This window comes from Prionailurus bengalensis, chromosome D4 (assembly GCF_016509475.1).
Source record: "Prionailurus bengalensis isolate Pbe53 chromosome D4, Fcat_Pben_1.1_paternal_pri, whole genome shotgun sequence".
Lineage (NCBI taxonomy): Eukaryota > Metazoa > Chordata > Mammalia > Carnivora > Felidae > Prionailurus > Prionailurus bengalensis.
In genome coordinates, this window is record NC_057359.1 from 25,126,943 (window position 1) to 25,199,031 (window position 72,089).

The 72,089-nt window shown below is 37.3% G+C and overlaps 2 protein-coding genes, 1 non-coding gene and 1 pseudogene across 12 annotated transcripts; 1 reads left to right on the top strand and 3 right to left on the bottom strand.

The window, feature by feature from the left end:
* Window positions 1-912: 912 nt before the first annotated feature.
* Window positions 913-13,227, bottom strand: HNRNPK (heterogeneous nuclear ribonucleoprotein K). Of its 9 annotated transcripts, none has more exons than XM_043565372.1 (17): window positions 13,088-13,226; window positions 11,024-11,100; window positions 10,837-10,921; window positions 10,311-10,408; window positions 9,566-9,622; window positions 8,071-8,114; window positions 7,119-7,191; window positions 6,530-6,601; window positions 5,917-6,030; window positions 5,411-5,539; window positions 4,474-4,781; window positions 4,311-4,365; window positions 3,918-4,001; window positions 3,638-3,653; window positions 3,478-3,560; window positions 2,909-3,078; window positions 913-2,133 (listed from the first exon to the last, which is right to left on the bottom strand). In XM_043565372.1, exons 3-17 carry the CDS (start codon window positions 10,892-10,894, stop codon window positions 2,103-2,105), a joined length of 1,392 nt encoding a protein of 463 aa, XP_043421307.1. In that variant the 5' UTR covers window positions 10,895-10,921; window positions 11,024-11,100; window positions 13,088-13,226; the 3' UTR covers window positions 913-2,102. The 9 variants fall into 9 exon arrangements, with proteins under 9 accessions (XP_043421307.1, XP_043421300.1, XP_043421303.1 ...); XM_043565365.1 differs by having other exon boundaries at window positions 913-2,193; XM_043565368.1 differs by lacking the exon at window positions 13,088-13,226 and adding an exon at window positions 12,706-12,831 and having other exon boundaries at window positions 913-2,193.
* A 59-nt stretch (window positions 13,228-13,286) lies between these two features.
* Window positions 13,287-42,861, top strand: RMI1 (RecQ mediated genome instability 1). 2 transcript variants are annotated; one of them, XM_043565364.1, is made up of 4 exons: window positions 13,287-13,472; window positions 19,060-19,120; window positions 30,663-30,754; window positions 31,802-34,417. In XM_043565364.1, exon 4 carries the CDS (start codon window positions 31,809-31,811, stop codon window positions 33,714-33,716), a length of 1,908 nt encoding a protein of 635 aa, XP_043421299.1. In that variant the 5' UTR covers window positions 13,287-13,472; window positions 19,060-19,120; window positions 30,663-30,754; window positions 31,802-31,808; the 3' UTR covers window positions 33,717-34,417. The 2 variants fall into 2 exon arrangements, 1 of the variants encoding a protein (XP_043421299.1); XR_006294910.1 differs by lacking the exon at window positions 31,802-34,417 and adding an exon at window positions 42,710-42,861 and having other exon boundaries at window positions 13,325-13,472.
* LOC122475493 lies at window positions 25,280-25,382 on the bottom strand. The gene has a single exon (XR_006295191.1). It is a non-coding gene; the product is annotated as a U6 spliceosomal RNA (small nuclear RNA).
* A 27,574-nt stretch (window positions 42,862-70,435) lies between the features above and the next one.
* LOC122474482 lies at window positions 70,436-70,822 on the bottom strand (annotated as a pseudogene).
* Window positions 70,823-72,089: the final 1,267 nt, after the last annotated feature.

The following is a 72,089-nucleotide window of genomic DNA, read 5'->3' on the forward strand; positions in this document are numbered from 1 at the left end:
CAATGAGTGCTCTGAAAGCCAGTGTTCTCCAGGGATGTCCTCCTCCAGTAAGACTAACAATTTGACTAATCAGCACCTGTTAATTTTTCTGTAGGGGAAGGGCTCATTTCAACAGAAGGTTGTACTACCCTAAACAACTCCACATCAATCACCCATACTTAAAATACCCAAGGGGGATGCTTAAGTAACACCCATGTGGCAATACAGCCTAATTTCTCCTTTTGGGAAACTACACATGTAGCATTCAGTAGTTTTAAATGATGTTTTGACACTTATTTCAGTTATCAAGGGAATACGCAATTCCTCTCCAAACTAAAAAAGGAATGAAATTCTGCCTTTAAATGATGCTTGCATGCACGTACTACTTAACGTATACTCCAGAAAACCCCCCTACTTCATCTATATGTCCAAGTCTTTTTTCCTAAACCTGTAAAAGCAGAATTGCATCCTTGATTGTTCTCTGTAGACTTGAACTGTTCTCATGCTTTCTAGACAGTCGGAGGTTAATAGAAATTTTTAGAAATTTATGAGCCAGGAACCATACATAGTAAGGCAGTTGTTACATTATCTGTCAGCATTTTCAATCATCAAACTAGAGCTATTTTAAAGATAAAAACCTAAGAAATCCAAAATTTCTCGTAGGCAGTGTTGAGAATAGGAAGATCTGTACAACTGGATAATCATGACTCAGCTCTCATTATGCTAGACTCCCCCTTTTAACAAATTAAGAGCTTAATCACTGGGATTTTATATTTACCACCCCTGCCAGACTTCATTTATAAATGCTAGAAACACACTTCACACAAAAAAAATTATAATTTAAGATTACTGTATTTCCTTACAAGAGGAACGTTTGAACAAATTTTACAGGTAGTCAATCAACCCTTGTTCAAATTGGGCACACATCAAATCTAGCATTATGGGAGTTTTATTTATTTGGAAGTGAACTTTTAACTATCAATACAAATGCCAAGATACTACACAAAACATCCACAGGAACTTTTTCATCGTTTTTTTTTTTTTTTTGAATTGTTCACAAACATTTCCTACATAATCCAACATACAACAGAGAAATGGTACATCTTTTTCCTTCAGTTTGCATACAATGGAAAAACAAGAATATATATATATTTTACAAAGTTTAACTAATAGACACTAGCAGGCTGACAGTTTGTCTATAGGTGAGAAATTATCTAATAAAAAATAATAAGAATTTATTTAGCATCAGTCACTTCCATAACCAAGTATTATTCTGATTAATAAAACTTGTTGCCATTAGGCTTCTGGCATATATTTAAACCATTACTGAATTTGTAGTATTGCTCCCCACCTCGGTTCTCCTTCACAATTACTAACATAGAAAACTGTTGCAGAGTAGGGGCAAGCATTTGCAAAAACAAACAAAAAATCCCCAGCTTATTATAAGCATGAATGTGTATGACAAAATTTCTTTCCAAGCAATGGACTTTCAAATCATCAAGAAATCACCAGAATGGAATTTGCCAAGATATTATGCCTAAGTCCAAGAAGAGATGCATTTATTTATATCCAACAGAGGAGCTGAAAATCAAACTTAGTGTTTAGTTTGGGGTGGGTTTGGGAATCCAGCCATTTGAAAAATGACTGTCTTAAAAAAAATGACCACCAAAAATAGGTTCACTAAATTTATTTTAAAAATCATAAAACGTTTCTTACAAAAGAGCATTACATTCTGCACACTGCTCTGAATAGATGCCAGGGACATATGGACTATTATTGTTACTTTTCCTCCCTGTCCCACCCCCCAAAATGTTACAGTGACCACAAAGCAAAGTGTTCACAATAATTACATGGGGGGAATATTTTTCCTTTAAACCACCAACAATGAACAAAAATTAAAATTCACTCACTCTGCTGCTGTTTCAAAATTTCAATGTTAGTTTTTGCACGCCCTTCCCCCCCCCACCCTGTTTGTAAGGAACTAAAACATTACATCTGGTGAACAGCAAAGATTTCACTACACCTCAAATGCAGAACACCTATGAAGCAGAGGAATGTTGGCTTTTTAAACAGAAGCAGATAAAAAAAAAAAGATGCAGGACTCCTTCAGTTCTTCACTAGTCTTAGAAAAACTTTCCAGAATACTGCTTCACACTATAAAAAAGAAAAAATATCTTGCATTAGAATCCTTCAACATCTGCATACTGCTTCACACTATAAAAGAAAAGAAAAAAAAGTACGAATTAGAATTTTTGTTCGTAACATCTTAATCAACATTAAGACAATTTCAATGCTAAATTAAAATGATAAACATGTCCATTACAATTAGAAGAATTAAAACATTAGCAATTACAAAATTAGAGCAATGTAAAATTCAAGAAAAATGATTAATAGTAAATCAGACATTAGTAGAGCAGAATTAGGAAAATGAAATTAAAAGTTGTTAATATTTGGTAGAGAAGACAAAGAAATGCCAGTAAGGTGTGAAATGCTGCGTTTTACAGCACCAATCATTTGTCCTGTAGAGGCATGGCCTGTGCCATATGGCAGACTGTGATTTGTTGTCGATTTAGTTATCTAAAAACAACAAAATCACTAGTCTTCCACACAGAACTAGACCAACGTCCACTGAATCTTCTACATTTTCTACAGGCTCTGTATAATTTGTAACAAGTGGTTTTGGCAGCAGTTTTCACCAGAGAAATGAGAAGTTTGCTTGGTTAAGGCTTCTTCCAGCAAGATTAGTATTGAATGTCTTCGTTTTTAGTAAGAAAGCAGAAGAAAATTAAAGCAAAGCTATTAGAATGTTTAGAAGTTAGGTCCCCAAAAGGTTGAGACACCATGGCTTCTAAAAGAAAAATCAATTGAGAAGAAGGCTTTTTCAAGTTTTAGTACGTATAGGCTAGCACAAAGCTAAACTCAAACTGACCTGTTCTGCAGCAAATACTGTGCATTCTGTATCTGGTCCTGTGTTCCTGTAATGGTAATGATCCGATCTTCGGACCCTTCTAAAGGTTCATCAATTTTGATCGAAGCTCCTGACTCATGACGGATTTGTTTAATCCGCTGACCACCTTTGCCAATAATAGATCCAGCCAACTGAAAAGATTTTAAAAACAAGTGTTTATGATATACTTTCAAAGTAACCACATTACCTGTATTTTCAATGAATATCAAGAGTACTAACTTTGCAGTTTATTCTAAGATTACTTAAGGCCCTCTAACCAATCAAGGTTTGAGTTATGTTATTTACACAGCACACATCAACACTTCCTTTAATAAACAAATCAAGGGCTTCAAAACCCTCAGCTTTTAAAAACAGTGCAAGACTCAAGCCGGAGAAACACACCTCACTAAAGTCTGTAAAACACAATTTTAATCCTAAAATACAGTATTTTTATTAAGACCTTTTATTAAAAGTCAGGACACTAAAGAAAAAGACTCATTAAACGTTCCTTGTTAACATTACAAGAATGTAAGAATTCAAAGAATACTCACATCTTTGGGAATAGTTACTTGTGTAGTAATAATAGGTCCACCAAGATCACCATATGAGCCACGACCCCCTGCATAGGAATAATCTGATTTAAATAATGAGCATTAAGTTCATTTAGAAAGCATGAAATAATGTTTTGATTTCACAAAGGAAAAAACTTACCATATCCGGAGCCACCCTAAAAATGGAAAGAAAAAATAAAAAATTACTTTGCCTTCAAAACTACCCTTCAGGTATTTTAATATTCCTAAAATCTTAGTTTAGGAAACTAGAGTCCTCCCATATTCTCCCTAGGTTTTAGAAGACAATCCTTGGGGAAGAAAACACTTCAGGTACATAGCACAAAAACAAACACATTACAGGAGGGAAAAAGACTTACTGGCAAGGAGGTAAACATTTTAAGTTATTATTGACATGAATGCAAACACCCATGATACTCAACCTGTGGTTCATATGCCATCTGCCATTCTGATGGGCTCCATGTATCTATCGCAGAGTCCCAAGTTTCATCAGCACTGAAACCAACCTGTGTCAGAGACAGAACTTGTTAACATAACCTGGACTATATATTTCAGCCATTTTATAAGGTTCATTTCTATTTCACTTCACTCAAATATTTATTAGCACCAATCATACATTGTGGGGAAACAAAAATGGCTCAAAAAAGTCTTAATATTTCAACAAACTGACAACGATTTAACTAGTTATCTACCAAGTCCACTGGTAAAGCAAGCTTTTCAATTAACAATCATCTTCAACAAACTGCCAACTACTTGACTTTAAAACCCTTTACAGGCCCTCACATATACATTCATGATAAATGAAGAGTTCTTACCATGCCGTCATAGCGGTCTCCAGGTCTTCCTCTTCTGTCATAGGCCATTAGGTCTCTGCAAGCACAGTACGTGTTGTAATCTCAGTACATGTCACACACAACAAAAATCTATCTACCCATCAAATGTAGCCGGTTGTTAACTGTGTGGATGTAATAAACTTACCCTCCTCTAGGTGGTGGTGGAGGAGGAAGAGGAAGATTCCGAGCTCTGCTACCACCCCGGCCACCTCGTCCAGGAGGCGGTGGAGGAGGTCCTCGACGAGGGCTCATGTCGTCATAATCTCTTCTAGATGGAGGCATAGGACGCCCACCCCGACCAGGAGGCATTCTATCAAAACCGCCTCTCCCCCGCATGGGAAATCCCACAGGACGTCCACGGCGGTCATCAAACATCATTGTAAAACCACCATAATCGTAGGTTTCATCGTAAAAATTGGGATCGTAAGGCTGTGCACGTCCTTTGATGGGAGACTAAAACAAAAATGTAGCAACGTTAGAGAAAAGAACAAGGAAAGGAGACTTGTTTCATACTAAATGTTAACAAGCCAAACATTTCAAGTCCCTTATTTCTCCGGGGAGGTACTTGGGACAGGAGAAAGCAATCAGGCAAAAGGTTAATAGGAGGAAAGAAAGTATTTAAAAAAAAAAAAAAAAAAAAGCAGTATTTTTGGTGAGTCTGAAAATTTTACTGGCTTGTGGGGGAAGAAGCAGCAGCCTTTTACCCTCAGATCTCAAGGAAGAGAACACAAAACCCCACCCACACATTTCACAATGGGGTCTTTAAAGGAAAAAAAAAAAAATCTCAAGGGCTGAAGGGATCGGTATCCTGGGTAAGCCTCTAACCCATGCTGAAGGACGTCAGTTGGGAAGCTATGCAACGTAGTACTAGTACTATAAAAACTACTTGAAGGACCAAAAATTATTAAAATTCTCACCAATAATCAAATAACCACCATCTCAAAAAACTTTTAAATTAAAATATCCAAAAAACAAGAAAACCCCAACGGGTAAAGGCATAAGACAAAAGCCATTTGTGTAAACATTGTGACACTACTTTAGAATAAAAATTTGTTGCACAGAATTGAATGTAAATGAAGTACCTCCGAAATAAGATCAAGGATGATCTTGATGCACTCTACAACCCTATCAGGTTTTCCTCCAATAAGAACGACTCTGTCAGTGGAATGAGGACAGCATTCCTGGAAAAGCTTGATTGTTGTCTGTGTGTTCTGTAATAAGTATATAGTAAAGGGATGCATTAATTAGAAGACATTTAAAAATACATGAAATACACCAAAAAAAAAAAAAAATCCTAGGTTCAGAGAAATTTACATTCATATTCAGTACCCCCCCCCCCACCTGACCATATAAAAACCCTGTTTAATAGCTCTAGGACCTTGCCAGTGTATAAAAATTTTGGCAAAAAACTCGCCCAAGCATGTCCAGGCTGTTGTATTTTAAAAGCAAACTACATGAACAAAGAAGTGATAAGGAATCTTAGGGAGGGAGGTCAAGTGGGGGAAGGAGAGAAGTCCACTGATCCAACTGTGTATGAACAACTATTCTCTAGTATACAGTAGGAGAAGAAAACAAACAGTGCCTTTACCTCTCGAAGTTCTTTGATTTTAGCACCTTTGACCCCAATAATGCCTCCTGCCAGACTCTGATGAATCAACAGTCTCAACTCGCAGTCAAAGTCGCTTCCTTTATAGTGTTGGTACTGCAGAGGGAGAGTTATAAGATTTTAGTCCCAAATCAAAGAATCCCCAATACACACTTATCTGCTATAAGCATGACAATATACTGTTGCAGTGAGCAACCTGAATTTATAGTTCAATAACTTTACCAGTTATGTGCTTATTATCCTCAATAGCCAGGCCCAAAAAGGACATTCTGCACCACCTTAAAAAACTATTTTATTTTCAGGTCCTGCAACACCATACCCACACTGCAGCCATTTAGCATGTCGCTGTTACCACAAAATTATTATTAACATTCAAATAACACCATAATAAAAATGACTGCAAAGCACTTTGCAAATGTAGTTAATTCCCACTGCAGCATGGAGCAGGGTCAACAGTGAGTTGTAAGACCATTCATTTCTCTTGTTTTTAAGCCTTTTTCTATAGAGACGGGATAAGTACACTATGTTAAAAATAAAATTGATCCTATGGGCCAGGCTCCATACTTCAGTGGGGTTCAATGGCACTATGACATACATTTAAGCATTCCACAGCATCAGATTCGAGCGGGAGCTGGCTGGTTGCAGTGGGTGATGGCAACTGCAGGCCCTGAAAGTAGAAAAATAAGAGTAATAGGTTAAGTGTCTAGTGTGATCAGGCTATTGTCGCATATATTGGTAAAGCTACTACAACATATTTCATATCTATGCCATTAAATTCTTAAGAATCAAAGAGTAACTTTTTTCCTATATATCCAATAAACACATGAATATATAAAATTAAAAAAAATCTAACACAGTCCTTTCCAACACAGTCCCCACAATCAATATTCTACCTTAAAAAACACCTCTTCTAGGACTAGAGCCCATAAAATATATGCTACACCCATATGCAAGACCACAGGTAGTTCATATTTACTCTGGAGTGGCCAGACTACATTTTTTTTTCCAGATTGCATTTTAAAACACACACATGGAGTAGTAACCATGCACATTATGTAGCAGTTTATGTCGCTGCTACAAACTGTCACAGCCACTGTCTCTCCACCTCCCCTATTAAGCCCCAATAAAACATTTTAAATATTCCCCCCTCAATTGCCAAATACATTAAAAAAAAGAGAGCCTACCTCTTCCAAGGTAGGGATGATTTTCTTCAGAATTTCTCCAATTGTTTCAATATCAGCACTGATACTCAATATGCTGTCAAACATCACAAATACCAGATAGTACAAAAAAGGTGGAAAAGAAAAAATGAGTTTTGTGTTCATCATCAGTAGTCATACAAACTTTCACAGAGAAGTAACATACAATTATTTAATCTCCCCATTTAAAGTAGCCTATTTATAGGTTTTTCACATGCATTTTGTTTTATGCCCAATACAGACATGATAACAATATTAGGAGACTTGCAGAGAGACAGAGAGAATGGGCTCTTGGAAGGGCTCAGATTAAGTGGGCAATAAATTGACCAGAACTGAAGCAGAGTTGAATATTTATGTTCCCCGCCACCACTAAGTTAATTAAGGATACCCTCGCTGTTACATTGGTAAAACTGGCACACCTTCTCTTAGGCAAAAGTGGGGGAATATGCAAGTGGTGAACATTATATCTGGAGTAAGGTTATGGATACCAGTTAGAAATTAGATCACTAATGGGCTCTGCAAGAAAACAAATACAAATGCGAGACAAAACAAAGACAACACAAATGAGAAGTGAAGGAAAGTGAACCAGAGTTAGCATTTCATCAGAAAAAATTATGAACAGGCAATGTTGGGAAGCAAGGTGGGCCACAAAGACAGAGCGAGAGACTATTTTGGTAACAATTTGATTTACAATGCAGCAAATATGCAACACTTGAAGCTGTGCTCCTTCCATCGAAATAAAATTAGTGGATCGTTTGGGTGGGCAACTCACGGTAAAAGTTCAGTGACAAAAAGACTTAATGGGGAAAATAAGACAGAAACTTGAAAAACAATACACCGTCTAAAGGGGATACTATTTAATTATATAAAAGGCAGGTAATAAAATACATTTCTCTCTTTCTAATCAGGCAGTGAGGCATAAACTGTTGGGACATACCGCTCGGGGCCACTGCTGTCTGGGACTGAAACACTGGCATTGTACTGCATTGGTCATTGGCGTTCGTGGATGTTGGCATTGGGCATGGGCATTCAATCAGAAGTTGTCAAGTATGGTACCCGTTTGGCAACGAGCACATTTTTGGGCATAGCCAACCAGGGTTTTCACATGGGCGTTCAGGGGCGGATGGGCCAACGTCATGGTGGGCAACGCAGGGGTAAGTCGATCCAGTACATGGGCAACGGAGATATATGGCCAAAAAAACAAGGAGAGGGAAAAGGGGGAAAAGCAATAAATTTTAATTTAATACAAACTATACTCATACTCTCAATTAATGAAACAAGCTTAAGTTGTTCTGAAGACTAACACAATAATGGACTTCTCTAAATCTGACTGTGGCTTAACATTTAAGGACCTTAAATGATGGTACTAGCTATTTTTTTTTTCTTTTTAACAAACGATGTTTCAGTAGCAGGCTGGCTCATGAGGGTAGACACAAAACCTGTCATGACTCAGTTTACTAAAATTCTTGAGGAAATGGGGAAATTGATAACCCAGATAATTATATAGAACATCTGGATTAAGAGGAGAGAGGTTTGTAAAAGACAAAACAAAAATTCCCACACCACCAAAAACCCTATCTCTTAAAAGACCAGTTTGGTTTCCTGGAGGTTTAAAACGCATTCCTAGATCCTAGCAGGCAAGTTTGTAAAATTTAAAACAAATTTTCAAGTTCAGTTTACAGGAGGAACATACAAAGATCTGCGACCAAGAGAGAAATGAAATACTATCAAATAAGTATTCAACACAAAGTTATTATTTGCCTCAACTTTAGCAAAGAAACATTAAGAGTGTGTACACTATGAGAAAAAAATTTAGGAATTTTGGTGTAGCCAAGTCCTATAAATATGCTCGCTTCTGGTGATACCAACATTTAATGTGTCTAATCACAAGAGTCAACCCACTATAAAATATGAAGACTCAAACAAATCATTGGCATTGACAAATGGTTTCCCAATTATAAGATTAAGCGTCTATTCTTTACCCATATTTAAATCATGCAACCTCAACATTAATCTCTTTGTGCTTCATGTGCAAGCTGTTAAACAGATGGACGATTAAAAAATAAAAATTTTGGAGTTTAATCAGCCACCTGCAATGGTTTTTGTAATACTGTAATTGATTCACACACGGTAACTAGTGCAATTAAGGGTTTTTACACTGTCGTTATTTCTAATTAAAATGTTATCTTGAAGTGAATAATTTGGTGTAAAGTTATCAGAAAGGGAAGAGGTTTAATACAGATCCCCCCTCCCCAAACTCAATCTGTGCTTTGTTAAATCAGGAATGGCAAACCTTGAAATCAACTATGTATTCAATTATTACAAATGGCTTGTATCTAGACTATTGAATGATTTCTATGATGCAAATCTTTAAATTCCTACAAACACATAAATTGAAGCTGCTTGTGTAGTTTAAACTCTTTAATACTTACGTCTGTACGGAGAGCCTTAATATTCTTGCCTCCTTTTCCAATCACTGCCCCAGCATTCTGGAGAAGATATAAACACAAGAAATTTACTTTCCCTTATATCAACAGGTCTTCCTATGCTTTTAAAACTGCATCCAAACCCTTCCACCCCCCCAAAAAACAAAAACCCTAACAAAACTCTAACTTCCCCTTTTTTGGTCATAGAGCTGAAAATCTATCTGGGTATCAAAATCAAAATCATGAAGTTAAAAAAAAAAAAAAAAAATCGAGAGTCTATTGAGTTTTGAGGATGAAAACACCAAGACAGCTTTGCAGTATTAAGCATGCCAAAAATACAGAGTGTGAAAATTATGTACTGATTAACTTTATGGTATCATTCCAAAAAAGGTAATTTAAATACACTAGGTACCTTCACATTGTGATGTGATAATGCCCATCAAGTCAACTGCCAGCTAGGATATTTTCCCCACAATGCAATCAAGGTATAATCTTTAATCCATTAATGCTTTAATCATCACCTATACCCTTTCTCCTACTTTTACTCATAGCGTCACTGTATTAAGGGCTTTCATTTTAATTGTCATCCAAATAACACGGTTTACCAATCTGTTTAAAAAGAGCCACACACATCTTTTACATTCCTTAATCTGTAAGGCTCAGGATGCTTCCCAGAGGGCCAAACCAGAACTTATTTTAATTTCTACTTCAGTAAGAACTACTTTAAGATTTTCAAGACTAAAATTTATACCTTGCTCTGAAGCAGAATGCGTAGTTCAACCATCTCATCAGTGTTTCTAGATCTTTTAAAAGCTTGCTCCTCTTCCATATCTTCTGCAGGGCGTTTACCTAGAAATTAACAGTTCAGATGTCAAAGAAAGCACCAGTTATCAACAAGAAAAATCCCCTTTAATCCAATTACATTTCAGTTTTAACCCACAGGACAGAGAAAGCAACTCCGTTGTTTGGAGATTTGTTGCTAACTGAAAAGGCCAAAGCTGCTCAGATTCTAACTTTTAATTATGAATCAAAGCACGTTCCCTTCCAAAAAACTCTAAACACAAAACAATGAAAGGGACAAAATGATTCAAGGGATTAAAAGTTGTAAAACACAAAGAAAAATATTTTTTGTTGTCTTTAAGTTTACCGTCAACAACACAAAAGACAGTTGCATATAGTTCCTAAGTAGAAGAAAACTGACAGGGATGTCACACTAAACCGTTCTAAATAATGAAACAGAATAGAAAACACAAAAATTGCTAAAAATGTGTTCTCACCAAATTCACCATTGGTTTCAGTGTTGGGGAAGGTTTCCTCTGGCTGTTCAGTTTCCATTTTCTTGAATTAAATGGACACACCAATCTGTTGAAAAATAAAGAGGCTAGTACATTTGGTTTATTGGAAAGTAAGCTTTGTGTCTCGCTAAATAAAAGGCAAAGAAATGACTCTGCTTCTAGAACGTACCAGGTATTATATATCCTTGCAGAGCAGAACTGAAGTGTTCTGGGCGGGACCAACTGACACCCTAGTGCTGCAGTAGCCTATAAAAACCAACATAAATCAGTTTTGCTTTTTGGTTGCTCATTACTAAATACTAATGAACAGTGATCTGAATACAAATAAACTAAAGAGCTCTTTCTATAACTTGTTTTAGGGTCTTACACTCTCAAGTGAGTGTAAGCCTTAGGAAAAAAAAGTAACCAAAGGACTCTGATTCTTTTGCAAAAGGGAAACCACGAATTTTTAGCCATTGGACTGAGTCCCACCACGGCAACTAATGGTTTTATACAATAAATACAGAAACGACAAAGACCTGTAATAAGCTCAGAGTCTCAATTTTGTCCCCAAAGGTATAAATTTATAGGTACACAAAATTGATTATACTGGAATTTTAAATTGCTCGTGGGTCCCTTCGCATTGCTGACTTGAAAGGCCATTCTCTGAACTCTCTAAAGTTTACAAGCGAAGGCAAATTCAAGCTATATCCAACAATCAGGTCAAAGTACCGGAAAATTAAATCTTAAAAAAAAAAACCTTATAGGGAGCAGACCCAAACCGCCAGCACTGCTCTATTACTCAAATACAGCTAATGGAACCCCAGAACGCTAATACTGGCCCCATAGAAATAATTGAAGTTAGGTTAAAACTCTCTGCATCGTAACAATTATTTCTTTAATGTCAGCGTGATAGGACCGCAAGTCGCCTTTCACCAGCCCTCACAGGACTAGCAGAAAAGAAATAGTCAAGTGGCTTCCGCCAGACAGCCTAAAGCTAAAACTCGAGGATACGTTTTATGCCTTTCATTCTTTCATAACATTTGTCGATAAGCTTCTGTTTTAACGACTAACTGAAACGCTATCCTTACGGCCCATCCTTCAGCTAAGCGTTGGAGTATGCTGGAAAATTTAGATAAAAACGTTGCCGCGGTTCATCGTTCAAGTCTTTCAGTCACCATTCCTCAGACCGTGAAAACCACTAATTACGGGCGCGACTAGCCGAACGCAAACATGCTCCCCCCCGCCGCCCCGCACGATACCGGGGATCCGCAACGGCCGAGTAACAGGAGTTGAATAAGCCGAAGGCGAGACCAGAAGCGCCGCGCCGCTCCTCACCCGGACCCGACAGGAAATGGCGGCCCGCGTAATGGCGACTACGTGCTACTAGGCGGAGCCGAGCGCGGACCCCCTCCCCCACCCACCACGCGGTCCCGAGATCTCATCCCCCGCACCCTCCCCCCACCGCGGGAGAGACAAAGCAACGGAGGCAGCCTCGACCGTTCCATCTCCCCCGCTCCAGCTCCGAGCCTGGGGCCGGGAGGGCCGAAGTGCGGGGTGCCCACACAAAGAGAGCGGCGGCATTCTCCACCGCCCTCGGGTCCCGCCCGCCGGCCGCCTCTTCCTACACAAGATGCCTGATTCCAAGCCTGCAAAACTACAGATCATCCCACAGGCAGTTGCCTCGCAATTCCTCCCCACAGCCTCTAGCACCACGACGCGGACTGCGGATACACGCTCAGGAAAATGGCGGAGGTGGGGGGGAGGGGAAAGCGGGCAACGTTCCCTTCTGAGAAGCGGCCAACCACCAAGCAGCCCCCAAACGCCTCCCTCAAGCGGCAAACTTGGTCTCCGATCCTCGCCCCCACGCACCGTTCGCCCTGCCCCGTTCCTCACCGCGCGAGGCCGCCGTCCCTGTGCCGCCGCGCCGCCTCAGCCGGTCACAGCTAGACAGAGAACGAGCGCAGGCCCCCGCCGCCTTCCCCCGCCTCCCCGCGCTCTCCTACCCCGCCGCCGAGCCCAATTGGTTGCCCGGGCTTCAGCGGTGGCGCGAGGGCAAAGCGATTGGCTCAAGGCCGCGTCAATCAAGGCGCCGAAGGAGGCGACGCCACGCCTCGCGCCGGCGCCTCCCTTCAGGTTGTGAGGCCGCTAAGGGCCCGAGAAAAGCCGGGCTTGGGAGAAGTCAACGCAATCTTTAGGGAGGCCAAACCCCTGCCTGAATCTATAATACCCTAGCGCCGAAAACCCCAATTACCTATAGGCCGCAAAAAAGCGGGACGTAGGCAAGACGTCGAGGTTGCAGCAGCAGAGAAACAGGGAATAATGGCGTCTGCAGTGCTTTCGCCTGGAGCGCCCTCCTCCTTTCTCGTTCGCGCACTCACTAGAGGCAGAGGAGAGGGAGGGGGGAAAACCTCTCGCGAGAACTGAAGGCTACCTCGTTCACGCGCACAGGGAGGGGGCGGGGAAGGGGCGTTTTCGGGGCCTACGGAGTCTTTTAGATTTGGAGGAGGGGTGTGAGCGCGCGGCAAATCGGGCGGGAAGAGGCAAAAAAGGATTAGGGCGCGCACCGTAGCGGTTCCTGTTCTCACAGTCGCGCGGCCCAGGGACCGCTGTTGCGCGAGAGGAAGGCGGACGCCCAGGTCGGTGCTAGGCCCAGACGAATGCCCCCGTTTCCACAGTCCACACTCGCGTCTCCCTCCCACTCAGCACTCCCGTTCTCGCCCGGGCTGCGGGCTGCCGGGCGGGCTGCGCGGCGGTAGTGCAGCCCGCCCGCCGCCGGCCCCCGCGGCGGAAACCCGCTGTTTGTAACGGGCCGCAGCGCCCGTCCGGAGCGGCCCGGGTCGGGGGCCTGCTGGCGGTTCGCGGCCCGCTGTCGGCTCGGACGGGAACCCAGGAAACGCGTGCCGGTCCGCTTGCCTGCGGCCGGGCGGCCTCGGAGTCCCGGAGAACTGGTCCTCTTTGCTTCCGACTCCCCGCCAGCGCTCCCGGAGATCCCAGGCGTCTTCACAAGCTTTCTGACGAGACCATTCTTTTTTCCCCGCTCTGTTCTTCCTTTCCCCCCATTTTTGTTAAATGGGACCTGTGAGAAAAGTATTCGGTAGTGTCGTCGCTGCAGTTTGTGGAAAATTTGCTGGAAGTATTACATTCTATCCCCTAAAATGAATGCGATTCGCACAATAAGTTGTAGACGTCCGCGTTCTGTTTCTTGCAGCTGTTTAAAGCTCCGACCGAGTGAGTGGCGGTGTTCCGCAGTGATTAAAACCCCCCAAACCTCCTCCTCAAATATGTCACAGATCTGGCGTATTCAAGTTTGCGCTTGCTTTGTGTTCGGTTACTTCTAAGGCCCTTGTGCCGAGCTTTGATGACTGCTTTTGTTAAGGCTCTTAAGGTCATTTCGACTCGGTGCCGACCCTGGGAAATCGCCTGGCCTGGTAGTAGCCAGTCGCCACATCCTCACTCTTCTACTCTCCAGCCTTCACCCACAACCCCAAATAGGCGTCGAAGCATAAAGATGTTGTGATTTACATATAATTTTAACTCCACCGTTTGCAGAATACATATATGTGTATTTTGTCGTGATGAAATGTGCCGTTCCATCTTACTGTAACTTGATTTCCCTCTTGAATAATTTGCAGAATGGATGTAACCAGCACCTTTTTTGGTATGATTGCATTCATCCATGATCTTTCACTCGCCTAATGAGGAAGAAACTCTTGTTGGAGGAGCCGAGGACTTCATGAAGCCTGAACATTTACTGGCTAGGAGGATAGTTAAATACTGTTAAAAGCATAGTGTCTGCGATTGTGGAGTTTATAGAGAAGGTCTCTTTCAGTGGCCATGTAATTTTTTTAAACGCCTTCCTCCATGATGAATGTATCTTCACGAAGAGCCTTGTTGGGAGGGTAAAACTTAGTTCACATTTTGGTTTTATATTATATGGTTCAGATCTTTATTAAATATTCAACCATGAATTGATGCATGTATGTAGGGGTTGAGAACACTTGTTTATAATTCTAGAGATTTCATCTGCCAGTCAGAATTCGCAGTATTTAATTGACTGCCTTAAAACCTGGGACATTTCACTAACACTTAAAGGGACATATAGGGGTACTGTACTAACGATACTTTCTTTCAAGCTAGTATTTCTGGTGTAATTATCAGTTTCTACCCTGATAACATGAAGAGTGGTGAGCAGGAATGCAAATTAAACAGCCCTATCTAAGAACTTCCTTCTCCCAGTTTCACTGTCTTCTGACTGGACCTTAACTGTTGAAAGCTGTTACTTACCTTTCCTAGATAGTATTGCCCGAAAGGAGTTTTTTTCTTCTTTTTCCATGTGTTTCCTCTTTATCTGTTTTAACTATTAGTTTGCTCTTGAACAGGAAAGTCTCTTTCCACCAGTTTTTCATCCTCTATTGTTTTCAACCAAACTACTGTGTTGTACTTTTGCTCATTCAAGGACTTTAGCAAGTCTTTGCCAAAGTACCCATCAAGTTGGATACATCACTGGCTCCTATCTTGTATAATTTTATGGTCATTTTGAACTCCCAGTGAATTCAGAGCTAGTATTACTTAGCCTTGGGGTTTACTTTAGATGAACTCATATAATTCAGATTGTACACTAGCCAGCTGGATGATTATTTAAAATATAAGTACTATTTCCTAAGGTTCCCAACTATGTGCCCTACCTTGTGCTGGCAGTTTAAAGCTTACTACAGTCCTGCGAGTAAGTTGTGGTTATCTGTTTTATGGATAAGAAAACTTAAGACTGAGAAGTTAAGGAATATGTCTGAGGTCACATAGCAGAGGTGGAATTCTCTTTTCCTATTCTCTTTTCCTTACAGTAGGTTATGGAAGATCCACGAACAGCTCCACTGATAACCTCTTCTGATTTCAGTCATTAAATATAGTTTCCCCCCTAATTTTCAGAGAATATCTTCTCAGAATTTTAAAGTTACCCTTAATGAGTTTTAAGACACTTTTATTTTTTAGATGAAGCTAGTGTAAACATGGAGTAGTTATGATTTCAACATTTGTTAGTGCTTGTAAGTCTCAGCTGTTGGTTAAATGCCACATGTGTCCAAAATGATGGTACTTCTGCCGTTTGTTATATTTTTTTGAAAAAGGGGAATAGGTGAGGCTGACTGAAAATTAACTTATACATCAAAGATGCCTAAGTCTTTGTGATGTACGATAGGATTTTCCTACTCTGTTCTTTCCTGGTCAGTTCCTGCAGTCAAGAACTTGAATGTAGATTATTGTGTTTAGTCAAGTTCAGAGAGTATAAAGTCAGCTTTTTAGAAAACATTTTTTCATGATTATAAAATTAACAGGGATTAAGATATATATACATATATGTATGTATATATATATAGTTTTATACCTGGCCTTTTTCTTAATAAAATATGAACATATTTTCATGTTATTAAACAGACCTGTAGAAATTTTTTTAAAGACTATAACCTATTTCATGGATCCAGTGTAGTGTATTTAATCCCTGCTTCTCCCCCCCCCATTGTTGAACATTTAGATTATTTCTGTTTTTTTTCCAACCTATACAAATACAATGAATGATAAACACTCTAGCACTTAAGTCTGTCCTTTCTGATTGCTTTCTTAAGATTCATTTTGGAGAGAAAAAGAAGTGATCATATGGTATGCACATTCTTAATGTACAATTTAAGAAACATACCTTTCCATGTTTTTCTTTTCTTGGACAGTGATGTTCATGAGGATCACGGGCTGTTCTTTTGTGTCTGAGTGGTTGGAAAATTGTGCTCCCTAGCTCACACCTCCCCTCTAAGTTGTTTCTACCTGCAGTGACTGTGATTACTCAATTTCTCCAGAAAGAGAGGAAGGAAAACCTTAAGAATTCTCTAAAGAAGTAGATGCAAGTAATACAATTTATTAAATTATGAAGAGGCTCAGTTATTGAAACCCAGTGTAAACTTCATCATGTAGATTCCACATGATAACACTTTTTCCATTTAATTAAATTTTTAAATAAAAATTTCTTTCTAACATGTAGGAAAAAATCCTATTATATATAGAATCCTCTTATTACAATTATGATAATATGCAGTTGGGGGGGGAACTACATCCATGTTTCTGATTAGTATACCCTATACTTACTTTGCTTTTAAATGAATTCTGTGTAACAAATGTTTATTTAGCAGTCAGTTTTTCCCCAAAGTTCTTGACTTTTTGGTAAAATATTGGAATTTAGCTATGTTTGAATGCTTGCACAGGGTTAAGTATCTCATCACATTTACTTGCGTTTTATATATGTCTTGGTTATCTTTTAGGGTTTTAATCAGAATTTTTTTCTTTGCCTAGTATGGTAATATTATTATAAAATTATAGTATGTCAATTAGCTTGAGAAGTGGAGATTTAAATCCTAGAGGATAGTACTTGGAGAGAATTATTAATTAGGACTGTCACACGTTAATAGAACAATTTAGTTGTGGTTCACTGAGCTGTGTTTCTCAGAATTTGTCCCAACTGTCATTTAAAAGGAGTTTGTCGCTTGCCATGTTCAACAACACTAACAAGGAGGTACATGTTTGAAATAAGGAAAAAAATGAAAAAAATAAATGGATACATAAGACTTAAAATACCAGTTTGTAATTTTAAAAATTTTGAAATTGTTTTATGTGGTATTTTAGTAGTTATAGCAAAGGAAAAGTATTACTTAACCATGGCACTGTTGTTTTAAAGCTGTCATAAAGATAGATGCAGTGGGTGATGTTAAGTTTTTCTTTCACTTGACTTTGTACGTGAAATAATTTATAATGCACTAGAGGAACTTATTACTTAAATGCGATCTGAAAAAAGTCTGTTCATTATAACAGCAGTACAGTGCTCTTATAGAATGACTTTTTTATGTGTTTTATTTGTAAGTGTGATTTTGTATATAAATGAGGGACTGGCTATACTTTCCCTTTTCACATAAATCAACAGGGTCTAGCAAAAGGCATAAGAATGGAAATTAGAAGAACTTATGTTCTAGTTCTGGGCCTGCTTTGATACATGATCTTAATATGTCTTAATCTTCAAGCTTCAGTTTTATTCACTTAAGTAGATGACAGAACTTACTCTATCATGTTATTTTGAGGTTTAGGTAATACTACAGATGTAAAAGTATTTTGAAAAAAGCTAAACCTCTTACAGATAGGTTTTAACTTTTATTTTCAGCAAACCTTTATCTTTATCTCTGTTTATATAGTTGTACCTACTGGGATCCAGGATTGATGTCTCTGAAATTCATCCTTGTTCATTTCATTTCCTGTCCAGCCTTGACCTTTTCAATTCACAGCCAGGCCATCTTTCTTCCTTTCCCATTTTTTCCTTCCTTCTCCTAGAAGTAGCCATAAAATTATCTCCTGTTATTTAACAGGTTCAGCTAGAACGTGCCATTTGTGTTATATGGCTGCATATACTGTAATAATTTTAGGGATGTATACTGTACCCAGAGTGATTTATAGTACAAAACATTCTGCAAACAACTTAATTGTAATTGTGGCATTTATGCTTGATAATTCACTTAATTTATAACTCAACTGAAAGTACTCTTTGTCCTGATTTCCGTTTACTTAATGACTATCATTATATTAATACAACACCTTTGCAAATTATACTAGGCCCATCTGCCAGTGCTGTCGTGTTTAAATTTTAGTGGAGGAAATAGGTAACTTACTGAATGAGCATACCTAAGACCCATGGATCTGGCTTAATTTTTGAGGTTAAAAAATATGACAACAGATGCAATCAAATGGCACTTTGGAATCAGGTTATGTAAGTACAGTTGACTCCTGAACAGAGCTGGGATTAGGGATGCTGACCCCCACCTAGTTGAAAATCTGCTTGTAACTTTTGACTCCCCTATAATTAGCTACCATTAACTTACTGCTGACCACAAGCTTTGCCAATAACAGAAGTAGTCAGTTAGCACATATTTTGTGTACTGTATATACTGTATTTTTACAGTAAAGGAAGCTGGAGAAAATATTAAGAAAGTTTAAGAGAAAATACATTTACAGTTCTATAATTATTGGAAGAAATCTGCATAAAAATGGGCCTGCGTAGTTGGAACCTGTATTCAAGGGTCAGGTGTACAGATCTCTCTGTCTTGAAGATGTCCCTAAGCTATGGCTTCATGAAATCATGCTTGATTTTAACATGCCTTTATTTTAATTAATTTTATATTCGATGTTATTTTGTTTTAGGTCTGTCTTTTAAGCATACAACTGGATTTGGCTTATTCATTTTGAGAGTATCTTTTAACAGGTGAGTTCATCTATATTCGTTACGATTGCTGGTATATTTAGACATGTTTCTACCATTTTATTGTCTCTATTTATGGTGGTTGGCTGTTTGTGCCTTCTGTTAGTTTTCTTTGTTTTCCTCAGCTTGTTTGAAAGTTATATTTCTAGTTTTTTGGTATTTACCTTCAGTTTTTCTTATTGAAGTAAGTTAAAAAAATTTTTTTTAATGTTTATTCTTAGAGAAAGAGAACACGAGTGGGGGAGGGGCAGAGAGAGAGAGAGAGAGGGAGAGAGAGAGACAGACAGACAGACAGACAGAGACACGCACAGAATCTGAAGCAGGTTTCAGGCTCCGAGCTGTCAGCACAGAGCCCAATATGGGGTTCAAACTTACGGAACTGCAAGATCATGACCTGAGCTGAAGTCAGACGCTTAACCGACTGAGCCACCCAGGCACCCTGAGATAATTTACATACAGTAACATTTATGTTTTTCTTGGTGTGTATCTCTGTGTGTTTTAACAAACATAGGCATATCATCATCACTACCAAGATCATGATATAGAACAGCTTCATCACCGCCCACATTTCTTTATGCCCTTGTAGTCAGTCTTGGGCAACCATTGAACTGTTTTTTATTGCTAGTGTTGCTTTTTCCAGAATGCCATATAAATGGAATTGTACAGTCTTTGTCTGGCTTCTTTCACTTCACATACTGCATTTGACATTTGTCCTAGTCTGTTCAGGCTGCTCTAACAAAAATACCATAAACTGGGTGGCTTGGAAACAACAGAAATTTACTTCTGTGGAGGCTGGGAAGTAAGTCCAAGATCAAGGTGTCAGCAGTTTTGGTGTCTGGTGAGGACGCACTTCTGTGTTCATGGACAGCCATCTTTTCGCTGTAACTTCCCATGGTGAAAGGGGCAAGGTAGCTCTGTGGTGGTGATAGGGTGGGGAGCTCTTATAAAAGCCATAATCTCTTTCATGAGTGTTCTACCCTATGACCTAAACGCATCTCAAAGGCCCTATGCCTAATACCTTCACATTGGGCATTAGAGTTTCAGCATATGAGTTTTGGTGGGGACACAGTCTATAAATAGCAACATTTGTCCATGATAGTGCATCTATTAGTAGCTTATTCATTTTTATTACTGAATAGTATTCCATTGCAATGATGTACCATAATTTATTGATCCATTCACCAGTTGAAGGACATGTGGGTTTTAAAGCTACTATGCAGTCACACATGCTACTGTTGGGCCATGAGGCCATAAAGCTACTGTGAACATTCACATAGAGATTTTTAATTAATGTAAGTTTTCATTGCTCTTGAGTAGATACCTAATAATGTGATTGTTGGGTTATATGGTAAGTGTGTGTTTTTGTAAGAAATTGCTTATCTGTTTCCCAAAGTGGCTGTGCTATTTTGTATTCCCACTGGCAATGTATGGAAATTTCTAATTTTTGGTATGCTCAGTTATTTTTTACTTTAGCATTGCTAATAGATGTGTAGTATCAGCTGTGATTTTACTTTTCCATTTCCCTAATGTCTAATAATATTGAGCATCTTTTAATGGGTTTATTTGCTATCTGCATATTTTCTTTGGTGAAGTGTCTATTCAGATGTTTTATTCATGTTTGTTTTCTTTTTCTTTTTTTTAATGTTTAATTTTGAGAGAGAGAGAGTGCATGAGTGCATACGCATGAGCAGGGGAGGGACAGAGAGAGTGGGGGACAGAGTTTCTGAAGTGGGCTCTGTGCTGACTCAGCAGAGAGCCTGCTGCAGGGCTCGAACTAACAAACCATGAGATCATGACCTGAGCCAAAGTTGGAAATGTAACTGACTGAGCCACCCAGATGCCCCAAATAAGTTTGTTTTCTTACTAAATTTTAAGTATAAGTTCTTCTGTATTCTGGGTACAACTCTTTTGTCAGTTATTTCTCTCAGTCTGTGGTTTGTCGCATGTGTGTGGCTTTATATTCTTTTTATTTTTTATTTTTTAAAATTTACATCCAAATTAGTTAGCATATAGTGCAACAATGATTTCAGGAGTAGATTCCTTAATGCCTCTTCCCCATTTAGCCCATAACCCCCTCCCACAGCCCTTCCAGTAACCCTCAATTTGTTCTCCATATTTATGAGTCTCTTCTGTTTTGTCCCCCTCCCTGTTTTTATATTATTTTTGTTTCTCTTCCTTTTTGTTCAACTGTTTTGTCTCTTAAAGTCCTCATATGAGTGAATTCATATGATTTTTGTCTTTTTCTGACTGATTACTTTCACTTAGCATACTACCCTCCAGTTCCATCCACGTAGTTGCAAATGGCAAGATTTCATTCTTTTTGATCGCAGAGTAATACTCTATCGTATATATATATATATATATATCACCATATCTTCTTTATCCGTTCATCCATCGATGGACATTTGGGCTCTTTCCATACTTCGGCTATTGTTGATAGTGTTGCTATAAACATGGGGGTGCATGTGTCCCTTCGAAACAGCACACCTGTATCCCTGTGGATAAATGCCTAGTGCAATTGCTGGGTTGTAGGGTAGTTCTATTTTTAGTTTTCTGAGGAACCTCCATACTGTTTTCCAGAGTGGCTGCACCAGCTTGCATTCCCACCAGCAATGCAAAAGAGATCCTCTTTCTCCGCATCCTCGCCAACATCTGTTGTTGCCTGAGTTGTTAATGTTAGCCATTCTGACAGGTGTAAGGTGGTATCTCATTGTAGTTTTGATTTGTATTTTCCTGATGATGAGTGATGTTGAGCATTTTTTCATGTGTTGGTTGGCCATCTGGATGTCTTTGGAGAAGTGTCTATTCATGTCTTTTGCCCATTTCTTCACTGGATTATTTGTTTTTTGGGTGTTGAGTTTGATAACGCTTTTTATTCCTTTTTTTATTAAAAAATTTTTTTTAAAATGTTTTTATTTATTTTTGAAGGAGAGAGAGAGAGACAGAGCATGAGTGGGGGAGGACTAGGGAGAGAGGGAGACACAGAATCCAAAGCAGGCTCCAGGCTCTGAGCTGTCAGCACAGAGCCCAATGTGGGGCTTGAACTCATGAACCATGAGATCATGACCTGAGCTGAAGTCAGATGCTCAATCGGCTGAGCCACCCAGGTACCCCGATAAGGCTTTATATTCCTTACAGTGTTTTTCACAGAGCAGAATTTTAAAATTTTGATAAAGCCCAATTCATTAATTTCTTTTACGAATTATAGTTTTGTTGTCCCCAAGAAAACTTTTTTAAAAGTTTACTTATTTACTCTAAGAAAGAGAGCACAAGTGGGGAAGGGGCAGAAAGAGAGGTAAAGAGAGAGAATCCCAAGCAGGCTCTGCACTGACACTGCAAAGCCCAATGCGGGGCTTGAACTCACAAGTCATGAGATCATGACCTGTGCAGAAGACACTTGCTTAACTGACTGAGCCACCCAGCCACCCCTCCCTAAGAAAACTTCTAAGAAACCAAGGTCACAAAGATTTTGTCTTAACTTTTCTCATAGCTTTTCTATAGTTTTAGTTTTCATATTTAGGTCAATGATTCATTTAGAGTTAATTTTTATATATAGTGTGAGGTATTGGTTGAGGTTCATATTTTTGCATATGAATTGTCCAGTTGTTTCATCACCAGTTGTTCAAAAGACTATCCTGTTTCCATCGAATTGTCACTGCAACTTTGTAGAAAACCAATTGACCATATTATGTGTGGGTCTATATCTAGACTGTCTTGTCTTTCCATTAATTTTCTGTGTTAATACTTTTGCGAATACCTTCCTGTCTTGATTATGAAGTTTTATACCGAGTCTTGAGATCAGATAGTGTGAGTCCTTCAACTTCGTTTTTTGTTTTCAAAATTATCTTGACTATTCCAGTTCCTTTGCCTTTCCTTAGGAATTTTAGACTTAGCTTGTCATTTTTTACAAAAAACAGATGTTGGGATTTTGAATGGAATTGCACTGAATCAATCTCTGGATCAGTTGGGGAGAACTGAAACCTTAAGATAGAGTCTTCAACACAGCTGGTCTCTTCATTTGTTTTGGTCGTCTTTGATTTCTTTCATCAGTAATTTGTAGTTTTCAGGGTAAATATCCTACATGTATTTTTGTTAGATTCATTTTTTTCCATATGACACATTGCAGCTTTGATGCATTTATGAACACTAGACAGCACTTCAAGCACTATGCTGGGGACCATTTTAAACAGTGAAATCGTCAACAAAAAGCACAAAAGTGTGAAAAATGGAGCAGGAAAAAGATGTATCTTGCTAACTCATTTATTAGGCGATGTAGCTATTTTGTAGATTCTTTGGTGCTTTCTTGATAAATATTCATATTATCTTTATTTTAGGAGTAATTTTCTTTTTTTCCTCTTCCTTCTTGATTTCCCTCTCTTTTTCTTATTGTGGAAAACACCTACCCTCTAAGCAATTAAAAAAATTTTTAACATTTATTTTTGAGAGAGAGAGAGTGGGGGGAGGGGCGGAGAGAGAGGGAGACACAGAATCCAAAGCAGGCTCCAGGTCCGAGCTGTCAGCACAGAGCCTGACGTGGGGCTCGAACTCATGAACTGTGAGATCATGACTTGAGCCAAAGTTGGGCGCTTAACTGACTGAGCCACCCAGGCACCCCATCCTCTAAGCAATTTTTATTTTAACAATTATGATATTGTTAACTATATACACGTTGTTGTACAACAGATCTCTGTAACTTTTTCATCTTGCATGAATGAGATCCCATATCCATTTTTCCTTCCCCTGTCTCTGGCAGCCACAGTTCTACTTTCTATTTTTATGAGTTTGATTACGTTAGATACTTCATGTAAGTGGAGTCTTGCAGTATTTGTCCCTTGTGATTAGATTATTTCACTTAGCATAATTCCCTTAAGGTTAATGTATGTTATTCAATATGACATGATTTTCTTCCTTTTTCTTAAAGGCTAGATAATATTCCTTCTTATCTATATACCATGTTTTCTTTACCCATTCATCCGTTGTTGAACAATTAGATTGCTTCTATACCTTGTCAGTTGTGAATAATGCCACGGTGAATGTGAGTATGCAAATATCTATTTAAGATTATTTTTGATTCTTTTGGATATATACCTGGAAGCGGGATTGCTGGACATATGGTAGTTCTATTTTTCATTTTTTGAGGTACCTCCATACTGTTTTCCATAGCTGCTATGCCATTTTTCAATCCCACCAATAGTGGGTAAGTGTTCCAATTTGTCCACATCTTCACCAACGCTTGTTATTTTCTGTGGTTTTATTTTGGCTAGTTGCCATTCTGAGGTGTGTGATGTGATATCTCATTGCAGTTTTGATTTGCATTTCCCTTCTGATGATGGTGTGCATCTTTTTATATGCTTGTTGGCCATTTGTGTATCTTTGGGAAAATGTGTTTTTTGCCCATTTAAATTTTTTTTTGTTATTGTTATTGGCTTCTTTATATATTCTGGGTATTAACCCCTTATCAGATAATGGTTTCCAAATGTTTCTCCTATTCTGTAGCTTGCTTTTTTATTCTGTTGTTTCTCTTGCTACACAGGTTTTGAGTTTGATGTAGTCCTATTTGTCTGTTTTTGATTTTACTTGTTCTTTTAGTGATATATCCAAGAAATCATTGCCTGTTTCAGTGTCTTGAAGTTTTTCCTCCAATATTTTCTCTAATAGTTTTATAATTTTACGTCTTATGTTTAGATCTCCATTTTACCTCTGTGCTGACAGTTCAGAGCCTGGAGCCTGCTGTGAATTGTGTTTTGCTGTCTGTCTGCCCCTCCCCTATTCATACTCTGTCTCTTTCAAAAATAAACATTAGATCTCCATTTTAATTTTTGACTATGGTATAAGGGTCCATTTTTGTTCTTTTGCATGTGTATATTCAGTTTTTCCAGCACCATTTACTGAGGACCTTATCCTTTGTTGTGTAATCTTGGCACCCTTGTTGAAGATTATTTGACTGTATTTATGAGAGTTTATTTCTGGCTTCTGTATTCTGTTCTATTGGTCTGTATGTCTTTCTGCATGCTATTTTTTTTTTTTTCTGTTTCAACTTATAAACCTTTTATTTCTTTATTGCACTCACATGGGCCTCCTGTAAATGTTAAAATGTTGAGAGTAGACATCTGCGTGTGTGTATTGTTGTTTAGTTTTTATTTCATAAAATTTACATTTATTTCATAAAATTTACATTTCACAAATTTACATGTCATACTTGCACAGAGGCCCCTGCTAATATTCTGTATCATTCCAATTTTATTATATGTGCTGAAGTGAGTTCGATGTCTACCTTCTTCTTCTTCTTTTTTTAATGTTTATTTATTTATTTTGAGAGAGAATGTGCAAGCAGGGTCAGAGAGAGAGGGATAAAGAGAATCCCAAGCAGGCTCTGTGCTGTTAACACAGAGCCTGGTGTAGGGCTTGATCCTATGAACCGTGAGATTGTGACCTGAGCTGGAATCAAGAGTCGGACACTTAACTGACTGAGCCACCCAGGTGCCCCCATCTGCTTTATTCTTGATCTCAGGGGGACAGTATTTTGTCTTTCATACCATTAGTTTTTTTTCTGTTTTGAGTATAGTTGACACACAATATTACATTAGTTTCAGGTGTACAACACCTCTCTCTGCCCCTCTTCTGCTTATGCTTGCTCGCTCTCTCAAAATAAATAAATAAATAAACTTTTTAAAAAAATTAAAAAAATCTGTATAGCTAAGTTAAAATTTTTGTCAGGTTAGTATTTAGAGGGTCTGTTATGAACACATACGTTATTTGTAACTAAGCTTAGTAGTATAGTAGTACTGCTTTATCTTTCCAGTACATTTTCTTTTCTCTTGAATGGCCTTGTTTTGTTTTCTCTATATTTTTATCAGTTTAACCCCTAACTCCTACAGTTACTTTTATCTCTCCCCTATATTGAGATATACTGATGCTCTAAGAGAAGTGTAAAGCAAGAAAAAGACGTGAGATCCTGGAAATAGTGGTCTTACAGGATTTATCTTCTTGAAAAATAATTTCTCTTTGGACCTTCTGGGCTGTTTGCCTTTACATCGCGCACATACTTTTTGCTATAATGCCTTTCCTCTCATTTCTTCCTCTTTCTTGGTTTATTTCTGTTATAATAGTGCAGTGCACATCCTCCTTTACAAAAATTGTTTTAGACAATGCTGATCTTAAAATGTTTAATTTCACTGTCATACTTGATTGATAGTCTGCCTAGGTAGAAGGTTGGAAATAATTTTCATTAAGAAATTTGAAGGAATTGCTCATTTACCTTCTAGCTTCTATTGAGAAATCTAAAACCGTTTGCTTTCATTGATATTTGTCATCCTTTTCTGGACGCTTGCAGCATCTTTGTCCCTGTCTAAAATTTCATAAATATAATGCCTTGTTACGTGTCTGTTTTATTCACTGTATTGGGCTCTTTCCATCTGGAAGCTCTTTTCTTTAAGTCCTGGAAATTGTAAATTTATTTCTTTGATTAATCCTTCCTTCTCCCTCCTTTGTTTTCTCTTTTTCGTGTTTCTGGAACTCCTAGTCTGTTAGACTTACGGGACTTTTTTTTTTTTTTCCTTGTGTTTCATTGATTTCTTTGGAAATCAGTGTTTTACTTTTGGAAGAGATTTTATTAACTTTATCTTCCATTCAGTGTACTGTGTTTCATTTCTGCTATCATTTTAAATTTCTTTTTTTTTTTTTTCAACGTTTTTTATTTATTTTTGGGACAGAGAGAGACAGAGCATGAACGGGGGAGGGGCAGAGAGAGAGGGAGACACAGAATCGGAAACAGGCTGCAGGCTCCGAGCCATCAGCCCAGAGCCTGACGCGGGGCTCGAACTCCCGGACCGCGAGATCGTGACCTGGCTGAAGTCGGACGCTTAACCGACTGCGCCACCCAGGCGCCCCATCATTTTAAATTTCTAAGAGTTGTTTTTGTCCTATGAATATTTCTTGTTACAGAATCCGATTTTTATTACCTGGATATTATTATCTTTCTGATGATATTAAAAATAGCTTTTTTGGAGTTTTTGTCTCTCTTCATAGTCATTTCATTGCATTTTTTATTTAATTTGCCTATTGTTACAAGATTGTCATAGAGGGGCGCCTCAATGGCTCAGTCTGTTAAGTGTTCTGCTTTGGCTCAGGTCATGATCTCACAGCTCCTGAGTTCGAGCCCTGTGTCAGGCTCTGTGCTGAAGCTCAGAGCCTGGAGCCTGCTTCAAATTTTGTGCCTCTCTCTCTCTCTCTCTCTCTCTCTCTCTGCCCCTCCCCCACTCACACTCTGTGTCTGTCTCTCAAAAAAAAACCCAAATATTAAAAAAAAAAAAAAGAAATGCTTAAAAAAGATTGTCTCAGATGTCTTGTTGCAGTTAAGGGAAGGGAACTAGAAGGCTGGTTGGAACTCTTGAGTCTGGGGTACCTGGGTGGCTCAGTTTGTTAAGCGTCCAACTCTTGATTTTGGCTTAGGTCATGACCTCATGGTTTGTGGGTTTGAGCCCCACATTGGCCTCTGTTATGACAGTGGGGTGCCTGCTTGAGATTCTCTCTCTCTTTGCCCCCTTTCCCTGCTTGCACTCTCTCCCTCTCTCTCAAAAATAAATAAACACTAAAAAAAAAGAAAAGAAACTCTGAGTCTTTAGATGCATTCTCAAAATGGGCTGTTTAATTGGAGAACCTTTAGGTCTTTTCTTTTAGGGTAGTAAGATTGCCCAGAGAAAGATTTTCTAGTCTTTCTAGGAGAGTGTAGTTGCTGGTATTTCTGGGTGCTTTGTAGGGTAGAGAGTAGTGTGTGTTCAGTATTTAGGATTTAAGAATTTATTTGTCCCCCTTATTTTCAGCATGGTTCCTCCACTTCAGAGGTACTCTGGTGTCCCTCAGCCCAGAAGCAGTCTCTGTGACTTGTGATAAGGATACCATAGTCTTTTCTTTTTTCTTTTTTCATATACATATATATATATGTTTATTTTTGGGAGAGAGAGAGAGAGCATGAGCAGGGGAGGGGCAGAGAGAGAGGGAGACACAGAATCTGAAGCAGGCTCCAGGCTCTGAGCTGTCAGCACAGAGCCTGACGAGGGGCTCGAACTCACTGCGAAATCATGACCTGAGCCGAAGTCGGATGCTTAACCGACTGAGCCACCCAGGAGCCCCGGGGATGCCATAGTCTTAAATGTCTTTATTAAAGAGTCTTCTAATCAGTCTTTACATGGTCTATTTTTATCACAATAATTAAAAAAATATGTATATATTCTCATTTTCTTCACTGTAAAGATTCACTAGTTCTGTAATGATAATAACCTTTTTTAGCTCCTTCTCTAAAATGTTATTTATGTAATCCTCACAACTATAACTCCTTTAAATTTTAACCATTTGTTAATAACATGACGACTTGTTTAGGGTCACAGAGTTTGTAAGTGTAATTTGGCTCCAGAGTTGTATTCTGAACCACTAGATTATATAGTGGCTCTTCCATCTGTTTTGTTTTGTTTTGTTTATTTATTTATTTTGCACGATAGTCTTTACTTTTAAATGATTATCAGCATACCAAGAAATAACGGGTAGCCAGTTCTTGAATTCTGTCGTCTAGTAATTTTGATTAAGAGAAACTAAAAGCAGCCCAAACAATTAGGCTAGTATTTATTGTTCTAACTCTTAGGTGGAAAAGACTATTTTAAGGCTGTCTGCTGCTTAACACAGGTTACAAATAACTATTTACTACTTTCTCATAGATAAAGCCCCTGACCCTTAAGAAAAACTTTTGGGGGAGGGGCGCCTGGGTGGCTCAGTCGGTTAAGCGTCCGACTTCGGCTCAGGTCATGATCTCGCAGTCTGTGAGTTCGAGCCCTGCGTCAGGCTCTGTGCTGACAGCTCAGAGCCTGGAGCCTGTTTCAGATTCTGTGTCTCCCTCTCTCTGACCCTCCCCCGTTCATGCTCTGTCTCTCTCTGTCTCAAAAATAAATAAACGTTAAAAAAAAAAAATTAAAAAAAAAAAAAACTTTTGGGGGAAAAAACATTAAACCCTTTTCTTTTTTAAAAACATTTTTTTTAAAACTACATCTAATAAAGAACAAGTCAGTATTGATACATGTTGCTTAAGCTAAAAGACATAGGGGACCAGACAATGTATACTCATTAAATTTCTAAGAGACATGAGGTAAAAAAATGAAGTCTTTCAGTAAGCTTTTGTGGTGTCTTTTAAAAATTGAAGTGTAATTGATACAAACATTATATTAGTTTCAATGGTTCAACAATGATTTGATATTTGTGTACATTGCAAAATGATCACCATAGTAAGTCTAGTTAATAGTTAGCATTCATCACCTTATATAGTTACAGATTTTTTTTTTTCTTGTCATGAGAACTTTTAAGATTTACTTTCTTGGGGCGCCTGGGTGGCTCAGTCGGTTGAGCTTCCAACTTCGGCTCGGGTCATGATCTCACAGTTTGTGAGTTTGAGCCCTGCATCGGGCTCTGTGCTGACAGCTCGGAGCCTGGAGCCTGCTTCAGATTCTGTGTCTCCCTCTCTCTGACCCTTCCCTGTTCATGCTCTCTCTGTCTCAAAAATAAATAAACATTAAAAAAATTAAAAAAAAAAAAGATTTACTCTCTTAGCAGCTTTCGAATACAGATAGTATTATTAGCTATAGTCACCATGTTGTACATTAGGGTAAGCTTTAAGTTCACATAAAGAAGCTAGATTTGTTATTCTCCAAAAACTGAAAGGACCTACTGTATAATATACAGAAATAATTTAATGCCTTTTCATGAGAATATAATTCAAGCTTTGCTAAAATTTCATATTCCATGAAGGCATGTAAAATTCCAATCCTTTGAATAGGCACTTCTTTCTTATTCTCCTGTCCATTTATGTGGTAATTTTCATGGATTTCTGCTTGATGTCTTAAAGTCTGAGAGGTTATCTAGGACTTCATCCCTGTTTTGCTGGAATTAGGTCTAGAGGATGGTCATCATCTCCTGGGCCGTCTCCACTGCTGCAACTACCATGGGATCCCAGAGCCACAGTGTCCTCGGCCTTGGACACTTTTCTCTCTCTGTAGGCTGTACTGTTCTGTTTCAGCTTGAGTTGGTTTTGCCTGCTTCAGCTTTCATTTCTTTTGCATGTGGACCTTGGACACTTTCTGGGCACCCACTTCTCAGCCTACAGAAGCTGCTGTAAACCCTGTGACTGACAGGTCATGGTGGTAGGGATGCGGAGTTCAGCTGGATCTTCCCTTTGGGTCAGTTGACCCAGCTGCCTAAGATACGTGCCTGTGCCAGTGCCCTGTGGGCCATCCTCTCCTATCTTTAATTTTTACAGTAGCCCTGTGAGGTTAAGCATATAGATAAAGAAATACACTAAGAGGGAGTGTGTAAATTTCTCATAGTCACTTGCTTCTATTTAGCTCACTCAAAACCTCATGTTTTTATTATTTTACCTCTACTCTGCCCTGATTGATAATAGGAACCCCCAAAACCATACCACCAAACTCTTAACACTCATACAGATAGACCAGTGATTCTTTCTGTGGCTTTGCCTTATAACCCTTACCACTTCTTGTCCCAGGGCCATTTCTGAACAGTAGAGGTTACAATTACTCCACTGAACAACCAGTTCCAAATCCTATCATCAAATCCTATATGTTCCTGTTCCAAATGGTAAGTTTTCTTGTGGACATGTTGAAACTTTTATAAATTTTAACTCTTAGATATTTTGATCTGTGGGAGAAAAAATATACTTTTGTGAACACAGTGTTAATTGGTGTTTAATAGTGTTTTGCTACTGCTTTTATATTGAGAAATCAGAAGTACGTTTATCTCGTATCTCGTAGGAAGGACCGTTGAGTTTTATTTAGTGAAACAAATAAGATACTTTACATCAGCACAGAGTCTATTGTTACTATATTTTTATGCATAGACCACATATTTAAGTGCTAAATGGGCAAACAGAATGGTAAAGTGTTTTTTTTTTTAAATTTTTAAAAAATGTTTATTTATTTTTGAGAGAGGGAGATAGATTGTGAGCAGGGGAGGGGCAGAGAGAGAGGGAGACACAGAATCTGAAGCAGGCTCCAGGCTCTGAGCTGTTATTACAGAGCCTGACGCAGTCTTGATTGAACTCACAAACTCTGAGATCATGTTCTGAACCGAAGTTGGGTGCTTGACTGACTGAGCCACCCAGGCACCCTAATGGTAAACATTTTAATAGAACATGAATTATACATAGGAAAACAACCTTAGCGACTATTGTTTCTTGACTAAATTTTAAATGATTAGAATCTGGTTATTAATATAATAACTACCATTTACTGAGTATCTTTCATAGGTCTGACATTATGCTTTACAAATGTTAATTGTATAATCTTCACAACAACCCTGGAAGATAAATGGTGGTATTGACATTTTACAGATGAGAAAACTGGGTTAGAGAAGTTAAGAAATTTGTATTAGGCCACAGAACTTGTAACTTGACAGACCTAGCTTTCAAATCGAAATATATCTGTCTCAAACCTTTTGCTTTTCTCATTATATAATCGGATTACTTGTGGTATTTGAATTTTGGCCATGTAGAAAGTCAAAGAATTTTAAGATGTTGAAGAGAGAAAAATCTAAAGGGTGTGGTTATACCTGTGCATTGTAGAGAATTGTAGAAACTGTATTTAAATATACTGAATTATCATAATTTTTTTTGTTTTTTGTTTTCAGGTAATACATGCATAATATTTCTTTTATTTTAAAAGAAATGAGTGTAACTAATATTGCATTAAGAGTTGAAACCTGGCTTTTAGCTACGTGGCATGTTAAAGTACCTCTAATGTGGTTGGAAGCTTGTATTAACTGGATCCAAGAAGAAAATGATAATGTTAATTTGAGTCAGGCACAAATGAATAAACAAGTGTTTGAGCAGTGGCTCCTTACTGACCTGAGAGATTTGGAACATCCTGTTTTACCTGACGACATTTTAGAAGTTCCAAAAGGAGAACTCAATGGATTTTTTGCTTTGCAGATTAATTCATTGGTTGATGTAAGTCAACCTGCATATTCCCAGATACAAAAGTTGAGAGGAAAGAATACAACGAATGACTTAGTTACAGCTGAAACACAAGTAACCCTAAAACCTTGGGAAGCAAAGCCTTCACGAATGTTGATGTTACAACTAACTGATGGAGTTGTACAAATGCAGGGAATGGAATATCAGTCTATTCCAGCTCTTCATAGTGATCTTGCCCCAGGTACAAAAATTTTGGTTTATGGAAACATTTCTTTCCGTCTTGGTGTTCTTTTATTGAAACCAGAAAATGTGAAGATTTTGGGAGGAGAAGTAGATGCCCTTTCAGAGGAATATGCCCAAGAAAAAGTACTTGCAAGATTAATTGGGGAACCTGATCCTGTAGTTTCAGTCATACCAAAGAATTGTAACCAGACCATCCCTGGAATTACAGATGTTCTGGATCCTGCATTAGGACCTTCTGATGAAGAACTCTTGGCAAGTCTTGATGAAAATGAGCTTGCAGCAAATAATGACACCTCCTTAGAAAGAAGATGCTTCAGCACAGGTAGTTCCTCAAATACTGTTCCCACAAGACAGTCAAGTTTTGAATCACGACATATTATTTCTCCAAAACCAAAGGAGAAACAACCAAATCAACCTATGCATTTCACTGATGGGGAATTAGATGACTTTTCATTGGAGGAGGCCTTGCTTTTAGAAGAAACTGTCCAGAAAGAACAAATGAAGACTAAAGAATTACAGCCATTGACTTTGAACAGAACCCCAGATGAAAGCATAGAGAGATTTTTACATAAACCTAATACTCCAAATAATTTTTCTTTGATTTACAAAAGTGGAAACCATAATTGGAATGAAAAAAATGTATCCGAACAAGTGACTAATGAAGACAAATTATTTAGTTGTCCATCTGTTGAAGACAAAAACAGTAGCGTTTTTTCAGTTCATAGTAATGTACCCCTACCCCATGATTTTACAAATAAAGATAAGGACTCAGAGACAGGTAATAAAGTAAAACAAACCTTCAGCAGTGCAGATGGACATTCCTTAAATAAAATATCAAAGGGAGAGCTGGTAAATTATGTACCAAAAAGGAGTTCACACATTTCTAATGAAAATGATCATCATTTACAGTCTCGTTCTTTAAGACCATCAGAGAACAACACTAATCTTTCTATTGCCATGGATTTGTATTCTCCGCCCTTTATCTATTTGTCTGTCCTAATGGCCAGCAAACCAAAGGAAGTTACAACAGTGAAGGTCAAAGCATTTATTGTAACCTTAACTGGAAATCTTTCAAGTTCTGGTGGCATTTGGAGTATAACAGCAAAGATTTCTGATGGTACTGGATATCTAGATGTAGACTTTGTGGATGAGATACTTACTAGTCTGATAGGGTTTTCAGTACCAGAAATGAAACAGTTAAAAAAGGATCCTCTTCAATACCAAAAGTTCCTGGAAGGTTTGCAGAAGTGTCAGAGAGATTTAATAGATTTGTGTTGTCTAATGACGATTTCATTTAATCCCTCCTTGTCTAAAGCAATAGTACTGGCATTACAGGATGTTGAAATGGAACACCTTGAGAACCTAAAAAAGCGGCTGAATAAATAATTTACTAAGATAGTATCAGAAAACAATTCCAAAAAAAAAAAAAAGAAATATTTAACATTAAATTTAACCTTTTATGTTTGAGACTTTGTTTTGTAAAAGAGAAAAAGGAAATTTTATAACATTTTAGTTTAATTTTAAAATGTTTAATCATGAATGTGTATTTAGGTTTCTTAAATAAATTTTTTTTATAATAACTGTTAGACGAAAGAATTTGGTGACCCATCATTATTGAGAGTTTTGTTTCTCACTTGTCATTTCACATAACGATTGCTAAAGTATTGTGTTGGTGTTTACTGATGGTGTCATATTGTTGGAAGTTGGCAATTATAAATAGATAGTTGTACTTCTAATGTGTTGAGTACCCAAAGAGATTTTTTTATATTACTATACTTAGGAAACAATGTTAATCCAGTGGATTAGAATGTCAGGCTCTCAGATACAAAAATACTTCTGCTGGTTTTTATTTTGTAAATATTTGTCTGGTATACTTAAGGCAAATATTATATTAACTAGGTACACTTGCAGAGATTATGTTGCATGGTTTAAACATCTTATTTTCAAGGATAATTTATTTCGAATTGTATATGGAAAACTTGAATATAAGATTCAGTAAATAGTTTTTTTGGGGGGGTTAAAATAAGGTGGTTGTCCATGTCTTTATGTACTATCTGAATTAGCTCAACATGTAAGCTTACCTTTAATTTTGTTGGGAGTATTGTTTTTTTTTGTTTGTTTTGTTTTGTTTTTTTAATGGAGACGGTTTACCACTTTTCTATTTTGCTGTTAAAAAGTCACATTTGAGGGGTGCCTGGGTGGCTCAGTCGATTGAGCGTCCAACTTCGGCTCAGGTCATGATCTCGCAGTTCGTGAGTTCAAGCCCCTCGTCGGGCTCTGTGCTGACGGCTCGGAGCCTGGGAGCCTGCTTCGGATTCTGTGTCTCCTTCTCTCTGCCCCTTCCTGCTCATCATGCTCTGTCTCTCTCTGTCTCTCAAAAATGAATAAACATTAAAAAAATTTTTTTAAAGTCACATTTGAAAGGTAAAGTTACTTTTATTAATCTTTTGTCTTTGCAAACTTAAAACATTCTCAGTTTTTTTCTTTTAAATGTTTTTTCTGAGAGAGAGAGAGAGCATGAGCTGGTCAGGGGCACAGACAGAGGATCAGAAGCAGGCTCCATGTTGACAATAGAGCCTGATATGGGGTTAGAACTCATGAACCACAAGGTCATGACCTGGCCAAAGTCAGATTCTTAATCAACTGAGCCACCCAGGTGCCCCAGTTTTTGTTTTGTTTTGTTTTGTTTTGTTTTGTTTTGTTTTGTTTTAAATAAGATCTACACCCAGTGTAGGGCTTGGGCTCCCTACCTTGAGATCAAGAATTGCATGCTTTACCAACTGAGCCAAATAAGTGCCCCTAAAGTGTCTTGAGTTTTAAAACCTTAATCAAATACTTAAGTAAGAGAAAACATGGTTTTGTTTTAATTAAAATAACATAATAGGAAAATATCTAGAAGTTAAGGTAAATACTTATATGTAAATATGGTATAGATGTAATAAAAAATATTTTAAAAATCTTTGCTATTATATTTGAAGGATGATAATCAGAGTTCAAGGTACAACACAGATTTTACTGATATGTGCTCTAATAGTAACCTCTTCTGTATACTTGCATAGCCTTTTTACTAGAAGAGATCTAAATGAGATGGCATTATCCTACACTATCTTTCTTCTAAATGTTCTGTGGTACTCTTATCTCTGACTAGTGCTTGAAAGCTGGGATTAGACCTTATTTCCTTTTCATATTCAGTCCCTGAAGACTGGGTACAGTACTTTACCATATTAGTCCATCCTTCTGTATTGGTGCTGTGATTCTGGCTCTGGTCTTCTCTGGCTTTGATATTCCAGTAGATTTACTAATTGATTTGTGCCTTATTTTGTCCTCATACCTTTTCCCATAAGTCTGCCTGAATGACCTTTCTAGAATAAATTTACCGTTTTTTTCTTTGTTAACCTTCTTATAGGGTGAGGTATAAACTCTTCATCTAGTATGTAAGGTCTTCTGTGATCTGGCCCTTGCCTTCTTTTTAGTCTTCCTCCATTATTCTCCACCTACCTAGTCTGCCCCTAAATTTTAGTCATATCAATTTGTAATTCCCCAAACATGTGGGGGAATATACTTCATGTTTTCATACTCAAGCTCATAGTGATCTCCCTTCTCAAACTGTTTCATACGATTTCCAACTTAACTTAAGCTTTAGGTGTCCATTGAAGTGTTAAATTGCCCTGCCTACTTTCATGCCATCCTGTACATTGTACAGACTAATATTATGTATGTTTTACTGTACTTATTGCTTCTCTCTTATTCTGTTAAATTCTGGATAAAATTCAGTATAGAATTAGGAATTTAAAAAATAAAAACAAAGCTAAAATTAAGAATTTAGTGAGCGAGTTTAACACCAGATGAAATATAGCTGAAGGAATTGTGAATTAAGTTTGGACAGAAGAAAAAAAATTCAGAATAATGTATAGAGAGTCCAAAGGATGGGAGAGAACCAGAAAAGAATATAACACAGAGATGGGCCAACATTAATGTAATTGCAGTTCCAGAAAGACAAGAAACAATATTTGAAGTTAATTCTTAAGAAACCTTTAAATTTTATGAAAATCATCAAGCTGTAGTGTTGCGACTGTCGCAACAAACACCGAGATCAGGGTCCTGAGGGTAGGGGAATGTAAGAAAAAAAAAGAGAAGAGAAGCCAGTTTGGGAATAGGAGGGTCCCCTGGGCTGATGGCCCAAGTGACGGCTTTATTGTTGCTGTACACAATCTTTTATAAGACTCTTATGGATCAGGTCATTCTAAGAACAGGTTTCACATGATCGCTGCCAGCCAAACCATTTAGTTCTGTGTACCTTGTGAACTTTTTAAATGGGTCACAACAAGACCTTGTTGATAGATTGCTAGCAAAACACAGTTCCCATGTTTGTTTCTATTTGACCTGGGGTAGAAAAGGGGGGTAACATTACTGCCAACACCCACAGACCACAGGCTTCAGGAATTAACTTTCTCAGCCTTGACAAGGCTTTTGTATGCCTTTGCAAATGGGGGAATGGGAGGGGGAACCACCGGGTTGGCTGAGTCAACAGGGAGCTGTTGCTCCACCCGGTCTCAGCCTGGCACCGGGGTCCGGCTTCCTACACTGTAGGTTCTGGAAGTGCCACAAGCCTCAAGCAAGATACATTCAGAGAAAGTCATAATTATGTAAATATTACCATTTTTTATTTTATTTTATTTTTGGGACAGAGAGAGACAGAGCATGAACGGGGGAGGGGCAGAGAGAGAGGGAGACACAGAATCGGAAACAGGCTCCAGGCTCTGAGCCATCAGCCCAGAGCCCGACGCGGGGCTCGAACTCACGGACCGCGAGATCGTGACGTGGCTGAAGTCGGACGCTTAACCGACTGCGCCACCCAGGCGCCCCAAAATATTACCATTTTTAAGAACTAGGGAAAAGTCTAGAGCAGTGGAAGAAATGAGGCATGTTCCAAAGGAGCAAATACATGATAACAGACCGTAAAACCAGTGGCAATCAGAAGACAATGGAATGGCATCTTCAAAGTGATGGAATTAAAATAACTGCAAATCTAGATTTCTATACCAAGCAAGAATGTTAATAATAAGAGTGTGAAAGGTAAAATTAATATTCCTACTCTCCGCGCTGAGCATGGAGCCCGCTTGAGATTCTCTCTCTTTCTCTCTCTCTCTCTCTCTCTCTCTCTCTCTCTCTCTCTCTCTCTGTCTCTGTCTGTCTCCCTCCCCCCCATCTCCTGCTTGCATGCATGCTCTTTTTCTCTAAAATTAAAAAAATAACATATCATACAAAAAGTGAGAAATTTTTCCTAACCACAAAAATGATGTCATTAAGTAGAAGGAAAATGATGCCAGATAGAAGATTGGAGATGAAAAAAGGAATGAGGAATAACAGAAAGGGTAAATATGGGGGTTTAAGTTAGTGATTTTAAAACAGGGGCGCCTGGGTGGCTCAGGTGTTGATCCATGCAGAGCATGGAGCTTAAAATTCGTTTTCCCTCTGCCCCTCCCCAACTTTCATGCATTCTCTTTTTCTCTTAAAAAAAATTATATATATATATATATATATATATAGTGATATTAAACCTAAAGTAGTATCTTTAGCATTAAAAAGAAAATAGGACTAAAGTACATGAAAACAATGTTATGTAAATTGAGAGGAGGATAAATGGAAAAGTTTTAAAGTCATTATGTCTGAGGAAAGGTTTAAGCCATCATTTTATATTAGACTTGAATATTCAGAGTTGCATGTTGTAATATTTAGGGTAACCACATTAAAAGATTTGTAAAGGTATATTACTATATACTAGTGGGATAAAATAGAACAACGGGAAAAAAAAGTACTCAACCTAAAAAGAAAGCAAGACTGAAAACCCGGGAAAAGTGACAAGGAAAACAATTGTTAAGGTGGTATGTTTAAATCCCAATATATCAGAAATTGCAGTAAGTGTAAATGGAGTAAAGTCCTCCAGTTACAGACATTTTCAGATAATGATACAACCCAGTTATACACAAAAGAGACCCAAAGTGTCTACAGAAAGGTGAAAAGTGAAAGGATGTAGACATATAAACACTAAATGGAAGCTGCTGTGGCTATATTAATATCAAAATTTCAGGCAAAAAACTCAGAGAAACAGTTGATCATGCGAGGACTAATTCGCCACAATGGTTTAGCAATTTTAAATTTATAGAATTCTATAGCTTCTAAATTTATCACAAGAAATAAGAGAAATACACAGTCATAGATTACACAGTCATAGAAAAAAGGTTGGCATGGTTATAGAAAATACAGGAGCCCTAACCACCATGTGTAGGCTACTGTATTTGACAAATGTATAATACATGTTTTTTTCATCTACATGTGGGACATTTACAAAAGTTGATCACCTGCTTAACAGAAGGGAAGTCTAAAGAATCAAAAAATTATCAATCTTAGTACATTCTCTGACCATAAATAAAATAAGGAGGAGACACCTGGCTGACTCAGTCAGTGAAACATGCAACTACTGATCTCAGGGTCGTGAGCCTCATGTGGTCATAAGGATTACTTAAAAAAGGAAAATGAGCTAGGGGGAAAAAGGCTGGAAAATACCATATTTAGAAACTACAAAACATACTCCAAAATCATCTTGAGTTAAGGAAAAAATCACAGAAGTTAGAAAAATTTTTACTATAAAAATAAAACATCAAAATTCATGATGTATAGATGAAGCTGTGCTTAGAGGGGACTATTTATTACAAGGGAATAAAAGCTAAAAGTCAATGAATGGCTTCAAGTTATTAAAAACTAAAGCACAAAGAGGGAAGAAGGAGCTTAATTTATTGGAATAGAAAGTGAACATATTAGAATTAACAAAGTTGAGTCATGTTGAGAAGACATCCACAGCAAGACAAATGAGAAAAGTGTGAAGGAACAAATATCAGAAATGAAATGGAGGGGTGCTGGCTGACTCAGAAGAACATGCGACTCTTGATCTTGGGGTTGTGTTGAGTATAGAGATTACTTAAATAAAACTTAAAAAAAAATGAAATGGAGACATCACTCACTGCTTCTGCATTCATTAAAAATCTTTCAAGAAGGTATGAATAAATGCATGTTGTTGCATTTAAAATTTTAGATGAAGTGGTCAAGTACCTGAAAAAATACAGATAAGAAAATCTAGGGGGTGCCTGGCTGGTTCAGTCAGAAGAGCATGTGACTTGATCTCAGGGTTGTGAGTTCAAATCCCACTCTGTGTATGGAGATTTCTTTCTTTCTTCCTTTTTTTAAAAAAAAAATTTTTAAAACAAGTTTTATGTATTTATTTTGAGAGAGAACACGTGAGCAGGAGAGGGAGAGAGAGAATGCCAGGCAGGCTCTGCACCATCAGCGCAGAGTCCAATGTGGGGCTCAAACTCACGAACCGTGAGATCATGACCTGCACCAAAACCAGGAGTCGGACAGTTAACTGAGCCACCCAGGTGCCCCTGTGTGTAGACATTTCTAAAAAAATAAAAATCTGAATAGCTCTGTATTTGTTAAAATAGTTGAATCTATTTGATGAACAGAACTAATAGTCTTTTCAACAAATGATGTTGAGACAACTGCATAGCCTTATGCCAGGGAATGAAGTTGAATCTCTCCCTCACACTATCCCAAAATTAACTCAAAATGCATCAGATACCTAAATTTAAATGCTATAACTATAAAACTCTTTGGTAGAAAACATAGTTGTCTCTGTGACCTTGCATGAGGCAGTCATTTCTTACATATGTGAAGCACAAGCAACCAAATGAAAAATAGATAAATTGGACTTCATCAAAATTAAAGAACACTGTGCTTTAAAAGACACTCAAGAAAGTCAAAAGACAACTCCTAGAATGTGAGAATGAAAGAATGGAGCAATGGGAGCAAATCACATATTTGTAAGAGACTAATATCTAGAATATATGAACAATTCTGCAACTCAACAGTAAAAAGACAACTCGGTAAAAATGGGCAAAGTATATGAATAGATATCTTTCCAAAGAAGATAATAAATTGCCAATAAATACGTGAGATGATGCTCAACATCATTAGTCATTAGGGAGATCTAAATGAAACCACAATGAGACACTATTTCATACCTACTAGGATAGCTATAATTGAAAAGACAGGCAACAATTGAAAAGACAGGCAATGGCAGTTGTTGGCAAGGATGTGGGGAAACTGGAACCCTCCTATGTTGCTGATGGGCTATAAAATGGTACAGTCACTTTGTAAAACAGTCTGGCAGTTCTTCAGAAAGTTAAACATAGTTGCCATATGACTTAGCAATCTTCCATTCTTACCCAAGAAAATTGAAAGCATATCCTCACACAAAAACTTGCATGTCAGTGTTCATAACAGCATTAGTAATAACCCCCAAATTGAAACAAGCCATATGTATATCAACTGATGAATGGATAAACAAAATGTACATATGTATGATGGAATGGTATTCATCCATCCAACAACATGGATGAATCTTGAAAAACATTATTCTAAGTAGAAGCAATGTAAAAGACTTCGTAGAGTATGGTCCCACTTATATGAAATAATTCATAATAGTTCACTCCAGCAGGAGGGAGGATGATTGGTGAGTGACTGCTAATGGATGTGGAGTTTCTTTTTGGGATGATTTAACTGCTCTGGACTTAGTGGTGATGATTGCACAATTTAATGAATACACTAAGTGCCACTCAATTTTATACTTTAAAAGGGTGAGTTTTATGGTATGTAAATATATACCTAAATAAAAAAGTAATCAAATCTGTTACTTAAAATCTTCCCACCAATTCCAGGCCTTGATGGCATCCCCACTGAATTCTTTCAAATATTATATCAAGTCTACATAAATTATAGGGATTAGACAATGAGAGAACATTTCCGAACTCTTTTTACCAAGCTGACATAACTTTGAACATACGTAGGAGATTAAAAGAAAGAATTACAGGCAACTCTCATGAATATAATTCCAAAATACAAGTTCAACCTAAGTACAATATTAGCAAATTAAATATTAAAATATGAAAAAGAGAATACATGACAAAGTGGGTTTCTTTTTTTTCAGGAATGCAGAGATAATTTAACCAATGTACTTCACATTGAAAAAAACTATAAGGTCATTTCAATAGGTGCAGAAAAAGCATTTGATATTCATATTAAAAACTCACCAAACTAGGAAGAGGGAACCTTCTTTTTTTAATGTTTGTTTATTTTGAGAGTTAGCATGAGTGGGGGAGGGGCAGAGGGCAAGACAGGGAGAGAGAATCCCAAGCAGGTTCCACCTGTCTGCCCAGAGCCCAACCTGGGGCTTGATCTTAAGAACAGTGAGATCATGACCTGAGCTGAAATTGAGTAAGACACTTAACCAACTGAGCCACCCAGGTGTCCCAAGAGGAAACTTTCTTATTTTGATAAAAAATATTGAGGCACCTGGGTGGCTCAGTTGCTTAAACTTCTGACTCTTGATTTTGGCTCAAGTCATGATCTTATGGTTTGTGACACGAAGCCCTGCCTCAGGCTCCGTGCTGACAAGTGGAGCCTGCTTGGGATTCTCTCCCTCTCTCTCTGCCCCTCTCCTGCTCACGTGCACATGCTTGCTCTCTCAAAATAAATAAACATAAAAAAAAAGATCTCTGTAAAATCTACAGCAGACATCATACTTGAGATTGGGAATAAGATGAGGATGTCTGTTATTCAACATTGTTCTGAAGGTCCTAGTCATAGTAATAAGGCAAGAAAAAACAAAAACAAAAAACGTGTCGGAGAGGAAGAAATAAGCCTCATTATTTGTAAATGACAGAGTGTGTATGTAGAAAATCCAAAATCTATAAACTATTAGAAGTAGTAAGTGTACTTGGCAAGGTTCCTATTACATATAGAACAATATTAAAAAAATGTTTTTAAAAAGTTCTATTTTCATATGCCAACATAAAAAAGAAACGAGAAATTGTTATTTATAGCAGCATAAAAAAATCTGAATCTTTGGAATAGATATAGGGAGAGCTATGCAAGACTTGTCCACTAAAAACTACAAAATACTGAAAAACGCTAAAGAAGATCAAAGCAAATTCAGTTATTAACTGAATACTCAATTGGAGTACTTAATATTTTAAAGATATCCACTCTCTTCAAATTGATCTATGGATTCAATGCAATATCATCCTCAGCAGGATTATTTTAGTGTGCATCAAGCTGATTCTAAAATTTATATGGGAATGCAAATTCAAGTCATATTACCTCCAAATAGTTGAGCAACACTTCCCATAAACAGTTATAATAAATGAATATAATCAGAGTAGCACCATCAAATTCAGGAAATATTATGTTACTACCATCTAACTCTTAGACTTCATTCCAGTTTTTCCAGATGTTTCAATAATTTTTTTTTTTTTTTATAGCAAATGGATCCATCCCTATTTAAGCCCAGAGACAAGCCCTGGCTAGCACCTTGATTGCAGTCTTGCCACCCCAAGTATGGAACCCCCTAATCTGCGCCTGACTCTTCACCCGCAGAAATTGTGGCATAATAAATGTGTGCTGTTTTAAGCTACTAAGTTTGGATTAATTTGTTACACAATAGAAAATTAATACTCATCCCTTTCCAATTGCTTTTAGTTGGGTTATTTCTTTTTAAGTGTATGTATGTATGTATGTATGTATGTATCTCCTACACCCAACGTCTGGTTCAAACTCATAACCCTGAGATCAAGAGTTGCATGCCCTTCCAACGGAGCCAGCTGGGCACTCTGATTTTAGTTGGGTTGTTACCTCCTGTCTTGATCCCTCTAGCCCTAGGGGTTAGCAGCTTCCTGCTTTCTTTGCTCATCTCTGCATTGTCTCATGATTCCCTCAGGCTTGTCAGTATTTTCAACTCCTTTGTAACTAGTTCTCCATATTAATTATATTAATACATGTGGTTAAGAATTGCTATTCTCGGGGCGCCTGGTTGGCTCAGTTAAGCGTCCGACTTCGGCTCGGGTCATGATCTCGCGGTCCGTGAGTTCGAGCCCCGCGTCGGGCTCTGTGCTGACCGCTCAGAGCCTGGACCTTGTTTCAGATTCTGTGTCTCCCTCTCTCTTTGACCCTCCCCCGTTCATGCTCTGTCTCTCTCTGTCTCAAAAATAAATTAAAAAAAAAAAAGTTAAAAAATTTAAAAAAAGAATTGCTATTCTCTTACCACATTAAAAAAATTTTAAAGCGGGAGGGGAGGGAAGAATAGCTATTATCTATATATCTATAGCAGTGGTTTGCTAATAGGCAATATTCTTTAAGTATTACCTCCAGAACATAGCTCCAATATATTTACTCTTCCCCATCACATTGGAATTTTTATTTTTAAGTTTATTATTTTGAGAGAGAGAGAGAGTGAGCATGAGCAGGGGAGAGGCAAAGAGAAAGGGAAAGAGAGGATCCCAAGCAGACTCCCTGCTGTCAGCATGGAGCCTGAAGCAAGGCTCAAAACCACAAACTGAGATCATGATCTGAGACAAAATCCAGAGTTGGGTGCTTAACCAACTGAGCCACCCAGGTGCCTCCATGTTGGGATCATTCTAACCATAAGCCACCTTTATCTCTTGATTAAGGATGCTCAGGTAATAGGTTTTCTAACAGATTTTCTCTTTCCCTTGCCCTTTGTGCCTCTTGATAGTAGCATGGAAGTAGTTGGAGAGATAGATACAGAATTTTAAATATTCTGTGTTGGATATGCTTCATTTAATGCAGAGTTACTGGTATAGACCTATCTTTCTATGATAGGTTAAAATACTTTTTGACTTTGTTGCTGAACAGTGCATTTCAATTATCTAGTGAGTATGAACTATAATATCAATTGATTTCCAAGATCAATTGTAGCTCAGAGAAGAAATTAAAGTAGGATACAGCCTGAAATGTATCCTAAAGAGGTAAAAGAATGAGTAAGGACAACCTGTGATTCTATTCTCCAGTGTTGATTACCTTAAGTCATTTTCAGTTAGCTCTTTCTAAGGCTTATTTAGTTATATGTTTGTTGTGGATCTGAATCTTTATAAACTCAGAGATATGAGAAACTTTACATTTATTACCTTCTGTGAAAAGATACTTTAAAAAAAAGTAAATTCATGGGTACCTGAATGGCTCAGTTGGTTTAGCCTCTGACTTTGGCTCAGGTCGTGATCTCGCAGTTCGTGGGTTCGAGCCCCCTGTCGGGCTCTGTGCTGACAGCTTGGAGCCTAGAGCCTGCTTTGGATTCTGTGTCTCCCTCTCTCTCTGCCCCTCCCCTGCTTGTGCTCTGTCTCTCTCTCGCTCTCTCAAAAATAAATACACATTAAAGAAAAATTTTAAAATAAAAAATAAAAAAGTAAATTCAGGCTCTCAGGTATAAAATTGAACAAACTTTATAGATGTTATTTAACTTAAGCAACGAAGAAACAGGCAGATGTTATAACTGGTTGAGAGGAAATACTTAAAAAAACCCACAAATGTTTATGTAGTAAAGGAATGTTGAAATTAATGTATAAATGGAGGCAAAACTCGTCTTTGCACAGTGGCGGGATGGGTGAATGCATCTGTCAGATAGGGCAGAATTCGCATGTCTGTAGACAAGAATTATTTTGCACTATCAGTTATCTACAATTTACAGACTTGTAAAACAGCTCCCATATGATCATTATAACCAGGAGGTATGTTCTCTAGACAAGACAATTTTCTGTTGCAGCACACATTTTCTCCTATATTTTTAATTTGACTGGACTGATAGAAAACTCAACCACAGATAATAGTTTGCTTTCCATTCCTTAAATTCATGTGACATTCCCAGAGGGCTTTGGAAAGAGTTGAATGCTTGGTGAGGCCCCACTGATCCCTCACACTGTTTACCTGCTGATATATTTATGGCATTAGCCCCAAATGATTCTTTTTGTGCTATGCGAGGTACATCCAGGTTTGCCAAGGATAGAAGCTCTAGAAATAGCCTAGGGAGTATAAATGGTGCAGGAAGATGAAGAATAATGTAGTGTTTTTTTGTTCTCACTGGAATTTTCAAAGACTTGCTTCTTTTCAGCTTTCCCATAAATTGGCCGTAAGGCTGTTTGACTCTCTTTACTCTGGTTTCTTTAGGTGTTTGATCCCTGACTGCAGTGTCAAGCCTAAGTTTCCTGGGTGCATCCGGCAGCCATTCCTTTTGAGTCTTGTCACCTCTTGGGGCACTGGCAGGAAGGGGGACATGGGTCTCATTCTGTGGGGTCCCATACCCCACCGTTTGCTTGGGGGAATTCTCCTCTTCCCCTTTCCGGTTTCTTATTTTTCTCCTCTACCTCCCTCTAGCCTAATTCCTTGAATGATTTCAGGTACACTCTTCACAAAAACTAGGAAGGGAAGCTGAAGCAAGGGAAAGCTTTCCTGGGTACTTAGGGGATTTAAAAGGGGAAAAATCCAGAGAACAAAAAATGCTTATGTCATTTATTTTTTGTTCTTTTACACTGTAAACAAAGTAATGTTTCATTAGATGTTCTTGCTACTGTATTTCCTCATTCATTCTCTCAAACATTTAACATTTATTCAGGATTTCTGGAATTATAACAAATTCTTCATCTCCAGGATCTTATAGTCAGGGAGATAGTCAAAGGAGTAATCAAAATGACAGCACAATATTTTAAAATAAACAGAGCAAGATCATCGTAAGGAAATTTAGCTCTTTAAGAGTTAAAAAGTGTAATTACAACATTACAAAGTCAGTTTGTATCACAGAATCTCTGCTCTCTTGGTAGGTTATAAATAAGTTCAAACCTGATTCTGAAGACCAATTTGTCATTTAAGTGACAACCCAAATTCTAGTTTTGTATTAATATAATTTCGGACAAAACTCCTACTTGTTGCAGGTATGAATCTTAGTTCACACACTTGAAGGTGTGAGAAATGTTACTTTTTTTGTGTGTTCTTAAAATCAAATTAAATTTGACTATGAACCTAGCAAAGTCACCTAAATGGGTGTGTGACCTGTGTCGTCTTGGCTGCATACCCAGCAGGGCTCCCTTCACTTGGTTCAATGCTCTATGTTGCTGTCTTGAAATTCTTGATAATTTTATCTTTGTTTGGACTTGTGTTTGTAACTGAAGTCCAATAGGACTGCAGAGTATGCACTTGAACACAGGGAAAAGGCACCATATGTGTATCTGATGCTGTTTCTTCCTACCCTGCTGGCATGTAGCATTTGAGGTTCCCTGTGATTTCAGAATTCCATTGGACACACAATGCATGAGTCAGCAAGTCTCAAAGGAGTACAAAGTTAGAGTGTTAAGTCTATCACTGAGTAAGAGGTAAGGTGGAGCCATGCTTTCTTTTTGAACCAGAACTTCCTTTGCAGAAAGAAGGCAATGACCTATTAAACAACCAAGGAATGCTATCATATTCTTTCTTACTTGTGTTACTTCCCTGTGTTAGCCAACCACTTACCCTGAAAATGGTGACACAGACGGAGAGGCAATGATAGTGCAACCCATAGATCTTTTTTCCATCCTTTCTTCCTTATTCATCAGTAAGCTAAAGGTAGAGTATTAATAGAATGTGTGCATATTAAGTGAAATAAAAACAGTTGGCTTTTGCACAGTGTTTTCACTGTTCTGGTAAGAATAAGATACATAAACATGTATGAGCTACAGAATAAGAATTAGGTAATTTTGGTGATTCCACATAAAGCTACATGTTCTTATATTTGCATTTAAAACCGTCATTGCACAATATAAAGGTGAATGGTAAAATCCATGCTAATAGTTTAAATTTTTTCTTTGCTTGCAATGACATTAAGTGGCTCAGGTGGTTGAGTGTTCGACTCTTGATTTCAGCTCAGGTCACGATCTTGAGGTTTGTGAGATCGAGCCATGACTTGGGCTCTGTGCTGACAGCACAGAGCCTGCTTGAGATTCTCTCTCTCTCTCTCTCTCTCTCTCTCTCTCTCTCTTTCTTGGCCTCTTCCCTGCTTGTGCACACTTTCTCTTTCTCAAATAAATAAATAAACTTAAAAAGAAGGACAAGTAAAAAATACCATGGCAAGTTTAGAGATAGGAAACAGCTTTGTATTTTAGTACCTTTAACAGTATTTAAAAGCATTTAAGTAGTGCTTAGTAACTTTAACAGTATTTAAAAGTGAACAGCACTTTTTCTCCTGCATTTTCATTTCTTACTAAGCCCCAGTGAAAGGTCCTGAGAAGTCTTACTTTGAGCAGACTAGTTGGACATCTGGTCAACTAGTACACTCTATTGTCCCGACCTGGAAGTAGGTAGGCTTTGAAGATTTTGTGCCATACATAGATGAATAATATGTACATACAAGAATCTTTGCCTAAGTGTAAGCTCCTTGCTGGATGCCAGGCACTGTGCTAAAATGCTTTACAAAGATTATTATGTTAAAAGCTTTTCAGAACATTACCAAATCTTTTATCAAGGTAGCACATAAATATATTTAACAAAATTGCATGGTATGGAACGACCCATAATGAAAAGTAGCAGTCCTCTTTCCATTCTTTTCCAACCCTGCTCCCTTCTACTCCCTAACTCCTAACTCCTACACTTTGTTTTTAGTGTATCTGTTGATTTTTCCCTACTGTCTAATTAATTTGAGAATTTCCATTATTTAGATACCTGTCTATGAAGTTCCAGCCCTGATAAAGTTTTTTAGCTTATTTGATTTCCCCATCTCTCTTGCTCTCCCTATGCTCTGGGTAATTATATCACTCTTTTTAGTTTCTCTATTTGTCATAGGAGGAGAGGAAAAACTTCTCCCCTCCTAGGTTATGTGGTTGGGCCGCAGAATTAAACTGATGTAAGACAGATAAACAGGAGAAAAGCATACAAATTTTGTATAAAATTTTTAGGTTGCACACAGGAGTCTTCAAAAGGAAGACTTTTAAAACAAAGATTAATGAATTGTGAGGAGGTGACAAGACAGGGACTTGGGCTAGGGGCTAGTAAATTGTGGAACAGTGACTAGGAAATATATGGGAGAAAGTAATGGAAAGTAAGGGTTATTTTAGTAGGTTTGTTTGTGCAGGTCCATTTTGGAGTTGACTGTCATGGTGTTAACAAAGTGCTCTTCCTGGTACAGGGAGGGCACCTTTCTTGTGGGAAATTTCAAGACTTGCTTTTAGGTAGAAAAGGGGAGTTAGGGAATCTTTCCTGCATCTCCTGTTGCTCAAATGCTTTCAGGTCAAAATAATATGCCAAAGTGGCATATTTTGGGGTGACATGTTCTGAATCCCTTTATTATCCTTAAAACGTGAAACAGTGGGGTGCTTGGGTGGCTCAGTTGGTTAAGCGTTGGACTCTTGCTTTTGGCTCAGGTCATGATCTCACAGTTTCGTGAATTTGAGCCCCCATGTCAGGCTCTGTGCTGGCAGTGCAGAGCCTGCTTGGGGTTCTCTCTCCCTCTCTCCCTGCCCTTTCCCCACTTGTACTGTCTCTGTCTCTCTCAAATAAATAAATAAATTAAAAAAAAAAGAAATGATGAACTTACTCCTTGATTTCTTCTATAAACTATAATTTTTTTTTAATGTTTATTCATTTTTGAGAGAGAGAGAGAGAGAGAGAGAATGAGTTGGGGAGGGGCAGAGAGAGAGGGAGACACAGAATCCAAAGCAGGCCCCAGGCTCTGAGCTGTCAACACAGAGCCCAATGCGGCGCTCCAACCACAAGCCTCAGATCAGTTGGACGTTCAACCGACTGAGCCACCCAGGCGCCCCTCTTCTTTCAACTATAGATCATTTCTTCTAACTGCCCATTACGCAGGAGGATCATTAGTAGTCATAACTTTCCCTTCCATTCATATCTCCCCATTGCACCTCTCAGCTTTGGGCAGTTATACTTTTACTTAACATTATCATACCATTACCATTTGCATTCTGTTAATCAGATTTATGACATCTGTTTTTTTCTATAAGCTTACTATAAAACTTGAAAATGAGCAGTGATCACATTGTTACAACTATTTAAGTATTGTCATTGCATGAGTATATGTAGTATATTGGGATTGTCAATCTTTTTATAGAGTGTGTGTGTGTGTGTGTGTGTGTGTGTGTGTGTGTTTAGGAGAGTTTTAATTGTCTTTCCACTTTTAGGGAAGTTTTCCACCTTTATTTCATTATTAACTTCTTCCAACTTATTAGGGACACTGTCTAATCTTTTGAATCTCCCCCTTTCCTAGATACCTCTTTTTTTTTTAATAATAAACATTTTAGATTTACAGAAGAATTGAGAAGATAGTACAGAGTTCTTAAACATCTTACACTCAGTGTCCCCTATTATTAACCTCTTACATTATTAGTATGATAAATTTGTTACAATTAATGAAACAATATTATTACATTTTATTAACTAAAATCCATATTTTATTCAGACGTTTTAGCTTTACCTTATGTCTTTCCTCCTCCAGAATGCCACATTACATTTAGTTGTCATGTCTCCTTAGGCGTTCCTTGATTTCTTCCTTCCTTTCTTTCTTTCTTTCTTTCTTTCTTTCTTTCTTTCTTTCTTTTTTATTAAAACTTTTTAAAAATGTTTTTTTTTATTTTTGAGAGAGAGGGAGAGACAAGAGCACGAGTGGGGGAGGGGCAGAGAGAGAGGGAGACACAGAATCCGAAGCAGGTTCCAGGCTCTGAGCTGTCATCACAGAGCCTGACGGGGCTCAAACCCATAAATCATGAGATCATGACCTGAACCACCCAGGTGCCCCTAGGCTTTCCTTGATTGTAAGTTTCTCATACTTTCCTTGTTTTTGATGACTTTGACAGTTTTGCTGAGTGTTGCTCAAGTGTTTTGTAGGATGATCTTCTGTTGGAGTTTTTGTAATGTTTTGTTTTTTTTTTTGCCTGATTATACTGAGCCTCTGGGTGTTGGGGAGAAAGACCATAGAGGTAAATGACATTTTCAACACATCATATTAAGGATACACACTATCAGCATGATTCATCACTGCTCACATTCACCTTGATCATCTGGCTGAGATAAAATTTGTCTGCTTCTCCACTGTAAAGGTACTCTTCCACTCTCCCCACAACTTTCCATACTGTATGCTTTGGAGAGAAGTCCACTATGTGTAACCTACACTTAAGGAGTGGGGATTTATGACCCTACTCTGCATAAATTATTCAGAATTCTTCTGCATGAAGATTTATCTCTTCTCTCTCGTTCATTAATTTATTCAATCATATCAATATGAACTCATGGATATTCATTTTATACTGTGGGTTATAATTCAACATTATTTTGTTGTTCAAATTGTTCCAGCTTTGGCTATTAGGAACTCTTTGTCTTGACTCCTGTGACATTTTGACACATCCTTTTTTTTTTTTTTTTTTAAACACTTCTTTAGTTTCTGGTGCTGTGAGATGCTCTATAGTTCCTGCTAGAGCATAGGGTCAGCCATTTCTCAAAAAGCCCAGTTTCCTTTTATTAGAGAATGGTATTAGAAACAAAGATCTAGATACGTGTTAGATACCTCTTTTGAGAGTCATTACTTCAATTTACTCAGTATTTTCTAAGCCTGCCTTTCAGCTTTCATCCTAGATTATTGGCCTTTTTTCTTCTGACTTGGATCTGTAGTTTCTGAGATTTGGTTTTATATGCTCTAATTTTTGTGGGAGTGAATCCTCAAGTAACTTTCTAAAAATGGGGCATTGGAGGTAAATTTTCTAAGTCTGGCATGTTTTAAAACTTCTTTATTCTACACTTACAATTGATGGAAATATGGCTGCCTAGATTGAAATAATTTTCCTTCAGACCTTTGGTGCTGCTCTGACTTCTAGCATTTAGTGTGATTGATGAGAAACATGCTGTCTTTGTAAATGACCTGCATTTTTCTCTCTGGAAGGTTTTAGAATTTTATCTTTATCCTTGGTGTTCTGGTATTTCACTTTGTTGAATCTAGGTGTAGTTATTTCTTCATTCATTAAGCTAGTCTTTTCATTCATTAGTAGTTGTTTTCATTCTGAAGACTCAGTTCTGGAAATTTCTCTGGTATAATGTATTTAAAGATTTTTTCCTTTCCTTTTTCTTAAAACAGCCTACTAGTTGAATATTAGCGTCCTAGATTGGCCTTAGTTAGTGCCTATTAACTTTCTCTTGAGATTGTCTGTTTTTCTTTTTTCTTTTTTTTTTCTTTTTGTCTTTTGGTTCCTTCTGAAAAATATTCTTGAACTTCTAACTTTATGCATGTGGTTTTTTTTTTTTTTTTTGGTGGTCTAATTGTTTATCTACAAAACTCTTTCTTGTTGTTTAAGTGAATTTTTACTTTATTTCCTAGCAGTCTATTGTTGTTTTATAAATGTGGTGTCTCCCATGTATCACTGGTAATATCTACTAGTATTTTAAAAATAGTTTTCTTATATTTTCTGAATTGTCTTATGTCTTTGTTTCTCTTAATTCATTTCCCTGTTTACTTTTATATTTCTCATTCACATTACAGATTTTCTTCAAAAGTCTAGCAATCCTTGAGCCCATTTACTTTTAAGAATGAGGCAGTAGAGGGGCACCTGGGTGGCTCAGTCGGCTAAGCATCCAACTCTTGGTTTTGGCTCAGGTTATGACTCATGGTTCGTGGGTTTAAACCCTGAATCCAACTATGTGCTGACAGTGCTGAGCCTTCTTGTGATTCTTTCTTTCTCCCTCTCTCTCTGTGCCTCCCTGCTTCTCTCTCTCTGTAAATAAATAAATAAACTTAAAAAAAAAAGCTTAAAAAAAAAAAAGAATGAGGCAGTGGAAAGACTTTGAACTTTGTATACCTGGGTGGACTTCTAGGGCAACAATGCCCAGTTTAGTTGCCCTTATTCTTCTTAGATGGTCTGATACATTTTTTTATAGAAACTGCTTGTTAATTTATTATCTTTTTTTCCCCTAGAAGATAGTCACCTGCCTGATAAATATTTTGCTCTCTGGATTTTGAGAGGAGAGTGAGTGATTTCTATATGCAGGCTTTAAATAATACTGCTGCTTTCAGACCCAGCTCTCACTTGTGTTGTCCCTCCTAACTGGAGTTTCCTAGTTCTAAGGAGTTTGGGATTCTCTGGATAAGATTGCTGCCCTCCCCCATGGCCATCTTCTCTACTCAGAATGTACTCTAAGTAGTGGCTCCTCCTGCCCTCCTCATCAGTCATTACTTCTCCATCCTCTTTCCGTTTCCCAGAAATTTGTTAAAATCAGTTTGCTGATGGCTTTCCTTCCTCTCTCTTCAATGTTGTGGATTTATATCCCAAACCTAACCTTTTCTATTATTTAAATACGGTCTTAGGAGGGACTAGTAAGCATACAGTTCATCATCTTGGAAAGGAACAAATTATCTAATTCTTAGAACAATCCTATACCCTTCTATTTTACAGATTTGGAAACATTGGTACGGGAGGTTAAATACATTTCTCTCAACCAAATAAGCTGTTTAGTGATGGATTGGGGATTAAATCCCAGGAGATCCACTCCAAAACTTCCTGTTCTTGTTTTCTCTTGAAATTTACTACAGTGAAATCCTAAGGCATTTGGTAATATCCTAGGAAATAACAGAAATATTGTATTTTGGACTGTTTCATTTTCAAAGACCCAGAAGATATCTGGTTAAGTATATGACTCCTAATTAATTAAGTTTGGCAGATAATTCTAAAATGAATCAGGTTATCTTTGCTCTGGATTATTCCACTTTGTATCCATCATTAATCGCTACATATTACTTGATTTATTTAGGAACTGTTTTTTATCTGTTTTAAAAATGTTTTTAATCATGGAAGTGTAATGGAAAAGAACAGAATATCATTTGGAGAAAAAAACAATAACAGGAAAGTGAGGTGATTCTAAGTGCCATCATAAAATATAAGTTTGTTCTTATATCCTTTCCCCTGGCAGGATTATTCTTAAGGGACTTCTATAAAACAGAATGCATCAGATGGCAATGCTGAGAGCTGATTAACACTTTCCGGCAAATACTTCTTTGTAAACTCTAGCAGAGACCTGTATGTTTGAATAGAGTAATCTATATATTGAATACCAGAAACCTGATTTTGAATATTCAGTATATATCCCGGCAAATGACCACTGAGTAAACTCCTTGATTTTCGCCTCAGTTTTGCCACTGAAAACGAGCAAGTCATGTTTCTTAGAACCTCAGTTTCCTTATTTTATACGGTGAAGAGGCTGGACCAGATGATCTCAAACAGCTTATCCTTCCATGAAATTTTGGTTTATCATCCAGCCCTTCTTATTTTTTTTTAGTAGTTCTTAATATGCCTTTTAATCAATATTTTATTGCTATGTAACTTACATATGGTTAAAGACACAAATTTTAAATATATTGCTTATGACAACCCAGCTTTTTTGAGATATAATTATCATACCATGAAATTCACTTGTTAATGTGTATAATTCAATGTTTCTTGTCTATTTACAGATTTTGTAACTGTTAACCATAATCCAGTTTTAGAAAACCTCCATCCTCCCCCCAAAAGAAACCTTATATCTATTAGCAGCCACTCCCCGTTCTCTTCCTCCCTCCTTCCCTCTCAGCCCTTGACAACCACTAGTCTACTTTCTATCCTTATGTATTTGTTTATTCTGGATGTTTTATATAAATGGAATCTCACAATATGTAGTCTTTTGTGACTGGCTTTTTTCATGTAGTACAATGTTTTTGAGGTTCAGACATGTTATAGAAAGTGCCAACACTTTATTCAATACTTTATTCCTTTTTGTTGCCAAATAGTATTCCATATATTTTTTATTTTTTAACCCATTCATTAGTTGATGGGCATTTAGGCTGATTCCATTTTTAGTTATTATGAATAATGCTGCCATGAAAATTTATGAAGACGTGTTTATATTTTTCTTGGGTAGATACCTAAAAATTGTAGGGTCATAATGGTAGGTTTGTTTAACATTTTGAGGCATTGTCAAACTATTTTCCAAAGTAGTTGTAGTATTTTGCATTTCCATGAGCAATGTATGAGGGTTTACAGTTCTCTACTTCTTTGCTAATAACACTTATTGTATTTTTAATCCATTTTTATTATTTATTTATTTATTTATTTATTTATTTATTTATTTATTTGAGAGAGAGAGTGCACACCAGCTGAGGGGAGGGGCAGGGAGAGGGAGAGAGAACCTTAAGCAGGTTCCACACTCAGCACAGAGCCCGCTCAGGAACTTGATCTCATTACCCTGAGATCATGACCTGAGCCAAAATCAAGAGTTGGACACTTAATCTACTGGGCCACTCTGGACTCCTTATTAATGCATTTTTTAAAATGTTTACTTAAAATGAGCACAAGTGGAGGTGGGGCAGAGAGAGAGGGAGACGGACTCCCAAGCAGGCTCCACGCTGTCAGTGTAGAACCTGACGTGGGGCTCCATCTCAAAAATCTCATGAACTGTGAGATCATGACCTGAGCTGAAATCGAGAGTCAGATGCTTAACCAACTGAGCCACCCAGGTACTCCCTTTAAAAAAAAAGAAAATGTTTATTTATTTATTTTGAGAGAGAGTGAGAGAGACAGAGACATTTTGGAGTATATTCTTCTTGTCTTTTTAAATACCTCTATGGTTTTTAATAAAAGTTATACTATATACACTACTGTATATCTTGCTTTTCCCGCTTAACATGGGACTAGCTTTTTATTTTAATAAGTATAGAGTTATACCATCATTTAAAATAGCTGAATAGTGTTCTGTTGCCTAGGTGCACAGTGCACCAAAACTAGCCATTTAGCTGTTTTTGAACCTTTAGTTTGTTTCCACTTGTCCTTTTAATGATTAATTAATATTACAGTGGACATCATTGTACAGATATAATTATATATTTATTTATTTGTGATAAACTCTAGGGATAATTGCTGGCTCAAAAAAAATAAATTTTAAAGACTTCTGATATTTGTTGCCAAATTGCATTCTAGCTCTGTTTTTTGTTTGTTTGTTTTACTAGCTTTGTGTCCTTGGGCATGTTACTTAACCTTTTTGAGTCTCAGTTTCCTCATTCATTAAATGGAGATAATGTGAAAATATATTATTAAAAATTTTTTTTTAATGTTTATTCACTTTTGAGAGACAGAGTGCAAGTGGGGGAAGGTCAGAGGGAGAGGGAGACACAGAATCTGAAGCAGGCTCCAGGCTCTGAGCTGTCAGCGCAGAGCCCGATATGGGGCTCAAACCCACAAACCCTGAGATCATGACCAGAGCCGAATTGGACGCTGAACTGACTGAGCCACTCAGGTGCCCCCCAAATATATTATCTTAAAGCATTTAGTACAGTGCCTAACAACACATGGTAATGACTCAGTGGTAGCTATTATTAACTTAAAAAAAAAAAAGTTTTTCCAGTTAGTATTCTTGCCTGGAGTGTTTAAGAGTTTGTGGCTTCTCAGCCTCTCAAATACTTATATTAAAAAAAGTCCTTTGCCAGGGTGCCTGGGTGGCTCAGTCAGTTAAGCATCTGGCTTTGGGTCAGGTCTTGATCTCGCAGTTCGTGGGTTTGATCCCTGCATTGGGCTCCTTGCTGACAGCTCGGAGCCTGGTGTGACTCCCTCTGTGTCCCTGTCTCTCCCTAGCTTGTGCTCTCTTTCTCTTTCTCTCTCAAATATAAATAACTAGGGGCGCCTGGGTGGCTCAGTTGTGTCTGACTTCAGCTCAGGTCATGATCTCGTGGTTCGTGGGTTCAAGCCCCATGTCCAGGTCTGTGCTGACAGCTTGGAGCCTGGAGCCTGCTTCAGATTCTCTCTCTCCCTCTCTCTCTGCCCCTCTAACCACTCATGCTCTCTCTCTGTCTCTCAAATAAATAAACATTAAAAAGATTGTTTAAATAAATAAATAAATTTTTAAAAAGTCTTTTGCCTGGAACCTGCTTTGGATTCTGTGTTTCCCTCTCTCTCTGCCCCTCCCCAGCTTGTGCTCTCTCTCCCTCTGTTTCTCTCTCAAAAATAAATAAACATTAAAAAAAGTCTTTGTCAATCTGATCAAAAGCGATTTCTTATTCACAAATTGTTTTCTTCTCACAGTATCCTTTTGTTTTATGGACCCAGTGTTTTCTTAAATCTTCCTGAGGATATGATTATAACTTTAAGAGCTTTTTTTTCTTCCTCGATTGTATTTTCCAGGGTCATTTTTCTTCTTTATTTTGATTTTTTCCCCATGTTTCCAAACTTGTGAATACTCTGTAGTATATTGATTTCCAGCAATAGAAAACTATTCAGGCAAACTTAAAATAACATTTTGTTTCATTTGCATACTTTTAAAATAGTGTTTTCACTTTGTGGAATTAATAAAAACATATAATTGGACAAATAATAAGATATATATCCTTAAGGATATTCACACAGCTTTATTTTTAGTAATAATGATAGCTAGCATATATTGAACAGTTTTTATGTGCCAGGCATATATTTACATGCTCTGTATTTTTAAACTCAATTGTCACAACAACCATTTGAAGTAGATATTATTATTCCCATTTTGTAGAGGAGGAAATAGATCCAGAGAGATTAAGCAGCTTGCTCATGATTGGATGGTTAGTAAGTGGTAAGATTCTGACTCAGGCGGAGCATCCAGAGTGAGTGTTCTTAACCAATGAGTAATAGCAGTGATATAGTAGAGAAAGATTAGAAATAGTTAGACCTAGGAGTGCCTGTGTGGCTTAGTTGGTTAAGCATCTGACTTGATTTCAGCTCAGGTCATGATCTCACAGTCATGGGGATCAAGCCCCACGTTTGGCTTCGCACTGAGTGTGGAGTCTGCTTAAGATTCTCTCTCTCCCTATGTCCCTCCCCCACTTGTGCACTTGTGCTCTTTCTCTCTCTCTCTCTCTCTCTAAAAAAAAAAAAAAAATTAACCTAAATATTAATAGTGATTATATCTGGGTTGTGTGATTATGAGTACTATTTTTGTGAATTCCCTTTTATATAAGTTAAAAAGATTGGAATCATGGGTACATATAAATTTTTAACTTGCTATTTTAAATTGAGATGGAAATCATGTACCATAAAATTTACCTGCATAGAGTGTACAATTCAGTGGTTTTTATATGTTCACAGAGTTGCATGACCATCATCACTAATTCTAGAAAATTTTCATCACCCCAAAAAGAAGTCCTATAATCAAGAATCAGTTACTTCTCATTTTCTCTTCTCCCCAGGCCCTGGCAATTAGTTTGTCTCCTTGCTATCTTTATGGATTCACCTATTATGGTATTTCACATAAATGGAGTCATATAATATGTGGCCTTTTGTGTCTGGTTTCTCTTAACATAACTGTTATCTACCACCTCAGGCAGCCAAAAAAATTTTTTTTTAATTTAAAAATTGTTTCTGATTTTTTTGATAAATGCCCATAGGGAAAGGTTGTTAGCACCGGATGACTTCTGAGTTAAGTCAAACAAAGACAGCCTTCTGAGTGGCGATTTCCAGGGAACTGTCTGGTGAGACAGATATCTGTGAGTAGGGCTTTGGAGTTTTAACCCCTCCTTTACTTCAAGTGGCTGCCAGACTGTTGGTTTTCACTGTGAATGTGGGACATTGATTTTCGAGGTTTACTGTGGAGATAGGGAAAGGGGGATGGGAACAGGCAAGTGAAAATGCCCCAAAACTTGCTGTTCTTACCAAGATCAAGCCATTTTTCTGGAATAAATGCTCTGTGGATGGCTACAAGCATTTGATTGCTTTCCAGAGTTATGAAAAAGTTGATTCTGGCTCTTTTTTGCTGGTGTTTTCACTGCTTTTACGGAGGAGAGAATTTTCAAGGTCCTTACTCTGCCATTTTTGTTGATTTCACTGATTACAGCTATTTTAACATTTATTGTCTTTGTGCAGTTTTATCTAATTTTCCACAGTAGCTAGTATTGTTCTTGCATCGAGCAAGACATTATTTATTATTATTATTATTATTATTATTATCATTATTTTGGTTTAAAACAATACAAATTTGTTCTCTCACAGTTCTGGAAACTAGAGTTCTGAAATCAAGGTGTTTGCTGGGCCGTGATCTTCTCAAAACCTTTGGAGGAGGATTCTTCCTTGCCTCTTGCCTCTTACAGCTTCTGGAAGAAACCCAGACATTCCTTGGTTTATGGAAGTGTCACTCCCATATCCACCTCCATCTTCACATGGTGTTCTCCCTGTGTGTCTGTGAGCAAGACATACTCACTTGAGAAAAACATGGGGCACCTGGGTGGCTCAGTCAGTTGAGCGTCTGATTTTGGCTCAAGTCATGGTCTCGCCTGATTTCCAGCCCCACATGTGACTCTGTGCGTACAGCTCACAGCCTGGAGCCCGCTTCGGATTCTGTGTCTCCCTCTTTCTCTGTCCCTCCCCTGCTCTTGATCTGTCTCTCTCTCTCCCTCCCTCAAAAATGAATAAATGTTAAAAAATTAAAAAAAGAAAAAAGAAAGAAAAACATTACTTACTGAATATATAATTTTCAGCTCTGGGTTTTGTTTTTGACATATTTTATTTTGTTTTGATTTTTTACTAGAGTTAGTGCAGATAGGTAAAGGAATGCTTCAGAAAAAACACAATGACACTACTAATTATAAAAATCAGAATCAAAAATCAAAATCACTGATTTTTAATCTCGTGGACTAACAGATTTTATTGTCTATTATGTAACTTAAAATCAGTATGTATTAAATCTCATTGTATTAAGTTTATAATGAATTTTAATCTGTTCTTAGTCAATTCTTCTTTTTCTCCTTTAAAAACTAAGGTTTTTGAAAGTCTGTATAGGTTCTGCAGTGTTTCTGAAATTGTTTTCACTGGTGGTTTCTATACCTGACAAGTTAAGATTTAGGAGTTTATATATAAGTATTACCTGTTAAGACAAACAAGTAGCAACTTGAAAAAGATGTCCCAAATTTCAATCAAGAGAAATGAAAGCATATGTGAATACTAAGAATTGTAGATGACTGTTCATAGCACCTTTATTTGTGATAAGTAAAAACTGGAAACAGCCTAAATGATGAACCTGTTTAGGACTTTTAAAACTGGTAACACTTTAATTACCTAGTCAAGTTCTCTAAGATTTTGGTTTATTTGGATTTTCAACCTCTTTTTATTTTTATTTATTTTTAAAATTTTTTAACATTTATTTATTTTTGAGAGAGAGAGAGAGAGAGAGAGAGAGAGAGAGACAGAGAGCGGGCACACAAGTGGGGGAGGGGCAGAGAGAGAGGGAGACACAGAATGTGAAGTAGGCTCCAGGCTGTGAGTTGTCAACACAGAACCTGACGTGGGGCTTGAACTCATAAGCCGCAATCATGACCTGAGCCCAAGTCCATCGCTCAACCGACTGAGCCATGCAGGTGCCCCTGGATTTTCAACCTCTTTTTAAATTAATTTTGATAATTTATATTTTCCAAAGAGAAAAAGATCTGTTTCATCTAGATTTTCAAATTTCTTGTATTTAATCTTATAATCACAGCATTAATATTAATCCTACTTCTCTCCCTGTTTTTCTCTTGTTTTTGTGTTTTATCCTTTTCTTAATCAAACCTCTTAAAAGTTGTCTATTTAATTATTTTTCTTTAGAAGACAGAGTTTTGCTTTTATTTTATTGATCTGCTCTATTTTTTTTATTTTCCACTTCTAGAAGTTCTACATTTATATTTATTTAGTTATCTTTTGTAGTTTAGATTTGTTCTATTTTTTTTTTAATGCTTATTTATTTTGAGAGAGAGAGAGAGAGAGAGAACGCATGTGTGAGCAGAGGAGGGGCAGAGAGAGAGGGAGAGAGAGAGAGTCTCAAGCAGGCTCCACTCTGGAGCCCAACACCAGGCTCCACCTCAGGACTGTGAGATCATTACCTGAGCCAAAATCAAGAATTTGACCCTCAACTGACTGAGCCACCCAGGTGCGCCCCTCATCTTATTTGTTTTGTACTTTTTTTTCTTTAAATGTTTATTTATTTTTGAGAAAAACAGAGAGAGAGAGAAAGAGCATGAGTGGGGGAGGGGAAAGAGAGGGGACAGAGGATCCAAAGTGGGTTCTGTGTTGACATCAGAGAGCCCAGTGTAGGACTCCACTTATGAACTGTGAGATCATGATCTGAGCCAAAATCAGACACTTAACCAACTGAGCCACCGAAGTGCCCCTGTTTCCTAGCTTTTAAAATTATATGCCAAATTCACTTATTTTTAGGCTTTTTAATTTTCTTATAACTACGTGTTGAGTATTGTTTTGGCCATATTCTGTATGAGATGTAGTGTTCAATAATGTTCTGAATATTTCATTTAGTTTTTTCATTGTTGTTTATTTCAAAATTATTTTTGAATTTTGAATTTTGAATTTTGAATTAAATTTTGAATTAAATTTTTAATTTTGAATTAATTTAATTTTAATTTTTTAAAGGTGCTTATATCATTAAGTACAAAAAGATTGATGACATCATTTCTTGGTAGATAGTATTTTCAAATTATTATGCTATGGCTCTTTTTGTTATGCTTAATGCTTCTTGTTTTGCATTTTATTTTGTCTGACATTAATAGTGCTATATCTGCTTTCTCTTTGATAGTATTTTATTCTCTAATCCTTTGAAAACATTTATTTTGAAATATTTTTGGACTTACAGATAAGTTGTAAAAATAGTGCAGAAAATTCCCATACAGTTGGCCCTTGAACAATAATGGGTTTGAACTGCTTTGGTCCACTTACATGTGACTTTTAAAAAAATATATATACAGTACACTACTGTAAATGTATTTTCTCTTCTCTATGATTTTCTTAATAATATTTTCTTTTCTATAGCTTACTTTATTATAAGAATACAGCATATAACACGTATAATGTACAAAACACATATAATGTGTTAATCAACTGCTTATGTTATTGGTGAGGTCTGGTCAACACAGGCTATTAGTAGTTAAGTCTTTGGGGAGTCAAAAGTTATACATGGATTTTCAACTACACGGGGGGGGGGTCAGTGACCCTAACCCCTGAGTTGTTCAAGAGTCAACTGTATACTCTTTACCCAGCATCCTCAACTGTTAGCATTTTACCATTGCTTAATCATTGTATGTGTGGGATAAAGATAAACACTTTTTTCCCCCCTGAAATTTGAAAGAGTTAAGTTCCACAACTTAACTGACATGATGCCCTTTTATTCCTAAATCATTCTACATTTATTTCTTAAAAACAAAGGCAAAAAGTATCAAAATTAGGAAATTAATATTGAGATAAAATTATTCTCTAATCTACAGATTTTATTGAAGTCTTGCCAGTGTTTCCACTAATGTTATTTAGCAAAGAAAAATAATGTTTTCTCTGGTGACAGATTAGTTTAGGATCACATGCTATAGTCGGTTGTCATTTCCATTCCTTTTTGTCTTTTTATATGATTTTATTTTAGGTGTGTCTCCTGTGAATAGAGTATAGCTGGATTGATTTTTTTTAACTCACCCTAAAATTCCTTGAATTTTATTAAGGTAATCTAGCCCATTCATATTATTGTTATTACTAATTGATTTAGAGTTTCCTCTGTCATCATTTATATTTTCTGCTTATTTAATGTTATCTCATTGTTTCTTCTTTTCCTCTCTCTCTTTTTTAATAATCGCTTCTTAAAAATGTCTATTTATTGAGAGAGAGAGAGAGAGAGAGAGAGAGAGAGAGAGAGAGAACAAGTAGGGAAGGGGCAGAGAGAGGGAGAGAGGAATCCCAAGCAGGTTCCGCACTCATCACAGAGCCCAATGTGGGGCTCGATTCCAAGAACTGCAAGATCATGACCTGAGCCAATATCAAGAAATCAAGAGTCAGGTGCTCAACTGACTGAGCCACCCTGATAGCTCCCGCCACTTTTTTTCTTTTTGTCTCTTATTAAGTTAATGTGTTTTCTTTGTTTATTTATTTATTTTTTTAGTGCCTTGAAGATTGAACATTCTATTTCTATTCTTATAATGGTTAGTTACTCTTAATTCTTTAACATACATACTTAAGTATTTTTTTCTTGAAATCCAGGATTAATAATTATCTACATTTCTCCTTTAATAAGATAATAGTCTTAGCAAGCTCTATCTTGCTTTTCCTACCCTTTTGGCTAGGTCTGATATTGAATTCACTTAAGATTTTTAGTTCCAGATTGTCATTTAAGAAGCAATTAATAATAAATCAGTAAGTTTATACTTTTTAATATTTTTACTTTTTTTTTCTTTTGGTCACCATTGTTTCACATATACATCTTTGTATTTTTCATTTTGTTAGATGAGATCTATAATTCATTCTGAAATAATCTGATGTTGTTAACTTTCTAAGTTCCTGAATATGTGAAAATAGTTCTCATTTCCCCTTATATTGAATGCTAATTTTGTTGGATATATAATTTTAGAGTAAAAATCTAAAGAAGTCTATCTTCTAGCATCCAGATTGCTAATGAGAGGTCTGACTTCATTCTGATTCTTCCTCCTTTGTAAGTGAAATATTTTTTTTTCTCTTTTCATTGGTGTTATAAAATTTCACCATAATGAGTTTGAATATGGGTCTTAAAGAAATCATCTTGTTGGGCACTTGTCAGTTTCAGTTTCAAGACTCATATCTCTTTAATTCAAGCCATCACGAATTTCCTTTTAGTTAGAATATCATAAATATGTAGTCTTCTAACTAGTTTCTCTCAATCTCTTTATGTCCTTCTCAAATCTATTCTCCACAAAACAGCTAAACTGCCTTTGAAAAAAACTCTTTATTATGGAAAATTTGAAACACATAAAAGTGGAGAGAATGGTATAATCAACCCCTATGATCCCATTATCCAGTTTCAACAGTTATCAACTCAGAATGGTTTTCTTTCACCTTTACCTTCCCTACTTACCCATCTGATTATTGTGAAGCAAATCCCAGATATCACATCATTTCATCTGTAAATATTTCTGTTTTGAAAAACATAATCAGAATGCTATTAATACATTTAAAAACAATATAATAAGATATCCAGCTAGTAGTTAAATTTTTCTCATTGTCTCATTTTAGAAAATGTATTCAAATCAGGATCCAAAGAAGAGCCATACTTAACAAATGATCAGTATGTCCCTTTGTTTTCTTTAATCTATATGACTGGATCCCCTCCTCCCCAATTTTTTTGCAGTTTGTTTATTGAATGAACCCTGGTTCATTTTTTATGTTCATATTTATTATGTAGAGTGTCCTATAGAATATGTCTGTATTTAATGATAATTGCATAGATCCATTAGTTAGGAGTTACAAAAATGATATATTAATTTTATAATTCCTCTTTATTTGTTAGCCAGAGATTTCTGTAAGAGGAACTTATTTTGCTCATTAACTATTTAGTTACCTGAGATACAAATGTTATAGGAAAGACAGGATAAATGATTGATTTTTCCCTTTTATTTTTCTATCAGTTTCAAAATAATGAGCTTCCTAGCATCTTTCAGTAACCAGTGACTTATTTTCACTTTTAAATTATTTTTTGTTATCATGATAAATTTATGGATTTGAAATGTGCAATGTAATTTCAATCCATGGTAGTTATTCTTATTGAAACTCAAATTGTTCCATCTTTGACCAAAACCCTTCGTTTCACGATGGTTCTTGAGCCCTTTTAATAGGACTCTGTTAGTCTTTGAAAACAAGATATTCCAGGCTTGTCTTGTACATTTATTGCTCTAGACATGGATAACCATTATTACCAGAAGCCCTTGCTTCTTGTAGTGGAAAATGGTATTTAGAGACTATAATCTGGGCATCAGGGATACTCTGCTATAGGGATTATTATTTTTACAGGTATTTTCAAATTCAAGAGCAAGAACATTTAATATCTTTTTTTGTAATATAAAATACATTGTGAGATTATGCTGATGTTTCCAATTTAAATTTAGGACACAGGCTTTTAATTAATCTCATGTGGTTTACTTTCGTATATATTTTCTCCCATGCCAAAAAATCTCAGTTCCCATTGGCACCACACCAACATAATAATTCAGTTACTTTATTCCACAACATACACACATTAGTATCAATGTAACAATACCAAAACTATCACTAATGAAATGATTACTGAAAACAGTTTAAGATTTTTAATTTTAATTCTGTTTTTCTTAGGGTATATTACACTAATGATATACAGTCAAAGTAATGTTTAAAAGCACTTGAAAACATTCTTTTCTGTGTGGTCATGCCCCAAACTTAGCACACAGATAAATTTATTTTACTTTGCTTTCTTTTTTTTTATTTAAAACAATTTTTTTTCTTAATGTTTTTATTTATTTTTGAGACAGAGAGAGACAGAGCATGAGCAGGGAAGGGGCAGAGAGAGAGGGAGACACAGAATCGGAAGCAGGCTCCAGGCTCTGAGCCATCAGCACAGAGCCCGATGTGGAGCTCTAACTCACAGACTGTGAGATCATGACCTGAGCCGAAGTCGGACGCACAACCGACTGAGCCACCCAGGTGCCCCTATTTTACTTCCAATTTTTAGAGATTGAGAGAGAGAGAGAGACAGACAGACAGAGAGACAGAGTGTGAATGGGGGAGGGTGAGAGAGAGTGAGGAAGACAAAGAATCCAAAGTAGGCTCCAAGCTGTCAGCACAGAGCCCAACACGGGTTTCGAACTTACTAACTGCGACATCATGACCTGAGTCGAAGTTGAATGCTTGACCACTTGAGTCACCCAGCAGGTGCCCCTGTTTTGTTTTGTTTTTTTTTAATGTTTATTTTGAGAGACAGAGCACCAGTGGGGGAGAGGCAGAGAGAGAGAGAGAGAGAGAGAGAGAGAGAGAGAGAGGAAGAGAGAGAGAGAATCCAAGCAGGCTCCATGCTCTCAGCACACAGCCCAATGTGGGGCTCAATCTCATGAACCATGAGATCATGACCTGAATGGAAATCCAGAGCCAAAAACTTAACCGACTGAGCCACCCAGGCGTCCTAGAGATTGTTTTTTAAAATTAATTTTACTTTATAGTTATGAAATACATTTACACAATATTTAGTTTAAATTAATAAAATGAGTTGTATTTAAAAAGTCTTAGTTTCGGGGCGCCTGGGTGGCTCAGTTGGTTAAGCGTCCGACTTCGGCTCAGGTCATGATCTCACGGTCCATGAGTTCGAGCCCCGCGTTGGGCTCTGTGCTGACAGCTCGGAGTCTGGAGCCTGCTTTGGATTCTGTGTCTCCCTCTCTCTCTGACCCTCCCCCATTCATGCTCTGTCTCTCTCTGTCTCAAAAATAAATAAACATTAAAAAAATTAAAAATAAATAAATAAATAAATAAATAAAAAGTATTAGTTTCTAAACTTGTTTCCTCTATCACCCTGTTCTCTCCCTCTCCATGTAGTTAACCATTTTTTAAAATTTATACTTCCCTTAAAAAATAAATATGTATTATATATATTTAGCTTCACAATAATATGTATACTGACACATATATGTATATATGCATGTGTGTGTGTGTATACAGATAAGATATCTAGGTTCATCTATTAGATAAGTAGCAACATATATACACATACATTGATCTTCTAAAAGTGTCAATAGAGTCATGATATAGTCCTTGGTCTAGAACTTTTCAATACATTTCCATTGTTCTTAGGATTAAAAATATCTTGTAATGGTCTTTGTGGCCTGGCCTCTGTCTACTTGTCTATTTTATTTTATTTATTTATTTAACTTTATTTATTTATTTATTTATTTATTTATTTATTTATTTTGAGAGAGAGAGTGAGTGAGCAAGCTGGGGAGGGGCAGAGAGAGGGAGAGAGAGTCCTCAGTAGGCTCCACACTGCCAAATCAGAACCTGATACAGGGCTCGAACCCAGGAACCGTGAGATCATGATCTGAACCAAAATCAAGAGACCAATGCTCAACTGACTAAGCCACCCAGGCGGCCCTTGACTATTTCATTTTAAACCAAGCAAATCTCTTTTACCCTGTAAACTGCAGCCACTTAAGACTTTTTTCAATTCCTTGAAAATTCTCTGTTCCTTTCTACATTAGTATGTTTTCACATGCTGTTCCCTTTGTTTAGAAGGCTTTCTCCTCTCTCATTCAAGTTAGATAATTTCTACTTATTTTTCAGTTTTAAACTTAAAAGTCACTTTCTCAGAGGAACTTTTGATGCCTCATCAGATTAGGTTAGGTATTCATTGCTATAAATTTTCTTAATATTTCATACTTTCTCACAGTATTTATCATAATTATAATTTAAATGTCTTAATGGAAAATTTCAAACTTAGAAAAATGTTGAGAGAATAGTATAATAAATCCCTGCATTTCTTTTTTTTAATGTTTATTTTTGAGAGAGAGAGCATGAATAGTGAGCGGCAGAGAGAGAGGGAGACAGAAAAATCCGAAGCAGGCTCCAGGCTGTCAGCACAAAGCCGCACATGGGGCTTGAACTCACGAATCGTGAGATCATGACCTGAGCTGAAGTTGGATGCTCAGTCGACTGAGCCACCCAGGCTCCCCTAAATCCCTGCATTTCTATCACCCAATTTTATTTTATTTTTATTTTTTTATTATTTATTTATTTATTTTTCAACGTTTATTTATTTTTGGAACAGAGAGAGACAGAGCATGAACGGGGGAGGGGCAGAGAGAGAGGGAGACACAGAATCGGAAACAGGCTCCAGGCTCTGAGCCATTAGCCCAGAGCCTGACGCGGGGCTCGAACTCACGGACCGTGAGATCGTGACCTGGCTGAAGTCGGACGCTTAACCGACTGCGCCACCCAGGCGCCCCTCTATCACCCAATTTTAACAAAGAACTCAATTTTAGTCTTATTTGAACTATATACTGTCTCTCCTCTGATTATTTTGATGGAAATCTTAGACATCATATAATTTGATTACTAGTATTTTGGTATTATAATTATTATTTGATAATTAATTGTGAACTCTATTGTTCACTGACTATTTCTACTGCAGAACATAAATTCCGTGAGCTCAGGGATTTGGCTGTTTATTCTAGCTCAGTGCTGTGAATGAATGGAATGTTACAGATTACTGGAGAAAACAGGAATATGCATTTAGCATACATAGCACTCAGCACAGCATTTGTCATGTTCTCCCATAGAATGGTATGGTCTAGAGTTAAAAACAATTAAAGGGATCCATTTCTTGTTGATTGATTGCAGCCAAATGGATTAATGAGATTGTAGTTTTTAGTGGTGTGTCAGAGGATTCTCCCCATGGTCTACTCTTGTTCTGTATATATATATCTTTAAAATCAGTGACTTGGTTAGTAGAGAGGACAATTTTCTCAAATATGGGAGGCATTTTTCAATATTGGAAGATTGGAAGACAGAATCAGAACTCAGAGATGATTTTGACAGCTTGAGGTGACAGAAACCAGTAAGATAAATTTAATAATAACTTAAAAGTCTTATACTTGGAGCCAAAAGACACAATTGCAGGAGCTTATAATGGGGGAACACGTGGCCTAGCAGCAGCATGTATTTAAAATTACATGGTGTGGGGCGCCTGGGTGGCTCAGTCGGTTAAGCGTCCGACTTCGGCTCAGGTCACGATCTCGCGGTCTGTGAGTTCGAGCCCCACGTCGGGCTCTGGGCTGATGGCTCAGAGCCTGGAGCCTGCTTCCGATTCTGTGTCTCCCTCTCTCTCTAACCCTCCCCCGTTCATGCTCTGTCTCTCTCTGTCTCAAAAATAAATGAAAAACGTTTAAAAAAAATTTAAAATTACATGGTGTCCATAATGTAGTCACTTCAGTGAGAAGATAATTCAAACTGGATTTTCAGCATTATAACGGTAGTGTGACAATTCCAGCCTTCCTACTTCCGCTGGGTGCTGTGCTGACATTGCCTGGGACCTTGTAAAGTGGCTAGGTCCCCATCTGGTTCAGCAAATCAATGCTCTTGTTACTCTTGCTTTATTTTTTAACCGCCCCCCCCCCCCCCACAGGACAATCAAATGATGAGTTGAAGGCCCATAAAAATTAGATCCCATTTGTCGAGTACAGTGCTAAATGCTGTATACGCATTCTGCATGATTATGAAAATGAAAGGAAATGAAGGGCTTTAACATTTTATTTATTTTATTATTTATTTATTTAATTTGTTTATTCTTTTGAGAGAGAGTGTGTGAGCAGGGGAGAGGGGTAAAGGAAGAGAGGGAGAGAGAGAGAGAGAGAGAGAGAGAGAGAATTTTAAGCAGACTCCAAGCTCAATGCAGAGCTCAATGTAGGGCTTGATCTCATGGCTGTGAGATCATGACCTGAGCTGAAATCAGAATCAGAACATACAACATATATTTATATATGCTTGCAAATGCATAGGATATTTCTGGATAGATATATAGCAAACTGATAACACTCGTAGCTTCTGAGAAAGGGAACTGTAGGTGTAGTGATCAGGGATGGGAGGACAAACTACCTTTTGCTGTATATAATATACTATTTTGTATTTTGGATTCTTTTTACTGTGTGCATTACTTTAGAAAAAATGCATTAATTTTGAAAAAAAATTTTAAACAAAATAAGTCCTATTAGATATTACACCTCCCATGATTAATATTTGGTTTCTGTAGCATTGGACCTTTGCAAATTTAACTTGTGACTTTTTTCCCCACAATGATCGAGAGGATAGTAATTACAATATAGTAAATGGATATGGATGAAAAGGAAAGATGATTACATTTTGAGCATACTGAGTTTGGGATGTCAGTAGGACACTCAGATGGGAATGTCCACGAGGCAGTTGGAAATGTGGACTGGTGCAAGTCAGGGCTGAAGATTGGTAGAAAAGATTAGTAAAATTCCCAAAGGAGAGAGGGTAGAGAGAAGTAAGCAGTGGGCATAACCAAAGGGAGTCCTTACATTTGGGGTCAGAAGGAGAAAGAGAACCAGAGAATGAGAGGTGGATGTGAGAGTGAACAACATTGTAAAACATCAAGGGAGAAGGTCATATGAAGCAATAGGAGTTGTTGATAGTGGCTTGCTGCAGAAAGGCTGAGGGGGATGGAAAGTGAGAAAAGGCTGTTAGACATGCGGGCTGTGAGAAAGAAACTCGATAGTGAAGAGAAGGAGGGAGGAACAGGAATGTAGTTCAAGGAGTAGCCTGGTGAGTGGAGGTGGGGCATATGTGATGTATTTTAAGATGAGAAGCACCTCACAACATTTATTTCATTGGCAGGAAGCAGTCACCTAAGAAAGAATGAATATGTAATGGAATGTCATCAGGTTTGGGGGAATTATTGATGGAGTAAGGCCCTGGAGAATGGATGAGAATGAGGGCCACAAAGGGAAACAGAGAAGGGTCACCTCTTTTTTTTCTTTTTTATACCAATCACTTTTATCTATTTCAAGACATAAGATACTATTTAGACTCATAGATGGTATTAAATTATAACCCTGTGTAAATATCTATAGGATATTTTATTTTTCAAAGATAAGTTCTAAAAATCATAAAACTGTACAGATTAATAATATAACACATATCAAACAGACTTAAATGTAGGTCTTGGCTTTCATTCACTCAGTCCTACTGTTAGAGATGTTACAAAGATGTTTTTCTCTTGAGAAAGCTCTATTCAAGTAGATAAGAAGTACCTCAATAATTGTAGACGTAACTGTTATCCAAAGGATTTTTCACTGATTTTAGCAAAGAGAAACAGTCCAAATTTTATTTTTTTTGACTACTGACATGATTTAACTATATCACTTTAGCACATAGTCTTACTATTTCTCCCGCTATGGCAAGTTCTAGTTTTCTCAAGTCTTTTGCCTCAATTTTTCTGGAAATAAAGCTTAAATATCATATATTTTAAACCTTCAAACTGAAATGTTATCTTTATTTATTCATGTATTAGGTTGATATATTTGCATATATCCTTTCCAATTTCAAGCTAAACAAAGACATGCATTTAGAGCTATATTAATGTATCATAGGAAAGGACAACCCAAGTTAATATCAAAAAAAATTGTGACCCCCATTGTAATGTTTGATAGAAAAAGCATAGATTTTTAAAAAAAGTTTATTTTTGAGAGGGGTTAGGGGCAGAAAGAGAGGGGGACAGAGAATCTGAAGTGGGCTCTGTGCTGACAGCAGCAAGCCCGATATGGGGCTCAAACTCATGAACTGTGAGATCATGACCCAAGCCAAAGTTGGATACTCAACCTACTGAGCCACTCAGGCATCCCAAGAAAACATTGATTTTGAGCCATTATTTTATTTTATTTTATTCAAATAGTGGTCTGGTCACACCCAGTTCAAGAACACTCAAATAATAAATCATGTATAATCAGATGTTCATGATTGGGCTTCAAACATTATAGCCAATGATGCCAAGAATGCCTATGATCTTGCCAACATAAAACCACATCCATACCTCAGAGGCCACCAAACCAGTCAGCACAGCTTCCTTAACTGTGAACTGTTTGAAGCTGCCAGTTTGAGCACTAGTGACTATTTTTTACAGGTCTAAATATTCATAGGGATCTCAGTAGAAATTGGAGGAACCAGCGTAACCCTAGTCTAGTGCCAAAATATGGCCAGTGTAGGCTTCAAGAGAGTCACAGCAGCTTTTCCCAGGGATAGAGGCTTCTCCATGAGGTAATGGGCAAATTGGATCATGGTTCCAGGATGGCAAATTTGTCACCTGGAACCGGAGGGTTACTTCTGTCTGTGTGACTATAGTGAAGGAAGTGAGGATGGGGAAGAGACAAAGAAGTGATGTTAATGAGGAATCACCTCTTCATTTAATAAAAGAATGCGATCATCTGTAGGGGATAAGACAATGGAATGGAAGGTTTTTTTACATTTATAGAACAGTCTTGTAAATTTTTATGATTAGAATAGATACAGGAGGGTTCTTCTTAAATTAGCAAAGCAGGTGGTGTGCAGCAGCATGATGTAATGGAAAGAACATTAATTTTGTGGCCAGAAAGACCTGAGTTTGAGTCCTGGCTTTATTGCTTCTTAACATGTTACCAAACTTTTCTTTCTCAGTTTCTTCATAGTAAAATGGGGACGAGAGTACTTACTTTGTCAGGTGGTTATACACGTTCAATGATGGGACATGTAAGTTGATTTCAGTTCCAACATACATTTATTGATCTTTTATTATATGCCAATATTCCATTATATCTTTATTCTCAAGGAGTTTGATGTCTAGGAAGGAATGATCTTCTCCTTCATTCTCTTTTGGGACAATAAACTGCCCCCAAACACCCAACTTTTGCAGAATTGTAAGAGGACTTGCTGACTACTTTCCTGTCTGTGTGCTTTTAGATACTAGACCAGATCTCATGTGCAAATGTTATTCCGGTCTGCCTGGATTTAGCCACTAATGCTGGGCGAGCCACTTCTCCAAGGCAGTGTGCCACGATTGTGACCTCTTGACCACTGGCCAGTAGGCTTGGCAGAGGGAACCCTTCGCAGCTGCCAGTCATGAGGCATGAGTGGCCTTGGACTCCTGACTCCAACAGTGATTCAGCCTGTCTCATCCTTATCTCTGTAATAAACTTGATGTGTGTTTATTTTCAGTCTTCTTTTTGTTATTATTGTTTTAGCAGCTAAACATAGGGTTGTTTAGCTTTCAAATAGTCTCCCAGAGGGAAATGGTCCAGGACCGACGACCTGAGAGCCACTGACCACAATCATGAACTGTAATGACATTCATCTGTTTATTACCTCCATTACTTTTAGGGAGAATAAGTAAAGACATGCATCCTTGATTAGGGAGATTGGAATTAATTATAATGACTGGACTTGGAGTGTGAGTCTAGAGAAATATTAAATTAAATTCTAACAGAAATGCTTTGGCAGAAAGATTATGAATTAAAGCTTTAATGTGTGTATTCTAGTTGCTTAAGTGATTGTAACATCATCTAAGCATTTA

Coding starts and splice junctions, on each gene's coding strand:
- RMI1 (XM_043565364.1), top strand. CDS start 31,809: ATGCATAATATTTCTTTTATTTTAAAAGAAATGAGTGTAACTAATATT.
- HNRNPK (XM_043565369.1), bottom strand. CDS start 10,894: ATGGAAACTGAACAGCCAGAGGAAACCTTCCCCAACACTGAAACCAAT. Junction 4,002..4,310: donor GAGACCGCTATGACGGCATG/GTAAGAACTCTT, acceptor TCTCTGACACAG/GTTGGTTTCAGTGCTGATGA. Junction 2,194..2,908: donor CAGTATTTGCTGCAGAACAG/GTCAGTTTGAGT, acceptor TTTCTTTTATAG/TGTGAAGCAGTATGCAGATG.